At 41.5% G+C, this 72,089-nt stretch overlaps 1 protein-coding gene and 1 non-coding gene across 2 annotated transcripts; one reads left to right on the plus strand and one right to left on the minus strand.

Moving 5' to 3' along the window:
- Nucleotides 1-16,307: 16,307 nt before the first annotated feature.
- LOC126297592 (quinone oxidoreductase-like protein 2 homolog) lies at nt 16,308-60,207 on the minus strand. Its single transcript, XM_049988567.1, has 6 exons — nt 59,908-60,207; nt 41,905-42,138; nt 39,224-39,415; nt 36,905-37,086; nt 17,661-17,807; nt 16,308-16,600 (listed from the first exon to the last, which is right to left on the minus strand). The coding sequence occupies exons 1-6, from the start codon at nt 60,091-60,093 to the stop codon at nt 16,441-16,443; spliced, it is 1,101 nt and encodes a 366-aa protein (XP_049844524.1). The 5' UTR covers nt 60,094-60,207; the 3' UTR covers nt 16,308-16,440.
- Nucleotides 36,174-36,245, plus strand: Trnat-agu (transfer RNA threonine (anticodon AGU)). Its single transcript has one exon. It is a non-coding gene; the product is annotated as a tRNA-Thr (tRNA).
- Nucleotides 60,208-72,089: the final 11,882 nt, after the last annotated feature.

Genomic DNA, 72,089 nt, shown 5'->3' on the forward strand with positions numbered 1-72,089 from the left:
GGACAAATATATTATACTACAGCTGACATGTGATTACATTTTCACGCAATTTGGGTGCGTAGATCCTGAGAATTGAGTACCCAGAACAACCACCTCTGGCCGTAATAACGGCCTTGATACGCCTGGGCATTGAGTCAAACAGAGCTTGGATGGCGTGTACAGGTACAGCTGCCCATGCAGCTTGAACACGATACCACAGTTCACTGACTGGCATATTGTGATGAGGTGGTTGCTCGGCCACCATTGATTAGACATTTTCAATTGGAGAGAGATCTGGAGAATGTGCTGGCCAGGGCACCAGTCGAACATTTTCTGCATCCAGAAATGCCCGTACAGGACCGGCAACATGCGGTCGTGCATTATCCTGCTGAAATGTAAGGATCGAATGAAGGGTAGAGCCACGGGTCGTAAAACATCTGAAACGTAACGTCAACTGTTCAAAGTGCCGTCAATGCTAACTAGAGGTGACCGAGACTTGTAACCAATGGCACCCCATACCATCACGCGGAATGATACGCCAGTATGGCGATGACAAATACATGCTTCCAATGTGCATTCACCGCGATGACGCCAAACACGAATGCGACCATCATGATGCTGTAAACAGAACCTGGATTCATCCGAAAAAATGACGTTTTCCCATTTGTGCACCCAGGTTCGTCGTTGAATACACCATCACAGGCTCTCCTGTTTGTGATGCAGCGTCAAGGGTAACCGCAGCCATGGTCTCCGAGCTGATAGTCCAAGCTGCTGCAAACGTCGTCGAACTGTTCGTGCAGATGGTTGTCATCATGCAAACGTCCCCCTGTGTTGACTCCGGGATCGAGACGTTGCTGCACGATCCGTTACAGCCCTGCGGATAAGATGCCTGTCATCTCAACTGCTAGCGATACTAGGCCGTTGGGATCCAGCACGGCGTTCCGTATTATCCTCCTTAACCCAACCCACCGATTCCATATTCTGCTAACAGTCATTGCATCTCGACCAACGCGAGCAGCAATGTCGCGATACGATAAACCGCAATCGCAATAGCCTACAATTCGACCTTTATCAAAGTCGGAAACGTGATGGTACGCATTTCTCCTCCTTACACGAGGCATCACAAGAACGTTTCACCAGGAAACGCCGGTCAACTGCTCTTTCTGTATGAGAAACCGGTTGGAAACTTCCCTTGTCAAAGCACGTTGTAGCTGTCGCCACCGGCGCCAACCTTGCGTGAATGCTCTGAAAAGCTAATCAGCATCTTCTTCCTGTCGGTTAAATTTCACGTCTGTAGCACGTCATCTTCGTGGTGTAGCAATTTTAATGGTCAGTAGTGTATGTACATATCCAAGATTCGTTCACTATGAAGAAGGAGGAGGTATCGTCCAAAAGGCGAGGTGCCAAAGCAAGGTTGGTACCTCGCTATGCAACCACAAGAGAAGATAATCGCTGTAAGCCGCATCGACGAATGGGCAATGCTGGCGTAACCATGCCCAGAAACGTTTCGCTATACCACCACAACCACTCTTCTTCATATGGCCGGGCACAGTATTGCTCAGCCCCAGTTTGGGATCGTCAAATAAGATGACAACATCGTCTCCTAGTAGGTCAGTTGTGTGTTCAATGTATTAGGCAGAAAGATACATGAAAGATATTATTAAATTTACTCTGAGTGAGGGGAAACTGGTACACCGGCCTAACAGTGTACAGGGCCCCTGCGAGCACACAGAAGTGCCGCAACACAACATGGAATGGACTCGACTAATGTCTGAAGTAGTGCTGGAGGGGACTGACTGCATGACTCCTGCAGCATTGTCCATTAATCTGTAAGAGTACGAGGGCATGGAGCTCTCTTCTGAACAGCATGTTGCAAGACCTCCTAGATATGGTCAATAATGTTCATGTCTGGGGAGTTTGGTAGCCAGCGGAAGTGTTTATACCCAGACAAGCAACTCTGTAGCAATTCTGGACGTGAGGTGTCGCATTGCCCTGCTGGAATTGCCCAAGTCCGTCAGAATGCACAATGGACGTGAATGGGTGCAGGTAATCAGACAAGATGCTTATGTACATGTCACTTGTCAGAGCCATATCTAGACGAACCAGGGGTTCCATATCACTCCAACTGCACACACCCCACACCATTACAGAGCCTCCACAAGTCCTGTTGCCATGCAAGGTTCATGGATTCATGAGGTTATCTCCATACCCGTATATGCCCATCTGATCGATACAATTTGAAACGATACTCGTCCGACCAGGCAAAATGTTTCCAGTCTTCAACAGTCAAATAAATGTCTGTGTTGACAGGCCCAGGTGAGGCGGCCAGTTATCAAGGATACACGAGTGGACCTTCGGCTCCGAAATCCCGTATCGATGATGTTTCGTTAAATGGTTCCTACGCTGACACTTGTTGATGGCCCAGCATTGAAATCTGCAGCAGTACGTGGAAGGGTTGCACTTCTGTCACGTTGAACGATTCTCTTCAGTAGTCGTTGGTCTTGTTCTTGCAGGATCTTTTTCTGCCTGTTTTGTTTCACCAGATTCCTGATATTCACGGTACACTCTTGAAATGGTTGTACAGGAAAATCCCCACTTCATCGCTACCTCGGAGATGCTGTGCCCATCATGTGTGCGCCGACTATAACACCATGTTCTAACTCTCTTAAGTCTTGATAACCTGCCATTGTAGCAGCAGTAACCGATCTAACAATTGCGCCAGACATTTGTCGTCTTATATAGGCATCGCCGACCGCCACGCTGTATTCTGCCTGTTTACATATCTCTGTATTTGAATACACATACCTTTACCAGTTTCTTCGGCGCTGCAGTGTACTTTGTCCGTTATAGTAGCCATTCGATCTCCTCCCAGAGCAATGTACAGAACTCAATACTGTGTATTTTCGTCCGGTACAACAAATGACGCCAAGTCTGGTTGTTTCTATGTACTTGACTCACCTGTCTGCAAAATGGTACAATGTGCCTCTTCCCTTGCATTAACCTTGGTTTGTCTTTTGATTATTTTTTGTGTTATATTGAGTGTTCAACCATATCTGAGCCACCACAGGAAACGTCTCTAAACGAAGTTGTTCAGTTTTAGGCGTAGCAGATTGGACGACTGCTGCCCGAAGTACAACAGATGACAATCCACCCCTCCCAGCTAGCAGCTCCGCTGGCAGTTGCTGCACTTAAGTTTTCCCATTCAGTGGTAGGGAAAAGGAATAATCCGAATACTGAGCGCAGTTGGAGGCTCACTTTGACGCATACAACATTACAGGTATGGCGCAAAGCACGTTTTCTTCAAACGTACTTCTGGAGCTGATGTGTACTGTCTGTGTTTAAAACTGTGTCCCGACTCTCGTTCAGAGACTATAGATAAGACAAACTGGTTTGACTGCTCAACTAACATGACAGTTAGGTACATGTCGCAGCAGCAAAGTTTAAATGTTTTCAAATCAAGCAGCAGTCAGCATAAACTTTGAAACAGTGGTTCGCCATTCTCAGAGGGCTCACAATTCATTGTAGGTTTAAGTGTCCGTGTGTACCCAGACATAGTGATGTCATGTTACGTGATGCATGCCATTCTCAAATTGCTAGCCAGATCCTGATCTGAAACCAGTTACGCCTATTATGGAATCTCAAACTATTGTGGACACAATTGCAGTTTATTTTGAGGCTCTGTGTGTTTCTGTTGTTCAGGGTGCATATGGCAAGCAGTCTATAATTAATGCTAGTGTTAAAGTGTTAGAAATAGGAGTTACACAAACAGCAAGTACAGGCATAAAAACTTTCACTTTCGTGGTAAACGACATGCGCTACAGGACATTGTGAGGAAGTCCTGTCCTCACGCTTTCCGAATCATGACCGGAAAGCTTATACTAATTTGTGACGCAAAGTGTTCCAAGTGTGGAAAACAAGGTCATATTTAAAGTGATTACAAGAACACCCAGACTCGAGCAACGGCCGACGTGCGGGCGCACTGCTGCAGCATAGCTGTCAACAAGTGCGTTCTGTAATGGCAAGGCCACTAAGGCCAGCACAAGCAACGGCTTGTACTTCCGCCTTGAGTAGGTAGGCAGGAGAACAAACTTTTTGTTCGATTAAGAGTGGCTCAAAGGACAATTAAATTGCAGTTGGATACTGGTGCATCTACCTCCCTTACTAATAAAGACACATACGAAGGGATCGGTAACCTACAGCTACAGCAGCCTACTTCTGTTTCGTCTGCATACAACAGACACGAAATTCCAGTATCTGGTGTGTGCAGTTTGCCAGCAATTTTTTGTGGAGTTACGAAATGTGTAATATTTCATGTACTAGTTCTAGAACCAGTGCAAACACTTTTAGTTTAGACTTCTTTGATTTGCTCAACCTTTGCATGCGAGACAATGTGCTACAAATCAGTGTCTCAGTGCCTCACACTATGACTTGCGCAATAAGTACAAGCAACTGTTTAAACTAGGTTTAGGAAGGGCTAAAGATTTTGAAGCGCTCATTACTGTTTGAGACAATGCGCAACAGCAATATTTTTCGCACACGGCCTGTCCCCTATGGGAGCAGGTTGCTCTGGAGTTGCAGAGATGGAAAGACAATGGGGGTTATCCAACCTGTCTCTGCAAGTCAGTGGGCATCGCCTTTGGTAATTCTCAAAAAGCCATCAGGAGGTCTGCGTCTCTGTGCTGATTTTAAAGCAACAGTAAACGCACAAACCGCCATGGCTTCTTTTCATCTCTCACGACTGGAGGAATGAACAGATTGACTGGGACCGGGAAGATTCTTTTCCAAGATTGATTTGCATGAGGCATACGTACATTTGCCGCTAGGCTAGCACTCCAAGCAATATTTTATGATGAACACTCGCCTATGTTTGCTCCAGTTTCAAATACTGCCACTCATAAGTGGCTCAGTTCCTGCTATTTTTCAGTAGGTCCTGGAACTATTTTGTGGTACTTCACTATCTGGAGGAAGGTAAACGTTGCAGATGGTAATTGTCTGCATTGTCCTCACCCTGACACCTACAGCTTCTAAAGGTGTACGAAGGGGCACAGGTCCTCTACAGACAGAGGTAAGGACATATATACATTGTCCGCCTGACACCCTGCATTACGATTTTTGTAATACCCCCGATAGCCACGAAGGGCAGGGATCTGCATTGCTGGAAACCAGGTTTCGTGGAAGGCAATGCAGAAAGTGGATGTAATGTTTAAGAGCTGTTGTAGCCCAGCCAGGTGGGGGAAAGAAACCACCGTATTTCCACTGAAGGATGATGCTTTCTGTAGTCTGGGAAGGCGTGAAGGAACCAAGGAGGCAACTTACACCTCAGGGTCACCTGAAACCACCTGTTGAGGCTTATGGTCTCTGTATCCATCGGTTCTGATGTTGTGGTGAGATCTGGGTCCTCAGGGAACCTCAAGGGGAGCTCTACCTCATCCTCAGAATTGGAACTTGCGGGAAGAGGTGGTGTGGAGGCCACTTGGATCTCTTTCTTCTTTGTCGTATTTTTTTCTCTTGTCCTCTAGCTTCCCTTTCGGTTTCTTCGACTGGTGGGGCTTCTCTGAGCTTGTCTCAGGAACTAACGATGATTGTGAAGCCTTATGACTAGCAGCTTGTGGTTCCTTCAGCCACTGGCTGATGTCGGGCTTCACAGCAGCAGAAGCATTGGAAGGCAGTGTCCTGAGGGACTCCTTCCTTGCAAGAGGAGCTGGAGAAGGCTGTTGCTTCTCTGGTTGAGGGGTGGGGATCAATGTCCCCAACAGCTGGGGGCTGTTGCTCCCCACAGAGCAACCATAAACGGGGCAGCCACAGTCTAGCAGCACTGGGGGCCTGCTTTAAGAGGCGTAGCTGATGGGGCTGCCATTTTCATAAAGGACGATGTTGTCGTAGCCTTCGCATATGAGGATGTCATGTGTACGGGGTTAAGAGAGACTTATTTCTTTTTTGCCTCTGTGTAGGTCAGCCCATCCAGGGCTTATATTCCGTTATCGTCCTCTCTTTCTGATAAACGGTGCAGTTTGGCGAACAGGGGAAATGGCGTTCTCCGCAGTTGACACAAATGGAGGAGGGGCACGAGGAATGTTTGTGTGTGATGGATGTCTGCATTCCTGATATGTGGGGCTGGCGTTACATTGAGAGGACATGTGCCCAAATTTCCAGCATTTGAAACCATACGTAGGGGCAGGCACATAGGGTTTAACGTCACACAGGCAGACCGTCACTGTAGGTTGGTGGGCAACACTCCATTAGACTGCAAAAGGAGATTTCTATGGAATATAATCCCCTGGGCCATGTTTAAGCTCTCATGGGGGGGGGGGGGGGGTGATGGAGAACAGGACATCACCCAGCTTGGCACAGGCGAGCAATGCATGGGATTGAGCAGGGGATTCTGTTCTTATCAGGACTGACCTAGTCTACATTTTGAATATTCCGGCCAGTTCCCCAAACTTGTCCTCAATGAGGCTTTGTTGCCACAAAGGATTCCCCATCAAACCCTACACAAACTAAGTATTAAGGAGAATATGCCTATCCTTGACCTTTGGTCCTACATTCCTCCCACAATGTAGCCAGGAGGGAAACGATTTGGGGTTGTATCGCAGCATTATATTGCATCTTACCTCTCTTAGAGACTGCTGTTACTGTTCGATCACCAACGTTGGACAGCTTCGTTCGCTTCAGTGGGGATCACCTGCCCTTCCCTGATGCCACCCACTCTGATCTGGGGCTCTCCCCATGAGTGCCACCCAGCCACAGAAAAGGTCACCTGATGAGATGGCCATTGCTGGGAGTCCTGATGTCTCAAGAATACAAGCATCTACTCCTTGGCATACATGGGAGTTTGCAGCTCAGGCAACAGAAGTGGAATCCCTGTGTTGTCAGGGGGCTACAGCCAAGAGGGTACATGATGAACCTCACACGACAGACTGGTTACCACACTGGATACTGGGTGCAAAAAAAGATCAATTATTATCTTAGGTTCTGGAAATGACAGCACACAATGGATATAAAGTGTGCACCCCATATGACGTCCTTGTCCAAAAGGCTGGATAATGGGTGCAATTAAATTTCCATAATAACAGATGGTCTCAGGGCACAAGGGATACATGATGCACCACGCAACGCATTTTTTCCCAAATGGTCCATACTTCTGCAGAATTTGAAAAGATGGAGGTCAAACCCAAAACAGGGACCTTAGACATTAAGCCAGGAGGTAGGAGACTCCTTTTAGTTGCCTCTTACGACAGACAAGAATACCGTAGGTCTATTCTCGACCCTGAACCTGCAGGGGGGCACAGCTTTACTAGTGGAAGTAGTATATTAATTATTTCTGGAACCATTCTGTGGTGACTGGAGCTTCTTGTGGGTGGGAGGTACATGTTGGGGTGCTTGAACTTGCAGCCAGCAACCTCAAAAGTTGCACATGGATGGTTATATGTGGGACTCCACCTCGCAGTTTTAATTAGGTTTTTTATATAAAGTGCTTACCTATTTATTCTCATCCTATCCCTGTGATGGGAAAATTGTTTACATAGTAAATTTTGTGATGTGTTGTGAGCAGACGTTTTTCACTGTTATTTACAAGTCTCAAATGGGCACACTTACAGTCACAGACTACTAATGCAGGTACAACATAGACTTGGTAGTTACACAGGGAACCACCCATCACAACCTCCTCAGATTCAGTGGTAAGATGGCCCAATGGATAGCCTGTCAAAAACTGAAAAAAAAAGCAAAATAGAAACAGTGAACGGTCCAAGAACAAAAAGTGCAATAAAGAGCAGCCCCCAGCAATGGCGTCGTGGGTAAGTGGTCATGGTGTTGGACTGTTAAGCGGGTGATCTGTGTTCAAAACTCCCTCACACCATTTACTTATTTTTTTTCTCTCCCCCCCTCCAAACATTATGAACTGTCCGTCTGGTCATTGAAATGTTTGTTCTCTTTCTGTAGTCTTGGCAGTTGTCATCCTATACATTGGTTGTCGAATATGAGTCATGTGGTAAGACTATGTTACTGTCACAAATAAATGTGATGAATACTGAGAGCAGGCGAGAAACCAAATAAATGTCTCACACAAATGAAAAACAACAAATAAACGGGTGTGAACTATGTTACAACACTGGAATTCTAGAGTGAAGCTTTCCAAAACAGAACGCAACTTCAAAAATATTAAAAACGTATGTTTTGACATAGCGCTGTGAAATTGTTGCATTCATTTCTTGTGGCTTATGTGCAAACTATTATGTTTTCATCATGTCCTTGGGAGAGATCACATATATGTCCGTACAAACACCTATATCGGACTAGGAGGCATATCTCACTCACTCACCAAATGTACATGTTAGGTGTGTCGACAAGAGATTCTGGCATATGACACAAATTCAGTCATCAATGCCATGTATGAAACACCAGACATTTTTTCCAGTGGCAGATTCTGTTGACTTGTCACCTTGTCATAAAACTTTTGAGGTCCCCATTCAAAACTCACTTCCTTTAGGTTGCTAATAGAATAAATGTGCAGAATCAACTGTCAATATAGGTCCCTACCTTACATCTCGCTGTTGCAAACGGGCATTACATCATGAAACATATAAAAATTTGAATAAAGCAAAGAGTGGGGGAAAAAAATTGGTATGAGGCAGGTCTGAACACGGCTCGCCTGTCTGGCAGTCCATCACCATAACCATGACGCCATTTCTTTTGCTGGTTGCTCTATATTGCATTTCTTGTTCTTGGACTGTTCACCCTTTCTATTTTGCTCTCCCCCCCCCCCCCCCCCCCCTCCCCAGTCCAGCACACCTTCTTGTTCAGTTTTTGATGGGATGTTCACTGGGCTCTCTTACCACTAAATCTGAGTGTGGTGTAATACAAAGTTTCCCCTCTTAGGAAGAGTGTATTTGTTATTAAGAGATAGATCATGGAAATTGTTAAACAGTCGAGCATCTCATATTTATGTGTGTGTTTTTCTGGGATACTGGATGGCGGTCATGCTTTGCAGTGTTTACAGAAAATGCCATGACATCATGTAATGTAGCAATGATGTACAATTGGTACATAACAAGAATTTGTTAAATAACACGCTGTGCTGCTTAATATTTAAATTCTCAGCAAGGACATATTTGTTGTTCATAGTGCAATGCAGAAATTGTTTACCTTGGGCTATTGGCATATTTTGAAAAGATAATAATGTTCTGCAATAATTGTTAAGTATTTAGGATTGTGAATTTAGAAACATCTTAGAATTTGAATGTCGATATTTGGAGAATATTGGTCAGAAATTATACATTGCAGTGGGAGGTGGTCACAAACTGGACTGATTATAGAGAATGGCTTAACATCATTAATTTATACACTCCTGGAAATTGAAATAAGAACACCGTGAATTAATTGTCCCAGGAAGGGGAAACTTTATTGACACATTCCTGGGGTCAGATACATCACATGATCACACTGACAGAACCACAGGCACATAGACACAGGCAACAGAGCATGCACAATGTCGGCACTAGTACAGTGTATATCCACCTTTCGCAGCAATGCAGGCTGCTATTCTCCCATCGAAACGATCGTAGAGATGCTGGATGTAGTCCTGTGGAATGGCTTGCCATGCCATTTCCACCTGGCTCCTCAGTTGGACCAGCGTTCGTGCTGGACGTGCAGACCGCATGAGACGACGCTTCATCCAGTCCCAAACATTCTCAATGGGGGACAGATCCGGAGATCTTGCTGGCCTGGGTAGTTGACTTACACCTTCTAGAGCACGTTGGGTGGCACGGGATACATGCGGACATGCATTGTCCTGTTGGAACAGCAAGTTCCCTTGCCGGTCTAGGAATGGTAGAACAATGGGTTCGATGACGGTCTGGATGTATCGTGCACTATTCAGTGTCCCTCGACGATCACCAGAGGTGTACGGCCAGTGTAGGAGATCGCTCCCCACACCATGATGCCGGGTGTTGGCCCTGTGTGCCTCAGTCGTATGCAGTCCTGATTGTGGCCCTCACCTGCACGGCGCCAAACACGCATACGACCATCATTGGCACCAAGGCAGAAGCGACTCTTATTGCTGAAGACGACACGTCTCCATTTGTCCCTCCATTCACGCCTGTCGCGACACCACTGGAGGCGGGTGCACGATGTTGGGGCGTGAGCGGAAGACGGCCTAACGGTGTGCGGGACCGTAGCCTAGCTTCATGGAGATGGTTGCAAATGGTCCTCGCCGATACCCCAGGAGCAACAGTGTCCCTAATTTGCTGGGAAGTGGCGGTGCGGTCCCCTACGGCACTGTGTAGGATCCTACGGTCTTGGCGTACATCCGTGCATTGCTGCGGTCCGGTCCCAGGTCGACGGGCACGTGCACCTTCCGCCGACCACTGGCGACAACATCGATGTACTGTGGAGACCTCACGCCCCACGTGTTGAGCAATTCGGCGGTACGTCCACCCGGCCTCCCGCATGCCCACTATACGCCCTCGCTCAAAGTCCGTCAACTGCACATACGGTTCACGTCCACGCTGTCGTGGCATGCTACCAGTGTTAAAGATTGCAATGGAGCTCCGTATGCCACGGCAAACTGGCTGACACTGACGGCGGCGGTGCACAAATGCTGCGCAGCTAGTGCCATTCGACGGCCAACACCATGGTTCCTGGTGTGTCCGCTGTGCTGTGCGTGTGATCATTGCTTGTACAGCCCTCTCGCAGTGTCCGGAGCAAGTATGGTGGGTCTGACACACCGGTGTCAATGTGTTCTTTTTTCCATTTCCAGGAGTGTAGTAATTCAGCCATAACTGTAACTTCAAAGTGTCTTACATTATAAATTTTGTTAGTATTTCACACCATTTTGTAGACTACACTAAGATGTCATTAAATTATAGCAATTCAGCCACACACTACTCACACACTGTAATGCCAAAATTTCTTACCTCATTAGTTGTGGCAACATTTACTGCTATGTTTTAAGGAGAATAACTCTGCTGATGATAATTCTCCCACCAGTATGGTGAAAAGGCCTCAAATGATTAGACTGGAATATTTACATCAAGCAACTAACTGAGTGGCATGAGCAGTGGAAGGGGATGACCTTCAAAGTACCTCACACAAGCACCCAGCAGACAAATGCTCATTATAAAGTTTCACCGTGATCTTATCTTACCTTATCCTATTTTGAGTGATGCATCACTCTATGTTCATCTGTGTCACTAACCACCCTGACTCTCTACTCATATATGTGAAATCCTAGAGATTTGATGTTGATTGGATGTTAAACTGTAAGCTTCTTAAAGTCAAAAGTCGAAGTAAGCCTAACCCTCAGTAAATGAGTGTTGGGGCAGATAAGGGAATACAGCAGAGTCATCCTGGGTGAGGTCCTAGTGGAAGTAGCCTTCCTCTGGCCTGTTATGAAGTCTCAAGTGTCTATGTATATGGCTGTGTGTGTGTGTGCGCCTGTGTATATAGTGTGATATTCCTGTTGTTTGGATGAAGGAAACAGGATGAAACATGCCACCAGCAACTGGAAAGCAGCCTATTCCTCTCAAATGGCATTGAGTTTAAGGTCGTCATCCAGGAGACCAGATTGTCATCAACAGTAATAAACACCCTTATTCCATCAGACACTGTGAAGAGGTTTGGTAATAAATACACATTACTGGCACGAAGTTTGGTGCTCAGGAACTAGACGCCATTGCCTCTCCTCCACTTGCCAGCGAAATAGTAGCGAGTAAGGCAGCTAGGGCAGTTCATGGACAGGCAATGAATTTCCTCCCCATCCCCCTCACCTCAAGGTCAAGGTCAAGGCCAAGATCACCCCCTCCTCCTAAGCCATACTAGAGTTCTGGGACAGATGAAGTCCTCCAATCCAAGATGGCTGACTCTAAGACAGAGAACTGATTTCCCCAATCCTCTCTCCACCCTCAATGTCACAACCAGGTTGTGCAGTTCCTGAGACAGACAAAGGATTTTCCATACTCTTCCCTCACCCATCCAAGATGGGCACTTCTGTGAAGGATTGCTCTCATGAGTGCAAATGGTCAGCCACGTTTAATGTTTAAACAGTTACCAAAGTCGCCACTGCCATAAAGAATTTAGAGCATTACTGGATGGTATCTGTCCCCACCACTGCCACAACCACATAGGAGGTTGTACACGTGTATACAGGGTGAGACAGCTAAGACACGCCACCCCAAATACACACAGAATAAATAAATGTATTGAGGAGCAGTTTTCGCCAAGTTATAGTGGACTATACGGTGAATTTCAACAGATTTTGTGTCAACATATTTATAATTCTCCCGCGATTTACATTTTATGAAAAAATGTCATGGAGAAAACACTAACATAAAATAGCTGGCATGATGTTGGCCATCAAGTAGCAGTTACAAACATTACGCGGTTAATTTTCTTGACACCAGGGTGCTTTATTCACCAGGTTTGAACTAGTAAACATGTAAAAATTGGAACTATTCAAGCTGTATCTCCTAACGCTATCAAGCTCTACTCTGTGCTCTACTGTGCATGTGCAGCTTCGGGTTTTGGATTGTCACGACACTTTCGTCAAACCATATGTAGTGTGTTTTGTCATTTGGCCGCTTGTAGCGCTAGCTGACACCTTCGCTCACTTTGCACTGCTCAAATGTTTTTTTGTTTAAATACAGTACCAATTACTTATTTCTTCATGTTGAGCAAAACGTGTTTCGAGTATTTAGTCTCGTTGTCACTTGCAGTATTTATGTATGTATTTTTTTGTGATGTTACACACACAATGTAAGTGATAGTTTGCATGTGTGTGATTTTCTATATAACTGAGGAGGCACAGTACTTGATAACCTCAAAAAGACAGTGCGAGAGACCCAGAACAGCACATATGCAAACACCACACAAAATACATATGTTAATATTTGCACACTAGAGCAAGAAAAAAATTCTCAGAACTGAGCATGAAAAAATACATAACTGATGCAGTGTTTCATTACTGAAATAATGAATGATAGCTGCAGGTTCCCAAAAACATTGACTATGGAATATGAAATTGAAAATGTTTCTGCTTTCCAGACAATTATTGGTTCCAGTTACATCAGTGATTTTTATTAATGAATAAACCTTCATCATACAACAAACAATTCCCCAACGGGTATTTTGATGCCTTTTATGTACATATATTAGACATAAAGTGCAAAAATGTAAGGGGGTAACATATACCGTCAAACAGAGTGATTTTGGACACCAGGGCAAATTCGGACAGTATGGCTTATTTGTTCTTTGTTACTACAAAGAAACAAAGAGTTGCTTACTTTAACATCCGTGCGCCAGTTATTTTAAGTGCAAGATTGCATTTATCGCTTTGCACAACTTTTATTTTGCGGCAATTGTTTTCCTAGGTGAATAATTGACCAACAGTCTCAGTGTTAAAAATCCATGCATTATCGTAAAGAGGAAACTTTCTATTGTTGTGCCGAGCGGGAAGTTATTATAACCATAATTGTCGGCGCACTCAGTAGCTAACAGCATTGAGACAATTTCTGTACAAGTTTGTTGAGTTTCTCGTGGAAGGTTATAAAATAATGACAGTTTTTGTAAAACTGTGTACTGTGTGGGGTGATTTCAGACAATGCCAAGAACATATAAGAGCAGGAGAGGTGCTAAAGTCTGTTGTAATTATGACCCAGAACTTTTAGATAAAGCTGTTCGTGATATTCAGAGTGGTAAATCATCGTATAGAAAAGCATCAACCCTACAAAATAAAGTGCAGGAAGCACATCCGAATAAAATGGGAGGACAGTCAGTGCTAAATAAAAAAGAAGAAAAAATGTTGAAGCAAGGTATCTTGAGGGCTGCACATTGGGGATTTCCCTTCACTAAATTGGATTATAGATATTTAGTTAAAGGTTACCTTGATAAATCTAGCCGAAAAGAGAAGAAATTTTGTAATAATTTGCCAGTAAAAGAAGATATCTTCCTGTTTGCTTAAGCGAAAATACTGAATGAGCTCTTGCAGAAGTGAACAAAGAGACTGTTTAAAATAAAAACTTATCTGTGATAGACAAAATTCATTATGTCATTCCATATCACTTATTCGTAACAAAGGGCTGCTTTAAAATGTGTAAAATTTAACCAAAATAAAAAACGCATGTAGAATTTAAAAAAAAGCAGTAACTGTCCCAATTCGCCCTATATATACTGTAACTTAGGACAGAGATTTTAAAAAACACACTTGTCCGAAATCACCCCAATCCATGGGGTGACTTTGGACACTTAACTGCCTCAGATAAATATACCTACACATACACTTTCTGGTTCTGGGATATTTTATTTTTTACACATATACCCTACCACTTCCACAACAATCAATTTAATCTAACAATATATACGAAAGTTACAATCAAAATAACGACAAAACTGTCCGAAATCGCCCCGTTTGACAGTACATAACTTTTACAGCTTAAAATATTATTTCCCACATTTTATATTTTGTTTGGAGCCCCTTGAAAAATGTCAAATCGGGGTTTCATGTATTTTGTCTTTCTTTCTCCCATCACAATCAGTACCAGTATTCATTTCATCACTCTCACTCATATCATTTTCTTCATTCTCTTCCCACAGTACATCATCCTCACTGCCATCTAGCACATTTGATATGCAGCATTTTTTGAGCCCCTTGATGATAGATCCTGGCGAAGCAAGAATCCACTAGCACAAAAGTGTGATGTGTGGATTCTTAATCTTACCAGACAGTGTAAGGACATGGTCTTCTTCCAGAAGTCAATCTGAATACATTTTTCAGATGTTGTCCTTGAATGGTTTGCGCATGGCCACATCTAGTACCTGTAGTTCGAAAGTCATTCCTCCAGGCATTATGACAAGATCTGTCTTTTGTGCTGCAAGTTTATCTTTTACTTCAGAAGTTAGATGTCCTTTAAAAGTATCCAGAACTACCCTGGCTGTCTTAGCAAGCAGTGCCTCATGTCTGCGATTACAAACAGCAGACAATCAGTCAACCATCACCTGCGTTTTCATCCAGCCCTTTTCATGGCAGCAAATTGCTAAGCCCACAAGAAAGTCTTCTTTTGGCATGGTTTTTCTATTCAAAATGGCATAAGAGGGTAACTTTCCCATAGCAGCTGTAACACCTAACATCACAGATATTCTACATTTTCATTCCCAATTCCTCTTAATGAGATACTTCTGTCCCTTTCATGTCTACAGTCCTATTGCTCAGCATGTCATAAGAGACTGGAATTTTGTCAACATTGCCAATCTGATGAATGGGTGACACTTTTGTAATTGGATGATGATATGCTGGAAGTTGACCAGCTTCTCCTCGAAATTTGCTGTGCTATTGTAGTACTTCATCAGAGAGCAAGATCATTTCTCTGCATAAACCAACAACACCAACTACTGCTCACACGGAATTCTCATTGTGCAACATTTAAGACTTCTGAGACTTCCAAGGCCTTCAGTAGGGAAATTTCTTATGATACAGGCATCCCATCTTTCCTCTTATCTTGTACACTGGTAAAAACCTTAGCTTCAAGCTCTGGATACTTGCCACATTTTGGTCCCTGTGCAATTTTGTAATTGAAACTGCCTTTTTACATTTTTCTTCTGAAGCAATCTAGTGTTGCCCATTAGATTCATCCAATCCATACTTTCTTCCAGCCTCTTTGTTGGTGGTTCTGGCATAATGCACAACTGTAAGTTTAAAGCTTGCATTGTAACTATGTCAAAGTCCTTGGCTTGATGATGCTTTTCACTCTAAATAGTTGTCCATATCACCATTAATCAGATTTTCTTATCAGTATCCAACTGAAACTGATTAAGTGAAATAATACTGGTAGACATACACTGTGTCAACACCAATAAAACACTGGCAAAAGTTTGCATTGCTGCATAATAAAATGCCTTGTCAGCAAGTTTGGTTATAAACACTAGCTGTATTGTTGCACGTGAGCTTGATTTTTGTACAGCAATTGTTTATAAAACAAAAGGTAGCAGATATAAGCTGCACCCTAACTTTTCATGGGTGAAATTTGGATAAAACATGCGGCTTATTTTCGGATCAATACAGTTGTTTTCTGCACTTGTACTTCACTTTTGTATGACTGCCACTTATGCTCCATGTAAAACCAATACATTTACCCTGTTGAATGCATTTGCTTCCTTCATATTCCTCCTCCCTACCTACCAACAACACATATTTTTAAATCACTCTTCATACAACTGTACCAATGTTTTCTAATATTAAACATTCATGTTCAGTGCTCACACTTTCTGTAATTTGAGACGTCCTCTGTCTTTCAGAGGTCTTCTGGAAATTCACAAATAAGTACCAAGAGAACAGTACAGGGTTTTTAATTTTTTTTTAAAAAAAGCAACTGAAACATTTCTACAAAATGATAGCAGGCTTTTTACTATTTACAAGGAAAACAGCACAGATCACATAGACAGATCTCTCATTACAGCAGTGAGACAGCACCTTTAATCTTCATCTTTTAACTGCACCACCACTTTGCCTGTTGTTTCATGCCCCTCCATATATTCAAATGCTGAATTGACATCTGCTAAGGGAAATATTTTGGAAATTGCAGGTGCTGTTAAGCCCTGCTCACACATGTCTATGGCATCTTGGACAGTTGTTCTGAAAGACAATTAGAAAATGCAGAATGTTTCAAATTAAAATAGAACTAAATATAATTATATAACATATTTAAGTAGATAACTACATTTTTAAGACATGAAAAAGGATGGGTGACAAAGTGTGCACAGACATAAGGTAGCACAAGAGGACAAGAAATAATCAGGGGGAAGTGTGTGTGTGTGTGTGTGTGTGTGTGTGTGTGTGTGTGTGTGTGTGTGTGTGTGTGAGAGAGAGAGAGAGAGAGAGAGAGAGAGAGAGAGAGAGAGAGAGAGAGAGAAAGGTGGAGTAATCTAAAAGTTTGCAGACAAAACAAACAATAGATATGTCTCCTCCAGCTACTCTCAACAGCTAAAGGCAAACTGTTATCTCCAAACATAACCAACAACTACACATACAGATGGTCTGGAATGTGTATTTTTTATTTTGTATTTACTTACACACACACACACACACACACACACACACATACACACACACGTGCTTTATGCTCCACTGTGATCCCTTCCAACTTACATACTCCATTCTCTGGATACGCCTGTGTTAATAGAAACATTCTGCTTTTATTTTTCTTATTTAGGTTGTTTTAAACAACACAAATATTCATACCATTCTGATACACAGGCCACCTGTGTGTTTTCTCTCCAACCATCCACGACACAGTAATGTCAAAAACTTTGAATAAACTAAATCCTGCCAACAATAACAAATGTAATGCATGTCTAAATATTCCAGAAAAAATTGTAAATTTAGAACCTTTCCATTTTCACTATGTCCACTTTCCTGTTAAGTAATTTTACAGTTTGTTTCTCCTATTTATCATCAAGGATTTGCCAACTATAAGTTATGTATTGTACGTAGTCTTGTGTACAAGTAGTAACTGATGAAGCATATCCAAGATGTTCAAACAATGAAATTAAATTTTAAAAAATCAAGTTGTTTTGTCATCCTCTCTTTTGTATAGCACAGACCTTAATAAATTGTCATATAACTAAGAAAACTAACTGGTTTCTGTTGAATTTTGAGGTATAGCTGACCTAGTTTTTAAGCATACTATACATACCTATAAATTTCTAAATCTGCTTTCCGGTATGATCCCAGAGAGATTCCAACAAGACTCATAGAACATGGTAAAAGAATACCAGTAGCAACTTGTTGCACAGTTCTGGATGCAAAACCTGCCAGGATGACTGTACCTTCATGGGCTACACTGAAAATATGCAGAAAGAGCTGTGTTATAACAAGCTAAACACTGACAAAAATCATCAGTAAAGTCACTTGTTAATCTTTCTACTAATTATGAATGTTTCCAACAGAAGAAATAACACTTTATGCAATATTGCAGTACCTGTGTTAGTCTGATTATGATGCAAAGTTCCTTTGGACATGCTTGTGTGTCCAAAGGAACAGGCACTGTGACGAATACAACTGTTATGAAACACGTGAACAATTGCAAATTTGTTTCATAACACTTGGAGTCACAGGAGTATCTAAGATGAGAACTACAACATTTTACTTGTAGCTAAGGGCAGCATTCCACTTCAGTAAGTTTTTGGACAGGATCAGTGATGAATAAATGTGATTTCAGTTGTGCTCAAATGCACTTGACTACAGGAGCTCCCACAATGACAAAATATTCTGTTGAAGCATTTAGTTGTCTAGAAGAGTATCCCATTACATTTGATTTAAAATGATGTAAAGACTAAAATAAATACATTTCAGAGAGTTCTGCCTTCAGCAAAACAAAAATTCTGTATTTTGCTCTTTTACCATATATATTTCACTATTGCTACATTATTATCAGTAAGTTTATTTTTATTTTTATTAGCAGCACATATGATTATCCATATTGCCATCTGTCTTCTTTAGTTTAAATGGATGTTTTTATACAGCAGCACATATGATTATCCATATTGCCATCTGTCTTCTTTAGTTTAAATGGATGTTTTTATACAATTTGTCATCTGCAGTACTTTTTGCATTATTAATTACATCAGACTATAAAAACGTACAGCTGTTATTAACCCAAATACCACACTGCTTTACTCAGCATGGACCTATTAGAGGTGGTATATTGTTGCCGTTGGGATCCAGCACGGCGTTCCACATTACCCTACTGAACCCACTGATTCCATATTCTGCTAACAGTCATTGGATCTCGACCAACGCGAGCAGCAATGTCACGATACAATAAACCGCAATCGCGATATGCTACAATCCAACCTTTATCAAAGTTGGAAACATGATGGTTGGTTGATCGGTTTGGGGAAGGAGACCAGACAGCGAGGTCATCGGTCTCATTGGATTAGGGAAGGATGGGGAAGGAAATCGGCAGTGCCCTTTCAAAGGAACCATCCCAGCATTTGCCTGGAGCGATTTAGGGAAATCACAGAAAACCTAAATCAGGATGGCCGGACGCGGGATTGAACTGTCGTCCTCCCGAATGCGAGTCCAGTAAACATGATGGTACGCATTTCTCCTCCTTACACAAGGCATCACAACAACGTTTCACCAGGCAACGCCGGTCAACTGCTGTTTGTGTATGAGAAATCAGTTGGAAACTTTCCTCATGTCAGCACGTTGTAGGTGCTGCCACCGGTGCCTACCTTGTGTGAATGCTCTGAGAAACTAATCATCATCATCATCATCATCATCATCATCATTATCATTAGCATTCCTGTGAATGCTTTTGCAATATCTTTAGTATGTGTTGTTCCTGGTCAGCTGTAATTAGATGGCCCTAGGGCACTAATCTCATTAGGCTAAGTAAGTAATAAATAAATAAACAAACGAACACCATAACATCAGTATGGCACAAAGCATCAGGCTTGGATTGTATACCTTTATAGTTTAAACTGAAAATACTGCAAAACTAAGCCCTTTCCTAGCTCAAATTTAATGAGTAGCTCTTGTCAAGTTCACTTCTGTCTATAAAGAGATGCACAGAACTACAAATTAATATCCCTAATACCTGTCTCATGATCCCATGGCATACAAACTTGAACATTATGATGTTCATGTACAAAATAAGTTTTTCTGAAGAATCATCATGTGTTCAGGATAAAACTGCTCACATGAAACATAGCTTAAGTTATTAACCCACAATATCTTGCAAATAGTGTATGCTGGTGAACAGACAGATTCTGTCTTTCTAAATTTCTTAAATACACCCTCTGGCCCCTATGCATGCAGTTATTCGTCTTGACATTGATTGACAGAGTTGTTGGATGTACCCCTGAGGGATATCATGCCAGCTTCTGTCCAACTGACAACTTAGATCATCAAAATCCAGGTCTGATTGTAGGGCCTTGCCATAATGCACCAAATGTCCAAAATTGGAGAGATATGCGCCAACCTTGCTGACCATGGTAGGATTTGGCAAGCACGAAGACAAACATTAGAACTCTCACCGTCTGCAGGGGGGGGGGGGGGGGGGGGGGGAGCGCATTATCTTTCTGAAATGCAAGCCCAGGTTGGCTTGCCACGAAGGAGAAAAAAACAGGGCATCAAATACTGTCGAAGCACTGCTGTGCTGTAAGGATGTTGAGGATGACAACCAAAGGAGTCCTGCTATGAAAAGAAATGGTACCTCAAACCATTACTGCTTGTTGTCGGCCCATATAGCAGGTGACAGTCAGGTTGGTATCCCACCACTGTTCCGAGCATCTCCAGACACATCTTTGCTTGTCATTGGGGCTCTCTTTGGTTGTTAATTTGTGGCACCCACAACACAGTACAGCAGTACACCGACTACATTCTATGCCTTGTTTTGTTTCCCTTCATGGCATGTCATTCTGGGGCTACTTTTCACCAAGACAATGCCTGCCAGCACACAGTGAGTGTTTCTTCTGCTTGTCTTTATGCTTGTCAAACCCTATGATGGCCGGCAGGGTCACTGGATCTCTTGTCTTCATGCTTGCCAAATCCTGCCTTGGCCAGTGAGGTCACCAGGTCTCTCTCCAACTGAGAATGTTTGGAGCATTATGGGCAGGGCCTTCCAACCAGGTCAGGATTTTGATGATCTATGGCACCCAATGAACAGAAGATGGCACAATACCTGTCAGGAGGACAGCCACCAACTATCAGTCAATCCAACTGCTTGCGTATTGGCCAGAGGTGGACCAATGCATATTGACTTTTTTGTGTGAATGTTTGGCACTGTACCACTCTGCTGACTGATAAATAAGATGTGATGGTACAGATTATATTCTCAACTATCTCAATCTATCAAAGAACTTTTTACTTATACAACTAAGCACACTATACTGGTCAGTGAATGTTCAACATGAAGTAAAACAACATCAGATATGCCAGCAGAAAGTACAACAGGCCTGTTTATTGTTCTTAACCCTTTCAGTCATTGCGACCTCATATAAGGACATACTAAATAAATGCTTAGTATATTAAAATTCATAAAATTTTACCATTTTTGATTGTTGTCCTCATATCATCACAAGCAAAGAGTCTATTTGAGAACAGTGTAGACATCTCCTGTCAATCTGTGGTACCACAAAACAAAACTGAATGTGTACAGACACGGGCACTTCCCAGTAATCTTTGTATCTCCCATCAGCAAGTTAATATCTTATGAGTATAGTGTAGAAAGGTGTGTGTGTGTGTGTGTGTGTGTGTGTGTGTGTGTGTGTGTGTGTGTGTGTGGAAAGGTGCAGTCTTGAAGATGAAAACTAGAGGTGTCTTTCAGAACGAAAGGTAAGTGACATATTTATAACTTTATACATGTCTCCAAATGAGGACATTGCGCTTCAAAAGTTGTAATAGCATAGTGATTTAGAGTGATTTCACAATGTCCTGAGTCCAAGATAGATGAAGGCCACTTACAGAAGAAGTAGTTATAGAGCTCCTTAATTCATCTGAAATTGACAATGTATCTGAAGATCCTGGTAACAATTTTAAACAAGAGGATAATGATGGAGGTAATGTTAGACATGTTGTATCATTCCGTATATTGTAAGCTCAGTAGCCTAGATGCAAAGCCCACTAACTGCATGGTAAGTGACACTGAGATAATTACGACACACTTGTCCCATCCAAACGACTTTTCATTGACTGCGAGAAAGCTATTGTTGCATACGAATTTGTTACAGTGCAGCCAACTTATAGCTGAATAAGAAAAATATCCATTCTAATCATAACAAATTGAAAGGTAGCTTTGAATGTCCAGATAGGTAAGTCTTATGTCTGTTCACGTGCTTTGCATCCAGACACGGCAGGGTGACAGCCATGCCTACTGGACATTTAGCGGGCTTTGCACCCGAAGACAGCAGTTATCTGCTTTTGAAACCTAACAAGATTTTCGACAGCCATTTTTCGACAGTTTGTACCCAGTTTTGCAACCTGGAACATATTCTATCACTTAGGCACTGAAAAAATCTATACAGCCGTGTGCCCACCTCAAAATCGATATAAAATTAATTTAATGGCTATTTCACCTGGGTTACTCAGATATTTTTTTATGAGTTTTTCTTTTCGTAATAGCATTTTTTATTACAGGGTCTGGAGAAAATTGTTAAAATCAACTGGCCAGATATTATTCAAGTTTACAATCAACATATGGGAGGGGTTGACAAGATAGGTTTTCTGATCACAATTCATTGCACAGTCATCAGATCACGAAAGTGGATGCTTCGGATGTTTGCTCATGCAACTGATATTGCATGTGTAAATGCATCAATTAATTACAAGAAAAATGTATCAGAATTAGGTGTTCCTAAAAATAAGACTCTCGATTTGCTTCACTTTAGAGCATATGTGGCCCAAGTACTGACAAAAAGAAATAAGCTAGCTGCCAGGAAAGGGAGTGTCCCACTTGTGAGAGTCCAACACTGTCTTCAAGAACTTCAAAACGAGCCAACGCGGAAGTTCATCGAGAACTGATGTTCCTTTGGACAATGTTGTGCATCTTCTAGTGGACAGTGACAAAAATCATTTGACAGGTGCAAGAAACTGTGTTGCAAAGGCTGAACCACATTTTATTGTGTAAAACATAACATTCACTTATGTCTCAATAGGGAAAAAAATGTTTCTTTGATTATCATTCTTCACAAGTGTAAAACCATAGTTGATGTATATAATCAATGAGTAAGCTAAGGGTAATTTATGTATTTCTCTGAAATTAAATATAATAAAATACTTTTACTTTCTGACTTATACTGCACCCACTTGAACACTACGTCCTCATTTGGGGACATGTTGTATCCCCCCTTGGGGGGCACCTTGGAATATTTTATACATTTGAAAAATCACAATTTAATTCGAAGAACTGGATAGCAAAGCCATGATTTTTTTTTCTTCAGGAAAAAAATAATTCATGACTGAGAGGGTTAAGATAGACAAATTATCAGATGGGGTAGGCAGCACTATTGTAGTGAATGGCATTAATCAGTACAGCAAAAAAGGCTATATATACAGGATGATTATAAATAAACTTTTGCACTTTAGAGGGCTCCCATGAAAAACGAGTGATCACAGGACAGTGAAACTTAGTGGAAACATTCGAAATGAGATGTAGAAGAGAAATAACAAATAAACGACTGAAATAAACACATATTAATTTCCACAAGAGAGAGTATCATTTGTCAATTATGTACTATTTATGGTCCAGGTTACAAACATTTCTCAGTGTTATGACCATCAGTAACCTTGACAGCCTGGACATTTGTTCAGATACTACAAGGGCAAATCAGAAAATCTTTGCTCTTACATTTTTAGCCAAATTATGGCTGCAAATCCAAAGTCAACATACCCATTCCCATCATTGGACCTTTCTTAGTTTACACCGGCCTTATTTGGCAATAGCTCCACCGCACGGTGCTGCTGTCAGTTGTTAAAGATGGCAGTATTAGAACCGCGAAGTGTGATTCATTTACTATGGAGCAAGGGACGAACACACACAAAGCTCTAGATGGAAATGCAGCCCACATATGGGGAAAACTGTCTCGCTTTGAGAACTGTGGGGTGGTAGTGTTGTGAGTTTGACAAATGCCATTGATTGATGACAACATTTCCCGTGTGGATGCAATGGTGAAAGCAGATCAGCATGTGCACATCATGGTTGTTTCCCAGGAGCTTGGCATATTGTATGGGAATGCTTACGACATGTCACGGGTCCTTAAGGTGCCTAAGTAGTCAGATAACACAATGAACGGCAAGCAAATGCTGTCTTCACTGAATCATATGGAATGGTACTTCAAGGAGGTGCAGGTTTCCTGGGCTGTTTTGTTACTGGCGATGAAATGTGGATACTGCATTTGACGCCAGAATCCAAGCAGCAGAGCATATTGTGGAAACGTCCAGGTTTGCCTGTGACAAAAAAAAAAATTCTGTTCAGCACCATCTGTTGGGAAAGTGATGTTAATAGCCTTCTGAGATAGCTGTGGGCCGCTCCTGCTGAAAGGTGCAACCATCAATGCCGATAGTTATTGCTCCACACTGTTTTGTCTGAGAGCTGTCATCAGATGAAGGCGCCAAGGGATTCTAAATGTGGATAATGTGATTCTGCTCCACAACAATGTGAGACCACCTGTGGCAATCAGAACTGCCGGAAAGTTCTGGGTATTTCACTGGGAGATTGTAGACGACCCACCATATAGTCCAGACCTTGCCCCTAGTGAGTTCCATGTTTTCGGACCACTGAAAAAGTTACTGGCAGGACAGCAACACACAAGTAAGAATGAAGCCACGACAGCAGTCTGACGGTGGTTCCCACGGTCAGCCAGATGGATTCTGCTGCAGGGGCATCTCAAACTTAGTGCTGCAATGGGACAAATGTGTGAACCAGAGTGGGGGCCATGTGGAAAAATTGCATAAGGTACGTAGAATAGGATGTATATTTGTCACTACCTGTACGTTCCTTACTTTGGTTAATCAAAAAAGAGGGCAAAGACTTTCTGATTTGCCCTCATATTTCACAGTTGTTCGCAGCACATTTTGAGCAGTGTAACTTGGAATGTTTAGTTGTCATGACCGATCTCATGCACTGCTTGAGGATCAGACAGTGCATCCAACATTCCCAGCCATGGAAACAGTAACTTCTTCAACAATTTGTGGTGCAACTGGCTGTCGGCCTCTCCCAGGAGCACTTCTCAAATCGTCGGTTAATTCAAACTTCTGAATCATGTCCTTCAACCCCACTGTGGAAAGACGACCTCTCTGTATTCTTTTAATGCATCAATACTTGTGAAGAGCAGTAGCACTATTGCTGTTGTTTTGATAAAACAGCTTTACGAGTGAAGCTCTGCTCACCTTGTCCAGACCCATATTGAGGGTCTTGCTGAAGAATGTTTAATATTTTCTTACTCTTATTCTCCTATGAACATAATGATTCTCATATTTTTATTAATTTTATTTATTTGTTAAGAAATGTTGATATGAATATGTGTGTACAGAAATACAACTTATGATTAATTTATTTAATGACTGAAAATATGCTGATAAATGCAACTCAGATTTTTTCACATGACAAATATTTCTAATTTTTTTTATTTTTATTTTTATTTTTTTTTGTCCGCAGCTGGCAAATCTTTGTGAAATTTATGTGCTACAAGAATGTAGCTAATAGCTGACTACTAAATTTAAATGTGGAATTTACAGCTGCATACACTTTGAAGTCATTCTTCACAGACACAGTATGTTATGTTTAACAAATTTTATGATAAGAACGCATGCTGACTTTGTTGCAGTGCTGATTGACGCACATTTCGAATGAAAATTGATTGAGTTGTCTGGAAAGAGATAGTCGTTTGAAACAGGAAGATGGGTTGCTACTTACAATTAACACAGCCACTATGTAAACAATAAATTAAGTGGAGTAATTGTCACTGTGCTGTCAGAGCAACTCATAAAAGTTGGCATACCAAGGATAGCTCAATTTGGGTAGCAGGCAGAGCACTCCTAGAGGCAACAAGTTGTACAATCAAGAATTGTCATCCTGTGGCTGCCAAGTTTTCATGACTTGGCAGCATGTGGAGACTCAGGTAAGTAGGAAAAATCACTGTGCAATACTTGAATAGGTTATGATTAAGACAGCTTATAATAGAATACTGAACCCTCATCCTGACAATAACCTTTTAACTGCAGCTCAGTTTGGTTTCTGTAAAACCTTCTGTTCAGCACAAGCAATATATTATCTCACAACCTATCGGTCCTGGCAAAACTAAGCATAAAAATTATCGTATTGGCATTTTCCAATATTTTGGTGGTCATTTGATTGCCTGCATCATAATATTCTGCTATGGAACCTAAAATGGTATTGTGATGAAGGTATTCCTCTTGTATTGACAGACGCATATATTAACACTTTGAGGACTGGGCTGCTAGCATGTTGTTCAACTGGCTGAGGTCGCATATTTTCACAATTCTTCTGCATTTTATGTAACAAGGTCTATTGCAATGAATTTAGATCAATTTATTGCATTTGAAAGGCGGATCTTTTTTTTATGAAATGCTGCAAAGTTCCATTCATGACAGTTTTTTTATACTGAAATGAAATAAGTTGTTTTCACAACATAAAAATTTTTTTGTCTTTAATATCCTACATGGAGAGTGTTCCAGCATAAAGTCAAGCCCTGGCATGCCAGTCAGAAACATTAGAGCAGGGAGGGCTGTGAGATGGTGACAGACTATTGTACGCTGACTGGCCCCTCTCCAGGACGACAATGCGATGGCAGCAGCCTCTTGGTGAAAAGGACATAAGCGCCACACTGACTTGTCATGGCTCAGTTCTACAATTTCTACAGAAGTGTCAAGACCAACGATCTGGATAGAAGCATCCATTGTATTACTTCACTTGTATTGGAATCGATATACTGAAGACACTGATTGTATAGCATTTCGCCCTTTGCTTGTGACACATATACATATATTTCTCAGAGTTAAGTATTGTTATTGATTCATTTCATGACAAAACACTTTAACATGATTTGCTTGAATTTTTGTCTAGCAATCCAAAAAGCAGGTTTCTTAGACACCCCCATCTTTGACAACTAGGCAGGATACAACATTGACGAGTATTGTGAAGAACCTAGAGCCCAGCTACTTTTGTGTTTCGCTGGCACCATAATTCTACATTGGCTTTTCTTTGCAGGGGTGTGTTTACTTGCTTTAATAGTGTCTCTTATAGTGTTTTTGCTAATCAGTGTTTTCAGGTGTGTGTTGCGGAAATTTTCTTTGCTTTTGTTCTTATTTTTACTGCTTGTGTTGTCTGTTTATTGCATTTGTCTCTCTTACAATGAACAACCCACATATCCCACCCCCTGTTCAGGCGCCTCAGCTGCAAGTGATAGATGCAGTGCAGCTAACACAGATGTTTCAGTTACAGAGTCAACAAATCACAACTGTAATAAGTAATATACAGCAGCTACTCACCACTCAAGCCACCAGTACAATGCAGCAGGCACCTACAGTAGCCCGGAGTGCCATACCACCTTTTCGCCAGTTTAATGAACAACAAGAGAAATGTCTCGTGTGGTTGCAACAGTTCAAAGCCCACGTAATTGTTCACAATGTACCAGGTACTGTGAAACTCCATTATTTTTTGTCAGCAGTAGGAAGTGTAGTGTTTTGCTTCACTTAGAAATTATTCCCAAATGCCACTCCGAATGAACTTTCCTATGAACAGGTTGTAGATTCCCTAACTAACTATTATTACCAAAAAGTGAATGTGTTAGCAGCTAGGTACCAATTCTTTACTTGCAAGAAAATGTCAGAACAAACTTATTGTGAGTGGGTAACAGATTTGCAGGGTATGACGAGGAAATACAAATTCAAATGTGCTATGGTGCTTTATATTAAGATGTTATTTTGTCAGATGTTATGTTGCGTGATGCGATTGTGTACAATGTACCTGATGTCAGATATAGAATACAAATTTTGAAACAGTCACATTCATCATTTCAGCATGTAGTGCAAATACTACATCAGTACAATTCAGGAGCTGTGTCAGCCGATAAATATGAGCAGCCACCAATTTGTTTGGTTGAGTCGTCCCTTGTTCGCGACTGGCCCAGTAGGCAGCAGAAACTTGCATGTGACATGCTGCATAAACAGTTTTCCATGCTGTGTCAACAGTTCTCTAACCAGGCAGCTACACAGGCAAACAGAATGAAGTCATGCCCTCTGTGCTATTAACGACACTAACACCAAGACTGCCTATCTCAACAAGCACAGTGTTACGCTTGTGGCAAGGAAGGACATGTACAATCCATATGTTTGCAATGGAACAAACATAAGAATGCTGCCCACTCACAAAAATCTAGCCCATGTAATCAATGCCATGTACTCAAAGTGCGCTGCCGGCATTAGCAAAATTAGGAAGCAAACAGTTTCTTCAGTGCTACGCCAGTCCAACAAACTTTTTGTTCATTTGCATATTTGTGGAAACCATGTGAAATTTCAGTTTGACATGGGTACCTCAGTTACATTGCTGAATTGTAACACTCATGAATGTTAGGCTCCCCATGCCTGTCTAAGACTAGCACGCATCTGATGGCTTACAACGGACAAGACATTCCTGTTCTTGGAAAATGCACTTTGCCTGCCTGTAATTTTCACTGAGCTACAATTATGCGATTGTGATAACATATTTGGCCTTGATTCATTTGATTTGTTTGGTTTTCACATTCATGACAATATGCTGTCTGTGACTGCATTCAATGCAAAAGACAATGAAGTTCACTTGTTGAAAGAATTCCTTGAACTTTTTTCTGAAGGTTTAGGCAATGCTAACAATTTTGTTGCACATATCACTATGAAAGACAATGCTCAGCTGAAATTTTGCTGGGCCAGAACTGCTCCCATTGCATTATGAGACAAAACTCCTGCTGAACTTAAAGAATTGCAAGATAGCAGAGCTATTGTGCCCATACAAGCTAGTCAATGGACAAGCCCACTGGTTTTGCTCCCCAAATCTTCAGGTCGCATTCGCAGCTGTGTTGACTTTAGGTCTACAGTCGAGCCACAAACCGTGATTGATTCTTATCCTTTGCCACACCCAGGTGATCTTACAGACAGATTAAGCACTGGTCAATACTCTTCAAAAATTGATTTGCACGACTCTTATCTTCAAATACCACAAGATGAAGAATCTCAAAAAGCGTGTGTTGTGAATTCATTTGGGCTTGTTTAAATATTTGTGTTTGCTTTTGGCAGTGCTTCCACACCTGCCATTTTCCAACGGTATTTGGAACAGCTGATTGCTCATATACCAAACTGTTCAAACTATTTGGACGATAATGTCATTGCAGGGCATACACCTGAAGAACACATTGCAAATTTGAATGCTTTGTTTCGTGTGTTACCTGATGCAAGACTAACATGTAGCCTGGTCAAATGTGTGATTTTTTTTTTTAAACCTGAGTTGCAGTATCTTGGTCATGTCATGAGCAGTCAAGGTGTAAATCCTCTTCATTCACATTTGTTAGCCATACGTGAACTGCCAGTTCCTCACAATGTCACCAAATTGCAATCAGTCTTAGGGAAAATGAACTATTATATTCGATTCATACTGAATACTGCACAAATTGCAGCTCCATTGCATCACCACAATGACCCCTTTGTTTTAACAGATGACTGCCAAGAAGCTTTTCAAAAGCTTTAAGGTGCATTGCTCAGTGATCGATGCTTGGTTCACTCTGATCCTGCCAAACCAGCTGTGTTGCAAGTTGACACTTCCTCTTATGGAATCAGTGCAGTGCTTTCACACAGAATTGGTGATAAAGCCAGGCCTATAGGTTTTGCATCAAAAGTGTTATCCAAAGCTCAGTGTAACTATTCACAAAGAGAGAAAAAGGCGTTGGCTATTGTGTATGGTGTCACCAAATTCCACCACTATTTGTATGCCAGAAAATTCTACTTAGTAACGGATCACAAGCCACTGCAGTCCTTGTTTCATCCAATGAAGCCGGTTCTTGTATGAACTGCCCAAAAATTGCAAAGATGGGATTTGTTGTTATCTCAATACCAGTACGAGATTGTGTATCGTCTGACAGCTCAACATGGTAATGTGGACATATTTTCACATCTTCCAATTGGCCCTGACAATGGACTTTGATGCTTCTGCTGCACCTTGTTGTCACATCAATGCTCAGGACTCTGAATTGCTTCAATCCTTTCCTCTGAAATATAGGAAAATTGCACAGGCCATGGAAGCCGATTCCAATTTGAACATTTAGCTAAAATACATTTGCACATCTTGGCCTTGCTCATTGCATAGTGTAGTATGCCAATACTTTGCACGTCAGAATAGCCTCACTATACAGCAAGGTGTGATTCTTGTTCAAAATGACAGTGGGCAGTCGTGTTTTGATCCCCAAAGCTTTGCAAAAAGAAGTGTTCCAGTTACTTCACCAAGGACACTGGGCGAATGTTCGTGCGAAACAGCATGTCGATACTGTACTTGGCAGGGTATGGACCCAAATATGACAGATGACATCACAGTGTCACACATGTGTGGAAAATCACTCCACCACAAAAATTCTCGGCCTGAGTCACAATCATCTTGGCAACGTGTTCACATAGACTTTGCGGGACCTTTTTGGAACACTCATTGGTTGATTGTGGTTGACTCTTATAGCAAGTTTCCTTTTGCCGTGCCAATGAATTCAACAACATCACATAGCACAATTTACGTAATGTCCTCTATATTTTGCCTCGAAGGTTTGCCTGAAGTCATAGTGTCGGACAACGACCCTCAGTTCTCGTCAAATGAATTTGAAACATTCTGTGAATGCAATGGCATACAGCATCTAACTAGAGCACCGTTCCATCCACAGTCAAATGGCAAAGCAGAATGTTTTGTCAGAACCTTCCAGCAGCACATGGCTAAACTTTGCACTGCACACACTAGGGATCAAGCATTGAAACTGTTTCTCATCTCTTATCATTTGCATCCACAAGCTGGACCATCACAGGTGGAACTGCTTCAAGGCCGCTGCCACTTGACACTGCTCCACCTGATCCACCCTCTTCAGCATCCAGCGCCAAAGGATGGCCACAAGTATCGCTACAAACTGCATGATATTGTGTTTTTTTGGATTTTTAGCGGCAGTATTCTGTGATTCCAAGACGAGATCCTTTATACACTCCTGGAAATTGAAATAAGAACATCGTGAATTCATTGTCCCAGGAAGGTGAAACTTTATTGACACATTCCTGGGGTCAGATACATCACATGATCACACTGACAGAACCACAGGCACATAGACACAGGCAACAGAGCATGCACAATGTCGGCACTAGTACAGTGTATATCCAGCTTTCGCAGCAATGCAAGCTGCTATTCTCCCATGGAGACGATCGTAGAGATGCTGGATGTAGTCCTGTGGAATGGCTTGCCATGCCATTTCCACCTGGCGCCTCAGTTGGACCAGCGTTCGTGCTGGACATGCTGACCGCGTGAGACGACGCTTCATCCAGTCCCAAACATGCTCAATGGGGGACACATCCGGAGATCTTGCTGGCCAGGGTAGTTGACTTACACCTTCTAGAGCACGTTGGGTGGCACGGGATACATGCGGACGTGCACTGTCCTGTTGGAACAGCAAGTTCCCTTGCCAGTCTAGGAATGGTAGAACGATGGGTTCGATGACGGTTTGGATGTACCATGCACTATTCAGTGTCCCCTCGACGATCACCAGAGGTGTACGGCCAGTGTAGGAGATCGCTCCTCACACCATGATGCCGGGTGTTGGCCCTGTGTACCTCGGTCGTATGCAGTCCTGATTGTGGCGCTCACCTGCACGGCGCCAAACACGTATACGACCATCATTGGCACCAAGGCAGAAGTGACTCTCATCGCTGAAGATGACACGTCTCCATTCGTCCCTCCATTCACGCCTGTCGCGACACCACTGGAGGCGGGCTGCACGATGTTGGGGCGTGAGCGGAAGACGGCCTAATGGTGTGCGGGACCATAGCCCAGCTTCATGGAGACGGTTGCGAATGGTCCACGCCGATACCCCAGGAGCAACAGTGTCCCTAATTTGCTGGGAAGTGGCGGTGCGGTCCCCTACGGCACTGCGTAGGATCCTATGGTCTTGGCGTACATCCGTGCATCGCTGCGGTCCAGTCCCAGGTCGACGAGCACGTGCACCTTCCGCCGACCACTGGCGACAACATCGATGTACTGTGGAGACCTCACGCCCCACGTGTTGAGCAATTCGGCGGTACGTCCACCCGGCCTCCTGCATGCCCACTATACGCCCTCGCTCAAAGTCCGTCAACTGCACATACGGTTCACGTCCACGCTGTCGCGGCATGCTACCAGTGTTAAAGACTGCGATGGAGCTCCGTATGCCACGGCAAACTGGCTGACACTGATGGCAGGGGTGCACAAATTCTGCGCAGCTAGCGCCATTCGACGGCCAACACCGCGGTTCCTGGTGTGTCCGCTGTGCTGTGCGTGTGATCATTTCTTGTACAGCCCTCTCGCAGTGTCTGGAGCAAGTATGGTAGGTCTGACACACCGGTGTCAATGTGTTCTTTTTTCCATTTCCAGGAGTGTAGAACTGGTGCATGCCTGTAGCTCATTTCAGACCCAGATGAACTACAGCGCTGCCATGACAATCAAATCTGCCACTGTCATGTGCACAATGATCCTTCCGTATCTTTTTTCCCCCAGATTCACAGATCCCAAGAACAACACGTCCAAGGCAGCTGCCAGTGAGTGTCATCACGACACCGCGGGTCGACCCCATGGAGACAGAGCTTTCGTCTCCTCTCGTCCTACCAATGGAGCTGGACCTTAACATGCCACAGCAGCCAATGCCTTCTACATCTTGCTATGGGCCTCAGGCGGTGGACATGTACATTCTGGTCATTTTCCGGGGGACGCTTCAGCCAAAGCACTGGCTGGATAGTGGTGTACAACTGCAAGCCTGATGTCCCCTGCAGCCACACCTACTGGTTCAGAGCAGTGTCCATGATACTGCCTCCCCTCCCATTATCGAGCTCCTTATCCAATGATGGCTCATTGCTTTGGGGACGGGTTGGTGGGGGGTGGGGGGAGGAATGTTCTGGTGTAAAGTCAAGCACCAGCACACTAGTTGGAAATGTCAGAACAGAGAGGGCTGTGAGACAGTGTCAGCCAATTGCGTGCTCACTGACCCCTCTCCAGGACGACAACGCAATGGCAGCAGCCTCTAGGCGAAGAGGACATAATTGCCACACCGACTGATAGCGGTGCAGTTCTTTGAGTTCTACAGAAGCATCAAGACCAGTAACCTGGATAGAAGCATCCACTGTGTTCCTTCACTTGTACTGGAATTGTTATAGGCCCTACTGAAGGACACTGATTATATAGCATGTCGCCCTTTGCTTGTGACACATATATGTATTTCTCAAATTTAAGTATAGTCATTGAGTCATTTCATAATAAAACTCTTTAATATGATTTGCTTGAATTTTTGTCTAGCGATCCAAAAAGCAGGTTTCCTAGACACCCATCTTTGACAACTAGGCAGGATAAAAAATTCAACAAGATGTTTATTAGTAGGTCTCTACTTTTTATATAGAACACACGAAATTATGATGATCAACACGGGGAAAACATTGTCTTTCCTCTCAGATGGGTAGTAGCAGATTACATGATCACAGTGGTCCACACCAGCATTGATTCTATTGTAATCCAATACATAATCAGGCTTCATCTTCTCTATGATTCCTAGCTTCATTCTGACACTGACATTAGATGCTGTCATTTTGTGTTTTGTTGTCAAAGTAAGTATATCCCTAGTGTATTCTCATTTCACAAACAGTAAATGGTCTCATCTGCTCAAAGGAAGTTCATTTTTTTTCAGTCTCTCTGCTACTATATCTTTAGTTTGCCCTTTTCTATTTTTCATTGCTGTACCAACTGCCTTGGTTTTGTTTCTCTATAAGTGATCGATTAGTTCAGGGCTAGTGTAAAAATCATCCATGTATAGAGTGCAGCCTCTATCACATAAACTTTCACACTGTCTGTTTACTACATGCAAAATGCTGTTGTTATCATTTGCCTCACTACCAGAATACATTTCACATTTCAAAATATATCTACTTTCACTTTGACATAACACAAAAAATATGCTATTTATTAGGCTTATTTTTCAAGTATATCTTGAAACTTCATCTGCCACAAAATGGGTAAATTCCTTTTTCTATAGCCACATTTGCTTCTGGTTTGTAAGCTCTCTCACTTTTTGTCACAAATGTATCAAGGGTGGGTCTTGCCTTGTGAACAGGATCATGCCCTTCTTGATTTTTTTGAAATAAAAGTCACATTATGAAATTTAACATTCACTTAAATGGAAAGAAAGGGTAAAAAAAAAACTCTCTTGGTAAATAATTTCCTGCACAGGAGGTCTGCAGTATGGAATCTCTAGACCAACAGTTGCTCAATTTTGGTTTTCTAACAAGGCACATATGCACAACCACACCAAAAATATATATAGTTCACTGGGTTTCACAGTTCTCCACTTATACCAAACTGAGTGTGGCTTCAGGTTCCCAGTTGCATTTAGCTTGTCAATAGTTGTTCTAGTTGTTCTCTCTTTTTACCATCTCAGAAGTTCTTAATCAAAAACAGTAGGTGAAACAATCAAACACAGAAGAGTTCAGTCAGTTTGAATTTGATTTCTGCTTGATTCTTGAAAAACTAGAAGCTGTGCAGCAGCAGTGTTATCATCTGTCCACAGCCCAGTTGAAAGAGGCACACTAAGAGGTTGAGAAAGAGGTATCTCTGATGCAGCATCAGCATCAGCTGCTTCATCGTGATGGCTCACTGACTCTTCACCATCAGAAATGACTTCTACTTGTATAGCATACATAATAAAAATTAGCTTTCTGGTGTACAGTAGACAATATATACACTTACAGAAAAGATGTGACAAAACAAATAGCTTACTGTAACTGCTTTTGACACTAGAAATTTATTCATCAAGCTCACAATCACTACTGTTCAATAAAAACTCTATCTCAGCATCACGTAGGGCCGTCTTGAAGACAAACACAAAGCATAAAACTGACAACACAGACAACTCTATCCCAGCATCATGTAGGGTCGTCTTGAAGACAAACACAAAGCATAAAACTGACAACACAGACAAAAATCAAGGCCCTTTGCTCCGCACGTGACTCATAGGCACTGCACATGACATTAAGATGAATCAGCACGCTGCAAAGCAGGTAACATTTCTTTCCCGCCAATATGAGTGACAAGTGCTGCCCCTGTATTTTTTCGCAGTAGCACAAACATAACAGAATGTAAAACAAATGTTGGGATGCCTCCTACATCGATCGTCTCTTTGGAGTAAATTCGTGCGACGTAGTACGAGCTATGTTGCTTTTCTTTAATGAGTTACCAATATAAAATGGAGGGATAACATTAACAAATGATACCACAGGAAAAAGACTAAATTTACAATGAGTAAATCTTAAATGTGGTGTCCTAAAGATTTGGTGCTTATCGCGTTCCTGTCCTTGACCTATGTACATATTTGTCTGTGCATTGGAGAACTCTTCAAAAACTGTAAGGTTTGTTGATGACACAAGTATACTGATAACTGGGCCCGACACAGTGAATAAAGAAGGAGAGGGGGGGAAAAGAGCGCGCGCGCACACACACACACACACACACAACACACACACACACACACACACACACACACACACACACAATAACTGTTTCACAACAAAGACATTAAGGGTTAATCTTACAAAGACTCGTGTTCAGACATAAAAATGATTTACAGGTACAAGTAGAGTCCAGGCATACATTGAATAATGCTCCTTGCATGATGTTCCTTGGCATCCAGATGGATAATAAACTAAGATGTCACCAGCACAGGAATAACTTAACCAAAAAGCTCAGTCATGCCTGCTTTGCACTTGGAAATATCTCTCACTGTGTTTATTTGCAGATGAGGTTGTAGTATAAATTGAGTACTTTCACTTGATACTGTCTTGTGGCATAATCTTGTGGACATCTAAGGTTAAAATAGTATTTATTCTGCAAAAATGCCCGGTAAAAAAGTTATGAAAAATTGATAACTGAGCATCCTGCAAAAACAAATTGATAACTGAGCATCCTGCAAAAACCTGTTCAGGGACCTAGGGACTCATACTTACATGGCAATACATTTACTCCCAAATAGTATTCCTTGTTAATACTAAATGGGACTTTAGGAGGAACTGTGCAATTCACAACCACAATACTAGAAGTAAAAATGATTTCCATGTAGAGTATGCATCCCTGTCTAAGGTTCAGAATGGGGATTTACATTTTGGTACAAAACTTTATAACACATCGCCAGTAGACAGCCAGGAAACTGAAAATCCCCACACATTCAAACACTAAGCAAAAGCCACTTCTACCGTAATATGCTACAATATATGGTGATCTTCTCAGATCTTATAATTAAATTATAATATGGTACAGCAGACGTCCCGCTACGTCCAATGCTGGGTAGCTCGCCAATACCGGCGAGCCCTGGCAATAGTGACGGTATTAAGGGAAAATGAATTAAAGTTTGTGTTGGGGAGGGAACTCGACCTAGGTAGTTCGTGCAGCTATGTCTGCCATAGTGCCTCGGTGGTGTAGTGGTAGCATATCTGCCTAGTAAGCAAGAAGACCCGGGTTCGAGTCCCGGCCGTGGCACAAATTTTAATTGATTTAGTCTGCTTCGATCATATTTGATCATTACCGTGAAATTTAAAGTATTAATATTTAGAGATGAAGATCAAACAAACAAGTGAACATGGGCATTTACTTGAACTGAAAAGGTTTGTTTCCTTTTTCTTGCTATATATCCAAAAACTGGCAGTTCTTATAGAAAGAAACCAGTTTCACTGCTCAGAGATTTGTTTGAGTACATAGCCTTCAAATTGTCACCACCAGCCCCCATCTCACCTGTCTTAGTCTAAGTTCTCCAATATTCTTAAGTAATCTTTGGCATTACAAATGTGCCACACTGAGTTTGTGTATTTTATTTTGTCAGAAGAATGAGTATTTGCAAGAACATGGAAACATGTAAGAACATTCTGACCCAAATGGAAACCTAAATTGCTAGAGATACTAGACTATCCTATTGTTGTGTACCTCACTAATATTTATGTTTCCAATTTAAACATATACATAAAATATTTTGGAAATTGAAGCATGAAGCCTATTTTTCAAATTACAACCCGTAATTCATTGATATTCATTCGCAATAAGTTACACGCCTTTCCTTACCACTGAAGTTTAATATACTCAAAATAATTCAGTGCAAATAAAATCTCCGAATCATCTCTATTTAAAGTTTTACAAACACTCACCATTTAGTAACATGTTCAAAAACTTTTCCACCAACTGCGTCAAACACCAAATCAACACCTCTACCGTCAGTAACTTCATCTACTTTCTTAATCACTTCTTTTGGGTCATAGGTGAGGGCAGCCCATGCTCCTCTTTCACGAAGTAAACTCGCTTGTTCCTCACTTGCACACACAGCAATTACCTGAAATATTTAACACATGTTACACTCTATTTCTTTGTCACATTTTCACACATGCTACAATGCAATTTCAGATTCTCAATATGTTCAAAGTGTAATTGAAAAGTCCAGTACACTGCTAAACAACATACAATTGTTTGTATCATCTAGTGGTTATTGAGATGATTTTGAAATTCATTTTAAGGAAGCACATGTAAGAATACAAAAAAAAAAAGAATGAAACATTTGAAAAAACTACACTTATTTTCCATTTAGCAGTCACTGCTGTATGTATTAGGCACATCATAATCCTTCCTTACATTGCGAACTGTGACACTCACATTTCCAACTGCAAAAGTGTTATGTCTTGTTTTTAGAAAATGAGTGAAGTACATGAAATATGAAAATCTTATTTGGGGAAAAAATAGTATGAGGAGGGACAAAGTAAAAAAAAAATCTCTGAAACCTGCATTCTTTATCAAACCATAAGTACACAGAGGTACTCTTTTCTACTCTGACTGGGGTCATTATTGGTTTCAGCCAGGATGGGTGGCAAGAACAGTGAATCCAGTTATCTCCACCTTCATAACTGTGACCAAATACAAAATAATGTCAAATTGCTTTTCCTTAAAAAAAAAGTTTTAGTAGCAAATCTGCAACACACTCATGGCCATTTGCAGTGAACCTTAATTTACTAGCCCAGTTACAGACCCACTACAGCAGGTTGTGCTGCCTCATAGGTCACACAGTCCTGCTAGTGCACACAGGCAGGCACAAGTGGTGCAAGCAACCTGCCACATGGCACAATTGCATGTATTCTGCGAATGCATGACCTGCTTGGCCACCTCTGGTTACCTGAGCTCAGCCAGTGCACTATAATCAGCTGTGCCGCAGCCCAGCTGCATGACGGGCCCCGTGTCAGCTGTTTGCCCAACCCGGCCTGTCCTGTGGGAGGATGAGAGGATGTGTGGGACAGCTCTTGCATCTAAGTCTATTACAGGGATATGAGCCATGAGGTACGGGGTTGAGAGCAGGGGTTTTGTAGGGATGGATAAGGAAGTTGTGTAGATTCAGTGGGCAGTGGAATGCCATTGCGGGAGGGGTGAGAAGAATAGTGGGTAGGGCAGTCTTCATTTCAGGGCATGACGAGAGGTAGTTTGGCTGCAGGCAGATGTGGAGATTGGTCAGAGCATCTGTGGACACCTGCTGTCAGTGTGTGTGTGGGGGGGGGGGGGGGGGGGGGGGATTGTCATCCATTTTGTGAACCAGGAGTAGTAGTAACAGGTTAACAGGTACATATGGTGCAGACAATGTGACAGCACCTGAGTACACCAGATCAACAGATGATGGTGTCTCAATTTCAGTTCAAACTACTGTGTCACAGTGACATTTCATCAGTGGTATGCTTATAATTCATGTAAAGTATAAAAACAAGTAAAATATTTTACTTCACACATCTACGATACATTATTCACAATTTGTATTATGACTGCTTTGGATATACATGAAGAAATGTTTGTGCTTTTTTAAAAATGAGAGGAACTGACTGCTGTAACTAATTATGTGAGACTTTAGATGAAATATTTCACAAACACTGCTGAATTAGTTGTAGCTGTGAAAGTCTGGACACTGAATTTCATCATGTGGAGGCATATTTCCAGTTGTGTTACCAGATCAAAATTTCTCTCACTGTTTTCAGTATATAGCACAACAAGATGTTATGTTGAGTCTCTCACTATATGCATGTACTTATACACAAATTTCCAACTGTGGGCTTTTGATGGTGGTTGTGTCTTACGGCACTTTTGTGTTACTGCAGCTGGTTTATGCCTTGGACATGTATTCCATTCATAATTCTGCCTTTTTATATTGATTAAAACTTCCAACATTTACTTCTTCCACTAGGACTTAATAACATTAACTGTTTCCATTATGACTATAAGCATTACATTTAGTCTTCTCCTACTCAAACAGCTTACTAACATCACATCTGGATACTCTAATTACAGTATCACCAAGATATACTGCATTTATCATGAATTACTCTTAGCAAACACATTTATTGTGACATTTACCACATATTATCCCTATTTATTTTTCACAGTGTTTCAGCTTCTCATTTCATTAAAAAAGTTACATACACAATTTGAATGTAAATTACCTTGGCTCGATAAACATTAGCTGCAACATCCACAGCAGCCAATCCCAGCCCCCCAGAAGCAGCAGTGACTAGAACAGACTGTTTCTCTTTCAGTCTGCCCCGTCGTGTAAGCCCAAGCAAAGCTGTAGCATATGCATCAGCAAGAACACAGCCCTTGCGTAGCTTTATGGATTGTGGAAGTAACCATACATCCTGCAACATTAAATTACTTTTCAAGAGAAACTCGGCTAGATATTAATATAAGTTTGGTAACATTATTCTGAATACTTTGAGAAATGAACATCAAATTCAATAAAAATGTAGTACTGCAAGCAGAGACATGTTCACTCTTAAAAAAAATTACTTTTCAGGAGAAACTCGGCTAGATATTAATATAAGTTCGGTAACGTTATTCTGAATACTTTGAGAAATGAACATCAAATTCAATAAAAATGTAGTACTGCAAGCAGAGACATGTTCACTCTTAATGGTAGTACCACATCCAGTTTTAAAAAGCATTTCTGTAATGTTAGAATGTTGTGTGTTATGTATTAATATACAGGTAGATGACTCTGATGATTACGTGTAGACTGTAATGTCGTGTTTTAACAGCTGAGTGACATGAGAGAGGGGGTGAATTCTGGTGTTGGATTCTAGCTTATTCGTCTCACATCACTTAAGGGTTGCTTGTACATACTTAGTCTTACCATCCAAAAGAACTTTCACCATGAACAATGTCTTATACTCTCACATTATAGGACATCTGGGACAGACCAAAATTTAACCTGGGGCATCAGCACCATAACTATTTATCAATTAGGTTATAAATTTCAGTTAATGACCATCTTCAGATCTGAGTAAATGCAATATACTACACATATTGTGTCATTAGATACGTGTTATTTTGATTAAACTTTTGCTGCTTGAGGCAGTGCAGATGGAAAACTATTTACTGTATGGGCACCCAACTTACCGGAATAGTGTTCAGATTGTTCATTGCAGGATTTGTGTTATTAGTAATATTAGTGTCATGACTTGTCATTAGGTGCCGGTACAGGTACAGTGATGTAGGGTTGAAGTACAAGCATCCTTATGCATTAGCCTACAGTCGCAAACAGTCAAAATTGGTTTGGAGATGAACAGGGCTTTCCTCATAAAGCTGTTTTTAACACAACAACAGTGATAAGTGCTGCTGCTCTATGGAAGTGCCAACACATTAAAGGAATACAGAAAGGTCTACTTTCCATATCGGGGCTGAAGAACATGATTCAGAAGTTTGAATTAGGTGGCAGTTTGGGAATTGCTCCTGGGAGAGGCTGATTGACAACTGTACCACAAATTATTGGAGTAGTCACTGTTGCCATGCGTGAGAATACGGGACACAATATGCGACCTTCAAACAGTGCATGAGCTGTGTCGCAACAGCTGAATATTTCATGGTCCACCATTGTTCCAGGCAGCACTAGAGCAATCTCTAGTGTGGTTCCAGACTGCTACAGAAGCAGAAGGTCATTACATCGAGCAACATTTGTAACATGGTACACAAGTAACAAATAGTTACTCTCTCATTTGCAAATTAAAATGTGTTTCTTTCAAAGGTTTATTTGTTATTTCTCTTCTGCATGCCCTTACAAATATTTCCACAAATTTAGTTGTGCTACAATCACTCGTTTTTCATGGGAGCCTTTTCAAACAGCAAAAGTTTAATTATAACCACCCTTTATATATATGTCGTACTGTCACAAGATTTGGCCGCACAAGCTTGGTCACAAAGCTACAAATTTGTGACATACACATTAACATTTTGAAGAAACAAGTTATACTTTTTTTCCCCGGTTGTGCATGTGAGTGGCTGCATATGGTTATGTGTGTGGTTGCCTATCCTAGATTTGGTCTCTCAGCAGCTTTGATTAGTAATTTTTGGTGGTTTTGTTTGATTGTTACAATAGTATGTATGGTAAGTGTTATGTACAGCAGTACTATGCTTCGGAGTTTACTGTGGGTTGACAGTATCTTGGTGTTTGTTCGCACTATATAGATCAAGTGACATCTACAGTGTTGGATTTTGAGAGTAATGTGTAGGTTTATGGTACTGCTGATTACGTTTGAGCAATATAGGTCAAATGACATCAAAGGTCCTGGATTTGGAGTTGTGTGTGGGTTTGTGGCATTGTGGACTTTGTTTCAGACGTATATATATCAGGTGACATTCCCACTAATAAATCCCCCACCCCGTGTTGGTTTTGTCTATTGCTGAGGATTTCATTTGCTTCATTTTTATGTTCACATTACTTTTGGTATGTCTCCATTATTTGAATTGTTAAGTATTCTGTTTGACTCCACTAAAGACCCCCTAATTCACAAAGTTGGCCTGGTAGTTTATTTGTACTGATGTAATTAAGTATTCTGCATATTATTTATGTCTGTTTGCTGGTGTAGTGAGTAACATCATGGTTGCCATATTGTTTACATTTGAAAGAGGGGTGTCCACTGTGTTGATGACGTCACAGGTCAAAGCTGACATATTGTACCACAATCTTCGTTTCTGCCAAAATATCAATAAAGTTGTCAAGTATGGATTACTGTGATACAGAATGTCAAGTGTACATGAAAATGAATCCTTGAAGAGTAATAATGAGTGGTTATGATCTGAGTTGAATGCAAGATATCACGCTACTAATAAAATGCTATAAAAAACTTACTGTTGCTGATAATGTGATTTGTTGTGCTAATCCTCCGTAGTCATCCTTGCTAAGGCCTACCACTTTCTGACCATTGGTAAAGCCTTCTTTTGTTGCTTCAGATCCAACTTCAATTATCTCCCCTGAAATTTCATGACCAGGAACAAATGGCAGTTTTGGTGTGAAATCATATTCTCCTTTACACATCAATAAGTCTGATTGATTCAAACTGCAATAGCTAACTTTAACTCTAACCTGCAATCAAATACATAGTATTAACAATTTATGATAAGTAGTACAAATACCAAAAATAGTGACACAGATCACACTGACAATATGGAATATGTCCACTTATTTACAAAAATGACAGTTTCTCAGGGAATAAAGAGCTGCATAACAATCATTTACAAGGGGTTATTGTATTTATATTCAATGAAGCTTTTAAAATACAACTGTAACCAATTAATTTCTTCTGCAGATATTGACAGTCAGATGTCTTGTAATTTTCTGAGTCAAAAGACTGACAGAACAGCACTAATGTCTACCTTACACAAACCATTAGCTATGTCAATACATATGCCGACATACTCTTATCAGCTGTACAGTTAGTTAGGTAGTTACTTAGACCAGAGTGCCAAGATATACCTTGCTTACATGCTCTCTATGATGAAACTCTAGATCTTGAGCTTTGGGGGGAGGGCAAGGGGGGGGGGTAGGCAAAGAGCACTGAACGCAGTCTTAAGAGGACTAAGGAAACACAAATACGAGGATAACTGTGCACAATGCAGACTTTAGCACTGATAGTTCAAACATCAACACTATCCAATAATGCATGGCAGTTCAGATCGACATTAGCCAATAAGTGCTGGGTGCCATGCATGCAGACCTCACATTATAAAATGACAGATGTGAGTAATGAACCAGTTTATTTTTTTCAAAAATCAGATCTCTCACACAGAAATGACACTTATTGAAAAGATTCATGGCTTCTGTTGTTTATGTCATGATAATTGGTCCTGAAATGGCTAACAACAAAAATACATGTTATTAACAGTCCATTCAAATATTTTCAAGTGTATATATATATATATATATATATATATATATATATATATATATATATGCAGACAAGTTCAAAAGCATCTGCAGCTCCCCCGAAGTAAACCTTCCTAGTGCAAGCCATTGGACAGAGCCTGCACGAGAGCATGTGCTTCAGGGTGTGTGCTTCTCCACATTTATAGTAGGAAATTATAGATGGAAATTAAAATTCTTGGAGACTAACTTGCAGATTTCATGTGGATCTTTCAACAATACAAAGAAAGCAGTTGTGGGCATGCCACATAGTCCACTTATCTTGGTGGCCTGGAGGGAGTTTTTCAGATGGTTGAGGCCAGTAACAATGGTTTGAAGTTATTACTTTACATGTTTCCACTCTAGCTTTGTGCAACATGCAACATGTTACTGATTTTTATAAAAGTTTTCTGGATCTCAATCTCAAGTGATAGATAATCACGTAACAAATGCCTATGCTTCCTCTGTAGGAATCAACAGGGATTCTAAAAACAACAGTATTGCAAAAACCAACTGGGGGACATGTTGCGTGTCCACAGTGATTTCCGTAATACTCTGTGTTTAGTGTGTGGTGATTTTACGATGGATCCGTGAACAGAACAGCACACGTGTATCAAATTATATGCAGATCTCGGTAAACGTGCTATGGAGACCCTTGCAATGATTCAACAAGTGTATGGGGGACACAGCATGAGCCATACACACATGCTTGAGTGGAATATTCAGTTCAGGGCCGGCAGTACAGACGTTGAAGATGATGCTCACACTGGAAGACCCCTTAGTCGCACAACACCAGACACTGTTGCCAGAATTCAACAATTGGTTCATGTGGATTACATCAAACCATTCAAGACCTTGCGGATGAAGTGGGTATTGGTTATGGGACATATCAACAAATGCTGACTGATGAATTGGGCATGCATCGTGTCGCTGCAAAATATGTGCCAAGAATCTTGACTACCGATCAGAAGGCACAGCATGTTGAAGTGTGCACGGACCTTCTTCAGACGGCATCTGGTGATCCAACCTACTTGTCACGGGTTATCACCGGCGACGAGAGCTGGATTTATGGTTACGACCCAGAGACAAACCAACAATTGTCCCAGTGGAAGAGCCAGGGCTCTCCAAGACCCAAAAAAGCGAGACACGTGAAGAGCAAGGTGAAGAGCAAGATCATTGCTTTTTTTTCCTTTTTTTTATACCAAGGGAATTGTGCACAAAGAGTTTATCCCACCCAACCAAACAGTCAATTCCGTGTACTACTGTGATGTTTTGCGACAGCTCCTTGAAAACGTGTGGCGACGACGGCCCAAACTTTGGCATCAAGGGGACTGGCTGCTGCATCACGACAACATGCCCTGCCACATGTCCTTGCTCACCAGGACCTTTTTGGCAAAAAACCAACATGGCGGTTGTACCCCACCCACCGTACTCGTCAGATTTGGCACCTTGTGGCTTTGTGCTATGTCCAAAACTGAAACACAGGTTGAAAGGCCATCAGTTCAACACTTGAGAGAGGATTCAAGAAGCATTGCTGGTGGTGATAAACACCCTCAAAGAACAGGACGTCCAGAAAACATTTGACCAGTGGCAAAAGCACTGGGACTGGTGTGTATGTGAGGATGGGAACTACTTCAAGGGTGGTGGTGACCTTTAGTCCAAAGGTAAGGTTTTCAACAGATGGCAGCATCAGATCCGAAAATTTTGGATAGCACCTCATATGTAGACTGAAACAATGAATGAAAATCTGTAACAATGCTGGGGTTCAAACCAGGGTCTTCTGCTCACTAGGCAGATGAACTAACCATTAAACCTCCTTGCCACAGTGGCCTTGCACAGCTGCACGGAACTACACTAGCAAGCCTCCTTCTTCAATCCAAATCCCTACTCAGGCCTAAGGCTGCCCAAAAAGCATTGCAGATGGTCTCCAACTGTACTGGAAAAGCACTTTTAATTAAATTAAACTGAGTGGTTCTAGAAACCTTTTCAAGTCTCTAACATTTATGATGTATATATATGGACTGAAGTGATGAATGAAAATTGTCATTCATAATTTTAGCCTGCACATATACATCCTAGATGTTTCAGACTTGAAAAGGTTTTAGCATCCATATAGTTTCATTATACAGGGCGAGCACAATGTCTTGTCCTGATTATAACAATTTATTACAGAATAACCATTTGACATAATAATTTACACTTGATACCATTACATAGGTTAGTGTTACTAGATTTTTTTTTATGTTAGTAAACCTCAACATGTGCTCCCTTGGTAGCTCGGAGAATGTCCAAGAGGTATTCCAGTTCCTGCCAGATGATTCGTAACATGTATTCTGTCACAGTACCCACAGCAGCTTGTATCCCAGCCTTCAGTTCATCGATGTCAGCAACTGGTGTGACGAAGACTCTGTCACTGATATAGCCCCAGAAAAAAAAGTCAAGGTGCGTCATGTCCGGAGAGGGGAGTAATGTCTGGATCGGATTGGAAGGAACGGTCCTGGCACACGAGGGATGGGACACAACATCTCTGAGGTAGCGATGAAGTGGGGATTTTCTCGTACAACCATTTCACAAGTGTACTATGAATATCAGGGACCCAGTAAAACATCAAATCTTCGACATCACTGTGACTGGAAAAAGATCCTTCAAGAATGGGACCAATGACGACTGAAGAGAATCATTCCACATGACAGAAGTGCAACCCTTCCACAAATTGCTGCAGATTTCAAGACTGGGCCATCAACAAGTGTCAACGTGTGAACCATTGAATGAAACATCATCGATATGGGCTTTTGGAGCTGAAGGCCCACTTGTGTACCCTTGATGACTGCACAACACAAAGCTTTATACCTCGCCTGGGCCTGTTAACATGGATATTGGACTGGTGATGACTGGAAACATGTTGCCTGGATGTCTCATTTCAAATTGTATCAAGCAGATGGACGTGTACGGGTATGGAGACAACCTCAAGAAACAACCTCAAGAATCCATGGACCCTGCATGTCAGCGGGGGACTGTTCAAGCTGGTGGAAGCTGTGTAATGGTGTGGTTTGTATGCTGTTGGAGTGATATGGGACTAATGATACGTCTGGATTTGACTGACAGGTGACACATATATAAGCATCCTGTCTGATCACCTGCATCCATTCATACCTATTGTGCATTCCGATGGACTTGCGCAAGTCCAGCAGGACAATGTGACACCCCACATATCCAGACTTACAACAGAGTGGCTCCAGGAACACTCTTCTGAGTTTAAACACTTCCACTGGCCACCAAACTCTCCAGACCTGAACATTATTGAGCATATCATGGGAGACCTTGCAATGTATTGTTCAGAACAGAGCTCCACTTCCTCGTACTCTTACGGATTTATGAACAGCCCTGAAGGATTCATGGTGTCAATTCCATCCAGCATTACTTCAGACATTAGTCGAGTCCATTCCATGTTGTGCTGCGGCACTTGTGCATGCTTGCAGGGGCTCTACACGATATTACAGAGGTGTACCAGTTTCTTTGGCTCTTCAGTGTTTCCACAATGTCTTCTAACGCCATTCTTAAGGGAGACAAACCTTCAAATGTAGAAACAGTTTTGGGCAAACTCAAAGGAAGTATTATAGAGCAATTACTGTTCACAATATACATAAATGACCTAGGGGATAATTCTGGAATCCCATGAGGCAGTTGTACATAGAGAAGTTACAATGCAAGAAAATAGTTGCAAAATGGAGGAATAACTGCAGAGAACTGACCAAGCAAAAAACTTACTGCCTGATAATATGATTGCCAGGCATCCATTAAATATCTGGGTGTAAGCATATGGACAGATGTAAAGTGGAATGATCACATAAAAATAATCATAAGAAAGGTAGATGTTAGTCAGTCACCAGAAGAATCTCCACAAAGTGCAATTCACCCACAAAATCTTCATTCAGTTCTTATTGGTGTATTGTTTCTCAGTCTGGCAGCTAACCCAGTAGGAGTGTCTGAGGAAACAGACAAGATAAAAAAATAAATAAATACTGCAGCACATTTCATGACAGGTTTGTTTAGTAAGCACGAAAGCATCATGGTGATGTTCATTCAAATCCAGTGATAATGATTAAAGGAGAAGTGTTGGTCACTGAAGGGTGGCTAGCTATGACTCATGATGATGATGATGATGATGATGATGATGATGATTAGTGTTTTAGGGCACACAACAACGAGGTTATCAGGCTATGACTCATGATGTCAGCAATATGGCAGATACCCTACTTAAAGCTTACACAATACGCTGACCACAACTTCACACATGAACAGACACTACATGAAAAGTATTTAACTGCAGAAATAACATGAAACAAATGGGGCAAGTGAAAGAATTGAGGGTTATGGGTGGGAGCAAACAAAATATACTGATCAGCCAGAACATTATGACCACCGACGTAATGTCGATATAAACCTGCCCAGGTGATAGCTGTGTCCCCTGGTGAGGAATGACTACTAGTCGGACACATCCACAGTGAAAGTAACATTAGTAAGTGTTGTCCATGTGTAGAATGGGAAAGGCACATGCCCTATCTGAGTTTGACTGAGGGCAGACACTGATGACCCGGAGGCTTGGCACGAGTATTTTGGAAACTGCATGACATGTCGGGTGTTGAAGGAGTACCGTAGTAAGTGTCTTCAACACATGGCGAAACGACGTCCAGACACCGTGCGGTTAGGTGGCCACACCTCATAATGGATGTCTGATGTCATAGGCTAGGCAGACTGGTAAAACAGGACAGGCAGTGAACTGCGGTGGAATTAACATCAGACTTTAATGCTGGGCAGAGCATGAACAATATCTGTGTCAACGTTACACAATGACACTGGCAAATAGAACTGAAATGGGCACATGACCACTGGCACTGGATGTTGGCATAGCAGTTGTAGCATGGTCTGATGAATCTCAATACCTCGTTCATCATGTCAATGGGAGGGCAAGAATCCATCCACTTCCAGGGGAACAGCTCTTGACACCTGTGTTGCGAGACGGAGGCAAGCTGGCAGTGGCACCACTATACTCTAGGGAACATTCACTTGGGCATCAATGGATCCAGTGGGGCTTGTGCAAGGCACTATGATGGCCAAGGAGTATCGTGCTCTGATTGTAAATCACGCAACCCCTTCATGATGATCATGTTTCCCAACAGCAATGGCATTTTTCGAGAAGATAATGCATCACGTCACAAGGCTAGGAGTGTGATGGAGTGGTTTGACAACACAATGGTAAGTTCGAGTTGATGTGCTGGCCCGTGAACTTCCCAAATCTGAATCTGATTAAACACATCTGGCATGTGATTGAACATGGCACCAGAGCTCCTTGCCCTCTTCCTGGAATTCACAGGAATTAGATGACTTGTGTGTGCAGATGTGATGTCAACTCCCTCCAGCGACCTACCAAGGCTTTAATGCTTCCATGTCTACATCCATACTCCGCAAGCCACCTGACGGTGTGTGGCGGAGGGTACCCTGAGGACCTCTATCGGTTCTCCCTTCTATTCCAGTCTCGTATTGTTCTTGGAAAGAAGGATTGTCGGTATGCTTCTGTGTGGGCTCTAATCTCTCTGATTTTATCCTCATGGTCTCTTCGAGAGATATACATAGGAGGGAGCAATATACTGCTTGAGTCTTCGGTTAAGGTATGTCCTCAAAACTTTAACAAAAGCCCGTACCGAGCTACTGAGCGTCTCTCGTGCAGAGTCTTCCACTGGAGTTTACCTATCATCTCCATAACGCTTTCGCGATTACTAAATCATCCTGTAACGAAACGCACTGCTCTCCGTTGGATCTTGTCTATTTCTTCTATCAACCCTATCTGGTACGGATCCCACACTGCTGAGCAGTATTCAAGCAGTGGGCGAACAAGCGTACTGTAACCTACTTCTTTTGTTTTCGGATTTCTTTTCCTTAGGATTCTTCCAATGAATCTCAGTCTGGCATCTGCTTTACCGACGATTAATTTTATATGGTCATTTCATTTTCAATCACTACTAATGCGTACTCCCAGATAATTTATGGAATTAACTGCTTCCAGTTGCTGACCTGCTATTTTGTATCTAAAAGATAAGGGATCTATCTTTCTTTGTATTCGCAGCACATTACAATTGTCTACATTGAGATTCAATTGCCATTCCCTGCACCATGCGTCAATTCGCTGCAGATCCTCCCGCATTTCAGTACAATTTTCCATTGTTACAACCTCTCGATACACCACAGCATCATCTGCAAAAAGCCTCAGTGAACTTCCGATGTCATCCACAAGGTCATTTATGTATATTGTGAATAGCAACGGTCCTATGACACTCCCCTGTGGCACACCTGAAATCACTCTTACTTCGGAAGACTTCTCTCCATGACGTGTAACCACTGTTATCCATGCCAAAGGCAGTCATACTGGCTATTAGGTAGGTGGCCATTATGTTCTGGCTGATCAGTGTATATGACAACCTTAATATTGAAGACATGCCAAAAGAAACACTAATGCAAAAATCAACTAAACAAAAACCACAGCAACCGAAAGTTGAAAACACAAAAATGAGTATTGGAAACTTTGCTTGAGCTATGCAGCTTAAATGAAGTCTATTATACCATGAACCTACACAATTCTGAAACCGAATACTGCAAATTTCACATCATCTATATAGCTCAAATAAAGCAAACAATACCATGACAAAAAATAAAAAAATAAAAGCAGTAATGGAAAATTCACTTAACTTATACAGCTCAACCAAAATTCACTATACTACCAACCGTCACATACCTATAAGACCAGACCACAATTCACGATACTCACCAATATAAGCTAACACGAGGGTTGGAATTTAAATGTTGGCAACTATTTATTCACAACCAATAAAAAAAGAGTTACATGTTTGCACCCGTTACTGTCCTTCAAAGTAGTCAGCAGTGTTGTGTAGAACCCATTGCCAGTGATATGGAAGGCATAGTATACTGTTTGCAGAGCTTGTTCTGTTGATAGCGCAAATGGAGTGGTCTAAAGTTATGGTCATTCTCGTGTACAACAGTGATGGTATTATCCTAACGCATTACGTTCCTCCATGGCAGACAATTAATGCAAAGTATTACTGTTCATTGTTGGAGCATCACCTGCAACCAGCTTTGTGAAAGAAGCAGCGACACTTTCTGTACAGACCATCAATCATTTTGCACCACAATGCACGGGCGCATACAGCGCAAGCTGTGGCTGTTCTGTTCGGTCGATGGGACTAGGAACTACTGACCATCCACCATACTCCCTGAACTTAAGTCCTTGTGACCACATTGATGACATCTCATACACCCCATGAAAAGGCCTGATAACTGTAGAAATTTTACAGTTGCAGCCACATCCTCAACCATTGCAGCCAGTAACAAACAACTGTTAAATTTAATTTTCAGATCCGTACCAATCAACAAACGACAAACACGAAAAATTAAATTCCTCAAATGAACAAATTTCAAATGATGATCTAACAGCCCCAAAACGAAGACAAATTGGTAGCCAATAACTAATGAGATTAAAATAACTCACTGACAAGCCAACAACAACAACAATCACCTACAAAAACACCAAATACTACACAGTAAAATGCTCAATGCCACACAAACATCGCCCACAAAGAAATTATAAACATAAACATCCAACACTACAGTGTGCCACCACTGTCTCCAACAAGCCTTCTGCAAACAAGATCCATTTCAAAGGGGCTGCACATGAATGACATCACAAAATACAACACAGTAAATTAGGGATCAAAGCTGAGGGGTGGTATCGCAACAATCTGTTGACACATATGTTAATAGAAGAGTCAGCCAACATATTGTTTCCTCTTATATATACCAAATAAAAAGACCATGAGGGTAAAATTGGAGAGATTTAAGTTCATATGAAAGCTTACCAACAGCCCTTCTTGAACACAATTTGCAGTTGGAACAAGAGGGGTCAGGAGTGACAGTGGTCCAGGAAATACCCTACACCATGTGATATGTGGATTTTCTATGGATCGGAGCGTGGAATGTCAGATCCCTTAATCGGACAGGTAGGTTAGAAAATTTAAAAAAGGAAATGGATAAGTTAAAGTTAGATATAGTGGGAATTAGTGAATTTCGGTGGCAGAAGGAACAAGACTTCTGGTCAGGTGACTACAGGGTTATAAATACAAAATCAAATAGGGGTAATGCAGGAGTAGGTTTAATAATGAATACGAAAATAGGAATGCGGGTAAGCTACTACAAACAACATAGTGAACGCATTATTGTGGCCAAGATAGCTACGAAGCCCACACCTACTACAGTAGTACAAGTTTATATGCCAACTAGCTCTGCAGATGACAAAGAAATTGAAGAATGTATGATCAAATAAAAGAAATTATTTGTATAGTGAAGGGTGACGAAAATTTAATAGTCATGGGTGATTGGAATTCGGTAGTAGGAAAAGGGAGAGAAGGAAACGTAGTAGGTGAATGTGGACTGGGGCAAAGAAATGAAAGAGGAAGCCGCCTGGTAGAATTTTGCACAGAGCACAGCTTAATCATAGCTAAAACTTGGTTCAAGAATCATAAAAGAAGGCTGTATACATGGAAGAAGCCTGGAGATACTGATAGGTTTCAGATAGATTATATAATGGTACAACAGAGATTTAGGAACCAGGTTTTAAATTGTAAGACATTTCCAGGGGCAGATGTGGACCCTGACCACAATCTATTGGTTATGACCTGTAGATTAAAACTGAAGAAACTGCAAAAAGGTGGGAATTTAAGGAGATGGGACCTGGAAAACTGACTAAACCGGAGGTTGTACAGAGTTTCAGGGAGAGCATAAGGGAGCAATTGACAGGAATGGGGGAAAGAAATACAGTAGAAGAAGAATGTGTAGCTTTGAGGGATGAAGTAGTGAAGGCAGCGGAGGCTCAAGTAGGTAAAAAGATGAGGGCTATTAGAAATCCTTGGGTAACAGAATAAATATATTGAATTTAATTGATGAAAGGAGAAAATATAAAAATGCAGTAAATGAAGCAGGTAAAAAGGAATAGAAAAGTCTCAAAAATGAGATCAACAGGAAGTGCAAAATGGCTAAGCAGGGATGGCTAGAGGACAAATGTAAGGACGTAGAGGCTTATCTCACGAGGGGAAAATTAAAGAGATCCTTGGAGAAAAGAGGACCACTTGTATGAATATTAAGAGCTCAGATGAAAATCCAGTTCTAAGCAAAGAAGGGAAAGCAGAAAGGTGGAAGGAGTATATAGAGGGTCTATACAAGGGCGATGTACTTGAGGACAATATTATGGAAATGGAAGAGAATGTAGATGAAGATGAAATGGGAGATACGATACTGTGTGAAGAGTTTGACAGAGCACTGAAAGACCTGAGTCGAAACAAGTCCCCCGGAGTCGACAACATTGCATTGGAACTACTGACGGCCTTGGGAAAGTCAGTTCTGACAAAACTCTACCATCTGGTGAGCAAGATGTATGAGACAGGCGAAATACCCTCAGACTTCAAGAAGAATATAATATTTCCAATCCCAAAGAAATCAGGTGTTGACAGATGTGAAAATTATCGAACTATCAGTTTAATAAGTCACAGCTGCAAAATACTAATGTGAATTCTTTACAGACGAATGGAAAAACTAGTAGAAGCCGACCTCGGGGAAGATCAGTTGGGATTCCGTAGCAATGTTGGAACACGTGAAGCAATACTGACCCTACGACTTATCTTAGAAGCTATATTAAGGAAGGGCAAACCTATGTTTCTAGCATTTGTAGACTTAGAGAAAGCTTTTGACAATGTTGACTGGAATACTCTCTTTCAAATTCTGAAGGTGGCAGGGGTAAAAATATAGGGAGCAAAAGGCTATTTACAATTTGTACAGAAACCAGATGGCAGTTATAAGAGCCGAAGGACATGAAAGGGAAGCAGTGGTTGGGAAGGGAGTGAGACAGGGTTGTAGTCTCGCCCCGATGTTATTCAATCTGTATACTGAGCAAGCAGTGAAGGAAACAAAAGAACAATTCTGAGTAGGCATTAAAATCCATGGAGAAGAAATAAAAACTTTGAGGTTCGCCGATGACATCGCAATTCTGTCAGAGACAGCAAAGGACTTGGAAGAGCAGTTGAACGGAATGGATAGTGTCTTGAAAGGAGGATATAAGATGAACATCAACAAAAGCAAAACGAGGATAATGGAATGTAGTCGAATTAAGTCGGGTGTTGCTCAGGGAATTAAACTAGGAAATGAAACACTTAAAGTAGTAAAGGAGTTTTGCTATTTGGGGAGCAAAATAACTGATGTTGGTCGAAGTAGAAAAGATAGGAAATGTAGACTGGCAATGGCAAGGAAAGCGTTTCTGAAGAAGAGAAATTTGTTAACATCAAGTATAGATTTAAGCGTCAGGAAGTCATTTCTGAAAGTATTTGTATGGAGTGTAGCCATGTATGGAAATGAAACATGGACGATAAATAGTTTGGACAAGAAGAGAATAGAAGCTTTCAAAATGTGGTGCTACAGAAGAATGCTGAAGATTAGATGGGTAGATCACATAACTAATGAGGAAGTATTGAATCGGATTGGGGATAAGAGATGTTTGTGGCACAACTTGACCAGAAGAAGGGATCGGTTGGTAGGACATGTTTTGAGGCATCAAAGGATCACCAATTTAGTATTGGAGGGCAGCGTGGAGGGTAAAAATCGTAGAGGGAGACCAAGAGATGACTATACTAAGCAGATTCAGAAGGATGTAGGTTGCAGTTGGTACTGGGAGATGAAGAAGCTTGCACAGGATAGAGTAGCACGGAGAGCTGCATCAAACCAGTCTCGGGGCCGAAGACCACAACAACAACAACAACAACAGATAAAGATATAGATGGTCCAGTCATATTAATGTGACTAGTACCTATGTTTGAAGTCAATGTGCAACAACCACTCACAGATGGCTGCTGGCAGCACTAGCAGTGGAGCTTACATAATGCTTGTTGGGGGATGCAGAAAACAGTGCACCTGTTGTTGTAATGTGGAAATGGAGAGATTTATCTTATGTCCAAGAGGACATTATCATTATGTTTTGGGTGTTGAATGGAAGCATTTCCAAAATAACTAAGTTCTTATACTATTCCTGTGACTCCATGGTTAAAGTATTCCATGCATGGAAAAATGGCACTATTCAAAACTGGCACCAAGCCAACTGTGATGCACACTGCCCCTATATGACATGGGTGAATGACAGCTGTGAGATGTCTACAGGCGAATAGATGTGCAACTGATTGCCCTGATGAACCTAGCGGCTACCAAAAGAGTCTCTTCGATACCTGATGCTTGGTTCATGCACCCATGCTGACTGCTGTTCATCGGTGACAAACCCTGTAATTTGCAAGCCAATAATGCAACTAGATGTCCACTGAGTAGCAACAAGTGGCCTTTTCAGATGAACCATATTTTATGCTCCATCGGACAGATGGCCATAGGCATGTACTGCGTGAAATATCTGAAAGCAAACACTCTGCGACAATCAACGGAGGGTTCAATCTGGAGGGGGAACCATTATGGTCTGGGGAATGTTTTTGGAGCATTCCCAAGATGATCCCATGATTCTGCAAGGCACAATGGATCAACAGAATTATGCTCCTTTCCTTGAGGACCATCCCACCCCTACATGCAGTTTGTGTTTCCTCAGCACAATGGCATTTACCATCATGACAATCTATCATATCGCAGCTCTCAGTGTATGTATGTTGTTTGAAGAGCACCAGGTTGAGTTTACCATACTCCCTCAGTAATCAAACTTCCTAGATTTAAGCCCAATAGAGAAATTGTGAGACCAGGCTGTATGCATCACGGATCATCAAATGAGCTACTGCAGCTGGCCATGGTGCTAGAGTCAGCATGGCTCCACATCCCTGTCAGTACTTTACAGAACCTCATTGGCTCTCTTCCTGCACATCTCACAGTGATCACTGCTGTAAAAGGTGGTTACTTAGTATTTTGAAAGGGTGCTCAAATTAATCTGACTGGACAGTGTAGTTAAAACACTTTATAAGCACATGCAATCAATGAGAGTTCAGCATCTTTGCTCATACATTAAAATGACATGAATCCTACCTACATCTTTTACGGTGATATTTGGTTAAGTTTTGTGCCTCAAACAGCAGCGGAAACTACTGCAGAAGCTTTGGAGTTGATTCACAGTTTCTATGACTATCTGGACTGAATGTATTATTTTCTAAAGAATAATACAAAACCTGGTCTATTGTTGAATTCATAACAACAAACCTAATTACTGTCAGGGAACAAATGCCATGATTATATGGCACAGCAAAATTTGTGACAAACAAATACCCTTTTTTTCCTATTCTTTGTAGTTAGTGCAGGTTTGAGTCCGATGGTGTTAGGGTAGGACTAAAATATGCAATTATTTAATTGTGAACACAGATTTCTAAATGAAAAATGGTCATGTTACTATTGTCTCCAGTGAAGTATGTTTGTGTCCGATATTTCACTATCAACCTAGATACCATCTTCTGCGTGGCCCACGTCTGACGACATACGGAGGTTTGGGTCTGGATGCGAGTTGTGCACAGATAGACAAATGGTACGGTGACTGTCGTGATAAGTGGGAAATCCGGGTTCAAGTTCCGGTCCAGCACAGATTTTCATTGTTGTCATTCCATTCTACAGGTGATGGTAGACCTCATTCACAATTGTGATTTCATTCCAACAACTAGAAACGTTGTATCTTCTTCGAATAATTTATATACATCAAGGGATCAAGTGAAGCTAATGACAATTGGAAGCCATAACAGAAACAGTGAAGACATGTTGCATACTTTCAGAAGAGGCAATCACTATATGTTTCTGTGCCATTCAAATTAATTTTATTTTATTTATTTAGCAAGCTCTGTGGGTCCATGCAAGCCAATCTGCTTCATAGTTTACAGAATGTTCATTGGAAAATTTATAAAAAAGTATTACTAAAAGACAAACAACATTATTACAGAGTATAAGAATAAATAAAACATTACAGAAAGAATTTTTCAACTACTGTGAGGAAGCCCTTACAAAATAGGAGTGTGCCACAAGGAAATCTTCCAACTTAAGTCTTCTGGCTGATCTCCCCCCCCCCCCCCCCCAGTTGTGCTGGAAGCATACTGAAAATGAAACCTGTGGTAAAACTTTACAAAGGGGTGTCAGTTCATAGTAAAGTTTAGCCAAATCTGTTGACAAGTGCATATTGTACAATACTAAAGAAAGTGTTCTCCAGGTGAAATTCATTTTTCCATTTGGTGTTCATGAAATGAATACTGCAGTTTGTTCTGCATGAGCCAACACTGGCAACAACGTATCTCATGATGGAATATATGTACAGGGATAGCAGAGTTAGCATTTCATGATGCCAGAACAACGGCCTACTTGAAGAGTGCTAATTGACACTGCACGCCTACCTGACCATTCTTTTGTGGGATAAGAATCTTCTTAATGAGAGTACAGAGTTCCCCCAAAATATGATACCACAGGCATAACACAGTGAAAGTAAGGAAAGTAAACAAACCTTTAAATTTCAGTGCCATCTAAAAATCACAGCAAAGACAATGAACACGTGCTGATATTTGTATGACAAGTCATGGGAGCATTCATGGGATTACAGAAGCATCCAATTCCATCCATCTGCTTTGACCCACGACATCATCAATATGGTGGAAATGACCATTCTCAGTTTCTCCAATAAAACACCTATAACATCACTACATAAATACGACAACAAACATGAAAATAAGTAAAATACAACAATAACATCTCCCTCCAAAAATATAGACAAACTAACAGGACAAGTGAGGGAAATTAGGGGTTTTAGAGTGGGGACGAGCAAAATATAAACATATAACTAAGCACACCATGATCCCAAACCACACAAAATGACGAAAAACAACTCAAAATTCCCACTTTCCGTTATACTCACAAAATCCACAGGAATCAGTCACTTCCTTTCACCTACATAGCTCAACAGCAATTGTGGATACCACAAAATAAAAACCTACAACTACAAATATTAGAATTGGACTGTAACTATTGATACCACAAAACCAATACCTAAAACAACAAAAATTGGAACCGGACACTTCCCTTAAAATATATAGGTCAACGACAATTGACAATACCGAAAAACAAACACCTACAGCTCAGATAAATAAAACCAAATCCACAACACATCAAAATCCCCATTAAACGACTATTTATCACAAAAAATTCCAGCGCTACGCACTAGGTTAGCCACCCCAAAATATATATATATATATATATATATACACACACACACAAATCCAGAGGACACAATCAATCACAAGATGACATCTACAAACACAACCAACTCATAAACTAAACTTCGCGCAGTAATGATGTAACGGGTCAAAGCAGACAGGTGGGATGGGACGCCGCCGTTGATCCGGATTCATTCTGTGCAATCCCTCTCCTGTCCTACTTTTTATGCTTAAACATGCAACATCTCTTCATTTGCTTAGTCCATGAAATCATGGTGGAGAGGGCACTAAAATGAGTAAGAATCAGTTGTGCAGTTGATACATTCTGTCACACAGAAAAAAAATTCAGAGATCCTGTGCACTTACTACATGATGACAATTTTCCTGATGTCACACTTTACATAGGAAGCTGATCATGTCATTTGCAAGAGAGTGATTAGAAAACTGCAAAAAGCACTAACAGTACAATATACTGAGACAGTAAAACTGCTGGCCATTAGAATTGCAATACAAGGAAGGATAGCAAATAACTAAATTTTACTTGTGTGTATACAACATACTGTAGTAGGAAGGTAACATAATTAAATTTCTGGGAGTTTGAGGGTAGCCAATATGCTATAAAGTGTGACATTTAGTACACTGAGCTGCAACCTCTGGAAGCAAGTGATTATGCATGGCAAGTGAAGAATATGCCTGTCCTTTCAGGAGTGAGGCATGTGTACCTGTTAAGATGCTACATAGCATTGAGTATGGCCCTTCTGAACCCATCCATTCCATATTGGTCCGACAGTTGTAGGATTCCAACCAACTTAACTGCATCACAGAACAAGAAAAGAACTTTTGATATGCGAAGATTATACAGTTGTGTAATTATAATGTGCCGGTAGACGTTTCTCCTTCTTGAAAGAAGCACAACACGATCTACCTGAGAAACAACATTCGAATGTGATTCTGAATTAGGCCTAGAAACTCAATGTGTAATGTTTCCTTATATACAGAATGTAAATGGCATTACTTCTACCTACTTTGTGTGGTTGTCATGAAATGCTAATCATTTGCATGTCCAAGTATGTGGCACATTTCATACCAACTTGACATTTGTTAAATGCTGTGTTTATATGTTGAAATTCTAGTGGTACTCAGTGTATTTATAATTTACATACTGCTGAGTATTCAATAAAAACCTATAGCTGGAATCTTCTACAGCTTACTGAAAGTAATCATTACATTCTATTGAAGAGTTTTCATTTTAAAGGGAATACTGTCTAGCTGCTGCCAAATTTATGTCCTACTTAAATTATGCGGAAGGAAGGAATATTAGGTTTTAACATCCCATTGAAATCAAGGTTACAGTTATTTACAGTTTTGGCACTAACAGGACAGGGGTGGGAGACGAAAGAAAAAAGAGTCGTCCTGTTTTGTAGTGCCCCCCCCCACAAAAAAAGAAAAAAAAAACACTCCGTGCAGAAAGAAGAAAAAACAAGGTAGACTGTTCATAAATGTTTGACTGTAGGTCTACATAGACTGATGAAAACTTAGGGCTAAAAGGGAAATACTACAGAGTTGAACAGCTAAAACATTTAGGTTAGATTACTTCTGCATAACAATAATAATTTTCTAGTTTGTGGTATCATAAATGAGCATGTCAACCTATTTTCATTAATTTTGAAAGTAATATTTAGTGCTAACTGCACAGATAGGTAAAAAATATTCATTAAATAACTAAGAAAAATACTATGACAAAAACACAGCATTGAATCACAATACAGATTAAGGTCTAATACAGAACTATATCTGGAAGTTGATACGGTAACTGATGTAATGAGAAAAAGAAGATTAAAATTATATGGGCACACATCCAGGATGAATAATGCCAGGATAAGAAAACAGGTCTTTGACTTAGGGCCTAATAAACAATTACAAATTCAAAATCACATGACCGAGAGAAGTAGGAAGAGATACCGAAAGTGCAGGAGTTAACTTGGACAAAATAACAAAAAGAACATTCTTTAAAGAACCAGTAGAAAAAGAGTTGCTTTCAGGACAGCAAAATGGAAAAACTGGGAGAATGTGCAGAAAAGATTAGAAGGAAACTACATATGACAACAAAGAAACAGAAACAATGTTGATTTGTCGAACCCTACGAAAGGGTTACTAAAACCGAAATAAAATAAAAGTAGAATTGTTTGTTATGTCTATAGATCATGGAGGACCCTATAGTGGTAATTGGAACACGAACCAACAGTTTCAACAATTCGTTTGATCTTGTGAGTAAGGGAGATGCCGCATTCAAAAATGCAGTATTAAGAAGAATAATGATCTCCGCTACTCTGTAACAAATCTAACATGAGATTGGTTAGTTAGTGACCGAAATAAGGAGGAATAAAACTTCCAAACAATGTGTCCAAAAATGTGAAGCGTGTGTCTGGCAGCAGAAGTATTCTCAAATACAAGTTATTATTACAATTATTTCTTCTTGACAACACGTATGCCCCAAAAGAATTGTTGAATACAAGCAAGTATGTTTTTACAAACCTGTAAACAGTCATAAGTAGCGACATAAATACGTCTTTAAAGACGGGCGTGTAACTTTTGTTCAATTGACACAGTCCACATCAGAACGTTTATTGTGAATACGTGTGAAACACACAAACAGTAACTAAACTATACGAAGTACCTCGTTCTTGCGCAATTTTTTCAGCGGTATCTCCTTAATATCCAAATTTTCCTTGAATTCACGAAGAACTGCTGCCTTGACAGATTTAAATCTAGCACTAGTTCCTACATCAGAGTTCGTAACTTTCCCGAACAAACGAAACTGATTGAAAATAATGCTAATGCCTTTTCTGTTCACAGCTGACATTTCGAAAAAGTTTCTTCTGGCACAACTGTCGATAAATTAAAAAGATCGCATTGTAAACAACCCACCCACACTCAATAGCAAAACATATTAAACCAAAGCAAAGACATTCCATATGAACTGACCCAGTGAATTCTTCAGGTACTGTTAGACGCATCTCGCCAAAGACTCACTGTGCATTACAGATTGGGTATCCGACAAATTAAGCAATAGTCATCAAATAGCCTATAAGGCTGGTATCTTCTATGTTTTCACATTACATCACTTCATTTTATTGACATTATATCCCTCGCTTATATCTTAATAAAATCCATGAATGCTTCTTATATGACATTAACACCCTTGTTCAGGAATTATCTTCTAAATAGATTCCGGTAATATACGAAATAGACGCTTGAGGGTAGCGTGTCTCTTACTAGTTACTAAGAATGGAGTGTAAGTACTAGCCTCTTTCCTGCTGATATGGCTCGTCGATAATTTGTGTCTTGCTTTGAAATCATCAGGTCATCTGCAGCAAGAATGGGTGAAAATAGTCAGCTGACATGTGGGTGAAGTTTTCGCTATGGCTGCAGCTGCACATCAATCATCAGTGATCATCATCATTTCACCCTCTCGCAAAAGTTTACAAACTTACATTTTTCGATGTCTACTTTCGAGATCAACGGAGTATTTGCTACACAAAATAGAACAAATTAAACGCCTCTGTTTCTGATCGCGGCCATAATGCGCTGCTTGGAATGAATTAAGCGACATTTTCCCACTCAGGGCACCACATGATTGTCTCTTATTAGTTTCATAATCTAAAAAAAGCCTTTGATACACACATACGTTGACTGAAATATTTTATCATTTTTGCAACCTCATTAGTCTTCACGAGGAAACAATGCAGATGTCCTGGACAGTTTCAACGTAAAAGAATTTGCCTGCGTGCACAGCGACCTTTGAATGATCAGACTGAAGAAAGGACAGCAGTCAGTCGTAAATTCCGTAATTTATAGCAGTTATGGATTTCGACTATAACATAGTCTTCCATCTGTACCTTGCCAAAGAGTCATATAGGTCCCAACATATCAGAGCATAACATATGACAAAATGACACTAGCCATTACATGTGTCTGCCATGTAAATGCTGGTGTCATTTTGTCATATGTTATGTTCTGACACGTTTGGACCTACATCACACTTTGTTAATACCCTGATGGTTATGTTATAGCCGAAATCTATATCCGCTATAAATTACGGATTTTGCGACAGAGTGCTGTCCTTTCTTCAACTTGGTAGAATAATTGGTATTTTAAACAGGAATTCCGCTGCAGTTCAGTCGGTGCCACTTGCAAATGCACAGGTGAGTTTTCAGCTGCAATGCAAATGGTCTCGTAAACAGTTTGAAAACAGATGCAAGATTGGCAGCCTCTTCAAAACGTTTAGTAAACTATCCTTGAAATTCTTTCAAGACCAAAATGAATTCTTCAGAACTCACGTATTCTTTAACGACAGTGAGCTTAGGGAAATTGACTGTGTTTTTTTTTGTCAGGCGATTTCCTTTTTAAATGCGTCCCCATAAAATCAGAAAAAAATTGTTTCTCACCTTGCTGTGTCTTCCGTGGGCTTATTGATGGTGTCAGTATAGACTATAGAGACAGGGATTAGTGATCACGATGCCATAGCGACAACGGTTACTGAAGTTAATCAATCGATCTCGCCCATTCGGCCTCCGAATGGGTAGGCGGCCACTACTTTAGTAGGGTCTGAGCAGCACACGGGTGCAGGAGTTCCAACGTTAGGCACGTTATGGAGCCTCTCAGAGAAATAGCGTTCAGTGCTGGAAAGAAAGTCAATGTTCACTTTGTATATCTACCAGAGGACCTCATCGAAGATGTTGAAGAGACCTTGCTTGCGGGTATCGAGTATGCAGATTATAGTCTTCTGCAAGTTGTGGCTCACAACAGTACCAGTGGTGCCTGTCGCTTGAGTTCTGAGGCTAACCTCAGTTCACCCCAGCGGCTAGCGGATATGGTGAAAGGCTGCTAGCCTCGCTCATGGGGTGCAAGCAAACCTCGCAACTGGCAGCATTGTTCTCAGGGTTGATTAAGGTCATCTGGTTTGGAGCCAAGTGGAGGGCCTCAATCAAGGGGTTTGTCGATCCTGTGATGGTCTTGGATGTAGACTTTTGATCTGTGTTATCGTGTGGGAAGTTGTAGTACTCCCCTCCATAGGTCAGTGGTGTACTACACAAAGAAGATAGCTATTTGGGTATAAGTGTGTTTGCATTGTGCACTTTTTTCTTTCTTCTTTTTTTTTTTTAGTCTAGGCAGTTTCAAGTACTCTGCAGATCACTTGCCAGATGACAAACAGATAGCGAAATCATACTGTGTTCAGAGCAAGGACATTTCGGCTATCAAAATTTCATCAGTAATTTGTTGAAGTATTCATAACACAGTTCCCGAAATTATTACCCTCCATGAAATTTGTCACACTCAAATTATTCTCAAGACCAAGAGCTGGCTGAAACCCAAAGTAGAAAGCTCTGAAACACTTAGCGAGTCATGGGACATGTGTCGAAAAGATAAATTTGACGCAGCAGAAGGAGCTTTCATTGCAGTCGACAAAGATATTGTCTCCATTGAGGTAGAATATGTGTGTGACTGTGAATGTATTTGGACACATGCAGGTGAAATCAAATTGACTGTTGGATGTTTTTACGCACCACCCGATTCCGCCATGACAGTTTTAGAGTCATTAAAAGGAGGTTTACGCTCTTTTAGCCTGGAAATGCAATATTAGTTGGAGACGAATTTATCTACTACACACAGGAAACGGCTACACGGGCACTGGAGACTGGACGGTTTTTTAGACTAAAGGCTATCGAGAAACTATAAAAAGGTGTCAGTCTCAAAGGGTGAGGGGCAAAAACAGGAAGCTAAACCCAGCAATATTCAGTACTACAGTTGTAAACTGTCGTCGCTGAGTTGAGAAGGAACCGGAGCTCCAAGTGTTAACAGAAAGCACTGAAGCTCAAATCGGTAAAGGTACAGAAAGCTGGCTAAGGCTGGAAATAAGTTGAGCTGATATTTTTTCGAAGGACCTAACTGTGTTCAGAAGTGATAAAGAAAATCCAGTTGGTTGTGGAGTTTTTATTACTGTCAGAAGCAGTTCACCTCTTAGTGAAACTGAAGTAGATAGCTCCTGCGGGTCAGTATGGGTAAGAGCTGTACTTGACACGCAGAACAAATTAAAGACTGGTTCCTTTGATCGATCGTCTTACTCAGGTGCTTTAGTTGCTGAACAGTTCAAAGAAAACACGAGTCTTATTTCAAACATGTACTTCACACTCACGGTTACAGTTTGTGGTGTCTTCAATATACCCTCGACATTTTGGCAAAAAGACATGTTTAAGGCTGGCGATAGGAGTAAAACGGCATCCGAAATAGTATTGAATGCTTTCTCAGAATATTATTTTGAACAATTAATTCAGGAGCCTGCTCGAAGTGTAAATGCTTGTGGAAACATATTTGAACTCTTAGCAACAAATTATCGAGAGCAAATAGGGAACACCCTGACAGATATAGGGATTAGTAACCACAAGGCAGTTGTGGCGTGACTGTATACTGTAACATACAAGCCCACAAAAAAAAAGACGCAAAATGCATCAGATAAAAATTCACTTGACGCTTTTCTAAGATACAGTTTCTAACCCTTCCGATCTGACAATGTAGTCGTAACCAGCTGTGATTTAAATTCAGAGAGACAGTACCAACGGCAATTGAGAGATATGTACAACATCAACTGATAAGAGATGATACTGATCCCACATGGTACACAAAATGTGTCTGAACACTGTTGCAGAAGCAACGAGAAAAACGTGCCAAATTTAAAAGAACGCAAAATCCTCAAGACTGGCGAAGTTTTACAGAAGCTCGAAATTTAGCGTGAACTTCAATGCGAGAGGCTTTTAATAGTTTTAACGGAACTCGAAGTCGAAATGTGGCAGAAAACCCAAAGCGACTCTGATCAGATGTAAAGCACACCAGCTGCAAGACGCAACCAACACCTTCACTGTGCGACAGCAATGGTGACGCCGCTGATGACACTGCCACTAAAGCAGAGCTACTGAACAAGGTTATCCGAAATTCCTTCACCAAAGACGACGAAGTAAATATTCCACAATTCGAATCAAGAACAACTGCCAATGAGATAACTTAGAAGTAGATATCCTCAGTGTAGCGAATCAGTTTAAATAAATAAAGGCAAGGTCTATGGTCCAGATTGTATACCAGTCAGGTTCGTTTCAGAGTATGCTGATAAAAAAGCTCCATACTTAGCAATCACATGCAATCACCATAAAGACTGGGAAGTTGCACAAGACACACCAATACCGAAAAAAGGAAATATTAGTAATCCATTGAATTACAGACCCCTATCACTAACATGAATTTGTAGTAGCATTTTTGAACATACACTGATTTCAAATATTACTTCGAAGAAAACGATTTATTGACAAACAGCCAACACGGATTCAGGAAATATCATCCTTAAGAAACACGACCATTTCTTTATTGCCACGAAGTAATGAGGTTTGGTGACAAAGGATGTCAAATTGATTCCATATTTTTATATTTCCGAAGGCTTTTGACACTGTTCTTCACAATGGACGTGTAATAAAATTGCATGCTTATGGAGTATCGTCTCTGTTGTGTGACTGCATTCGTGATTTCCTGTCAGAAATGTCATAGTTTGTAGCAACTGATGGAAAATTATCGCGTAAAACAGAAGTAATATCTGACGTTTCCAAAGGAAGTGTAATAGGCTCTCTGCTGTCCCTAATCTACATAAACAACATAGGAGACAATCTGAGCACCCTTATTGGTTTGTTTGCAGATGATGCACTCATTCACCCCCTTGTACAGTCATCAGATGATCAAAGCCAATTGCAAAGTGATTTAGACAAGATATCTGTATGTTGCGAAAAGTAGCACAAGCACTCCGTCTTCAGGCTACAAGAAGCCTTTCGGGACCGTCCGACTGCCATGTCATCCTCAGCTGAGGATGCGGATAGGAGGGATGTGTGGTCAGCACACCGCTCTCCCGGTCGTTTTGATGGTTTTCTTTGACCGTAGCCGCTACTATTCGGTCGAGTAGCTCCTCAATTGGCATCACGAGCCTGAGTGCACCCCGAAACGAAAAGTTGCAGTTGACTCTAAATAATGAATATTGTGAAATCATCCAGGTGGGTACTAGAACGAATCCGCTAAATTTCGGATACACGATAAATCACACAAATCTAAAGGCTGTAATTCCATTAAATACTTAGGGATTGCAATTACGAATAACTTCAATTGGAATGATTATATAGATAATGCCGTGAGTAAAGCAAACCATAGACTGCGATTTATTGTCATAATACCATGAAAGTACAACAGGTCTACTAAAGAGGTTACATACATCACTCTTGTCCGCTCTCTTGTGGAGTATTGCCTTGCGGTGTGGGATCCACATCAGACGAAATGACGGAGGACATCGTAAAGGTTCAAAGAAAGGCAACTCGTTTTGTGTTATACCGAAATACGTGAGAGAGTGCCACGAACATGATACATGGACTCGTGTGGCACTCATTTAAAACAAAATCGTTTCTCGTCGTTTCAGGATCTTCTCGTTAAATGTCAATCACCAACTTTCTCCTCCGATTGGGAAAATATTCGGTTGGCGCCCACCTACATAGGGAGTAATAGTCATCATGATAAGATAAGAGTCAGAGCTCTCACAGAAAGACTTAAGTGCTCGTTTTTCCCACGCGCCTTTTGAGAGTGGAACATTAGAGAGATATAGCTTGAAGGTTGTTCAATGAATCCTCTGCCAGGCACTTAATTGTGAGCTGCAGAGTATTGGTGAAGATGTAGATGTAGCGTAGACTGGGATTTCTGCAGATTCGTTTCAGGAGGTACGGACATGCTTGTGAAGTACTTTTGAACGTATTATGCGCAAACTGTCTTGAACAGATAGTTAGACAACACTCACACAATGGAAATATTTTAGATCTTGTAACTACAAACAGCCCTGACGTTATCGATGGTGTCAGTATGGAGACAGGGATTAGTGATCATGAAGTCACCCTAGCAATGATTATTAATGAAGTTAATAAATCGATCAAGTGTATTTTTGCCAGAAAGACCAGATAAGCAGTTGTTAGCACTTAGACAATAGATGGGCATCATTTAGTTCCGGTATGATGGACGTAGAGGAACTATGGCCTAAGTTTAAACGGATTGTAAATTGCGATGTGGAGAAGCATGTGCGCGAGTTAGTGGATTGAGGTCGGGAAAGACCCACAGTAGCTTAATAACAAAATTTGGAAAACGGTGTGGAAGCAATAGAGAAAAGTTAGTATGTTGATGCGCAAAGCATACAACTACCACCATCGTACCTCAGCAAAAGATCTTGCTGAGAACCCGATAAAATTCTGGTCCTGCGTAAAATCACTGAGTGGGTGAAGGTTTCTATCCAGTCACTCGTTGACCAGTCTCATGTGGAATGCACAGACTCCCATATGGAGAATAAAGTTAACAGGCATCGCTGACGTAGAGAAGCAACTGGAAAAGTTGAAAACAAATAAGTTGCCCAGTCCAGGTGGAATCCCAGTTTTACAGAGAGTACCCTACGGCATTATTCCCTTACTTAGTTTGCATTTACCTTGAATCTCTCACCCAACGCGAAGTCCCAGGCGACAGGAAAAAGGTGCAGGTGACATCTGTGTATAAGAAGGGGAAGGGAAGGGACTCGCAAAATTACAAACCAATATTTTTAACATCTCTTTGCCACAAAATTCTTAAGCGTGTTATCATTTCGAATATAATAAACTTTCTTGAGACGGAAAAGCTGTTATCCACAGATCAGCACGGATTTACAAAGCATCACTCATGCAAAACTCTGTTTACCTTTTTCTCACATACACTGAAGAGCCAGAGAAACTGACGCACCTGCCTAATATCGTGTAGGGCCCCCATGCAGAAGTACCACAACACAACATGGCATGGACTCGACTAATGTCTGAAGTAGTGCTGGAGGGAATTGACATCTTCAATCCTGCGGAGCTGTCCATAAATCCGTAACAGTACGTGAGGGTGGAAATCCCTTCTGCAGCACGTTGCAAGGCATCCCAGATATGCTCAGTAATGTTCATGTCTGGGGAATCTGGTGGCCAGGAGAAGTGTTTAAGCTCAAAAGACTGTTCCTAGAGTCACTCTATAGCCATTCTTGACGCACAGTGTGTCGCACTGTCCTATTAGAATTGTCCATGTCCGTTGGAATGTACAATGGGTATGAATAGATGCAGGTGACCAGACAGGATGCTTACTTGAGTGTCACCTGCCACAGTCGTCTCTAGACGTATTAGGAGTCCCATATCAATCCAACTGCACACATCCCACGCCATTATAGAGCCTCCAACAGTGTGAACAATTCATTGCCGACATGCAGGGTCCATGGATTCATGAGGTTGTCTCCATGTCCGTACACGTCCATCCGCTCAGCACAATTTGAAACGAAACTCGTCCGACCAGGCAACATGTTTCCAGTCATCAACAGTCCAATGTCGATTTTGACAGGCCTAGGCGAAGTGCAAAGCTTTGTGTCGCACAGTCATCAAGGGTACACGAGTGGGCCTACGGCTCGGAAAGCTCATATCGATGATGTTTTATTGAATGGTTCGCATTCTGACACTTGTTGATGGCCCTGCATTGAAATCTGAAGCAATTTGCGGAAGGGTTGCACTTCTGTCACATTCAGTCGTTATTTGTCCCATACCTGCAGGATCTTTTACCGGCCACAGCGATGTCGGAGATTTGATGTTTTACCTGATTCCTGATATTCACCGTACACTCATGAAATGGTCGTTCGAAAAAATCCCCACTTCATCGCTACTTCGGAGATGCTGTGTCCCATCGCTCGTGCGCCAACTATAACACCACGTTCAAGCTCACTTAAATCTTGATAATCTGTTAATGTAGCAGCAGTAACTGATCTAACAACTGCGTCAGACACTTGTTGTCTTACATAGGCGTTGCCGACAGCAGCACCGTATTCTGCCTGTTTTCATATCTCTGTATTTGAACACACATACCTATACCAGTTTCTTAGGCTCTTCAGTGTATGTAAACAGGCAGAAAGTGAGGGGACTGTTCAGGTTGGTGAAGTCTCTGTAATGGTGTGAAGTGTGTGGAGTTGAAGTGATATGCGGCCCCTGATACATCTAGATACGACTGACAGGTGACATGTACGTAAGTGTCCTGTCTGATCACCTGCATCTATGCATGTCCATTGTGCATTCTTACGGACTTGGGCAACTCCAACAGGACAATGCGACACTCCACACGCCCAGAACTGCTACACAATTGCTCCAGGAACACTATTCTGAGTGTGAACACTTCTACTGGCCACCAAACTCCCCAGCATATCTGGGATGCCTTGCAACGTGCTCTTCAGAAGAGATCTCCTCCCCCTACCACCACCCCACCCCATACTGTTACGGATTTATGGACAGCTCTGCAGGATTCATGTTGTCAGTTCCCTCCAGCACCACGTCAGACATTAGTCGAGTCCATGCCACGTCGAGTTGGGGTACTTGTGCATGCTCGGAAAGCCCTACACGATATTAGGCAGGTGTACTAGTTTCTTTTGCTTTTCAGTATATATCAGGAACTTCGTCGACGTTTTGAAAGCAGCAGCTCGGATAGTGTAATGTATGAAAAATAAAATTCGAATGATGAATCTGAAAGACAAGGATGGAAGTGAACATGTAAAATCCAATGCGTTTCACGCTGAAAAGAAAATCAATACGACCTTATAAGGAGGGTATCACAAGACATCTCAACAACTAGGTGCCCTGGCACATCATCAAGCATCCAATGAACTGTCAATGCGGTAGACGTCAGCCAGCCACTCTGAGTAGAGGTGTTACTACACATTACAGCGTCCACAGGGGTGACATGATGGTAAAGCTAGGCCAAATCACATCACAATAGCCCAACGATTATGCCCAGCACCTAAAACCTGTTATGACTTAGCGCCCAGGACCACTGCTGTTACAGAAACACTAGTTGACCTGACTTGTAGTTATACTGCCAAAGTCAGGCAGACATTCTCAGTTATGCAGTCATTGGAAGCTGCTACTCATGAGGAGAGATCTACACCCATCTGCCATCCAACATTAACCAGCAAGCTGTCACGGTAAGACTCTAACATCATGGCCACAGTCCACTGCCTATACCTAGTCTGAATGGTGCTGACTTGGTGCATTCACACTATTGGGGCATCCAGGCCTGGGTCATGTGTCATAGTGTCTGCTGCACTGTGAGATGAAGCATTAAGAGAAGCACATGACCATAGTTACTTGGACACAGATAATGCACGGCAATGGATTGTGGAGCAGCTGAATGTTATTGGTGGAGAACACAGAAACTGGATGTGGACCAGTATGTGAGAAACTGCGTATCATGTGCAGACTTGAGTCATCAGCTAGTGCCACTTCAGACGGTACCAGAGCCAACAAAACCATCTGAAATGATTGGGTTAGACATCCTAGGTCTGTTTTGACAAAAACGAGCTTGTAACCACTATATTCTGGCATATATAAAATTTTTCGTAATAGATCACAATGATAACCATTCCAAATGAGAAAGCAAATACAGTAGCACAGGTAATCACAAACAGTTTATTGTTGAAGTTCGACATCCCTGAAATGACAATCACCAATTGGGGCTCCAACTTCACGTCAGTGTTAACAAAACAACTATGTCACCTGCTACATATCAAAAAGCTATGAACTACTCCATTGCACACACAGACTAATGGGAAGACTGAATAAATCCATAAAATGACTGGGAGACGCTGAGCTATTATGTCAATTATCATCATAATGACTGGGAAGTTTGCTGTTCGTATGTAATGGCTGCATAGAATTCAAAGCTAAATGATAGCACTGGTCGTTTTCCATATGAGGTAGTGTATGGAAAGCAGATGTCATCACTGTTTGGCGTTATTAAACCCAAGGTAGGAAAAAATAGGGAGCTCATATGGGACTTGGCGAGAACGTTAAACAATGTGTGGAAGTGAATGCAGGTGAACACTACGACACTTGAGTGCCAGGGAAAATGGGAAATTATAGTGGTGAACTTTCAGGGTAAAGGGCTGGCCAGTGCGTGGTGTTATCAAGCCTGTATACACCACAGGATAAAGTGAATAAATCTGTTATGCAATATCAGGGGCCACATCAGGTTGTGCAATGATGTCGCTGGTAAATGTTAAATTGCAATTGCCAATATGGAGAACCATTGTCCACATGGGGTACATTGGTACTCCAGATGCCTTACCACAGGTACCAGTGCCACTTCCTGGGAAGAAGATAGGTGGCAAATACGGGAGTAAGGTTACAAAAATGCCAAAAATGCACGTTCAGGTCACCTAGAAGATACCATACAAACTGAGATCACGCAATTAGATAGGTCGGTTACCATATGGTTTTTGAGAGGAATTATTTTTGTGATTAATTATGTAGTGTTGCATTCTACTGCTGTATAGGCAGGTGGAAATAGAGAACGGTCCGTTAGCACTCACAGTCGAATAACACAACTCTTTACTTAGTACTGAATGTAACTTACCTGTTTAGCTCTCCACTGCTATGACTGACAGAAACACACACGTAATTATTTACACAAATATAATTCTTGATCGCCCAAGTAAACAAGGAAGCCGCCAGACACTAGGCTGTGTGATATGGCAAGTCTTTAGACCTTGCACTCTAATTGTTCTAAGTATAGTTACTACAAGCACTGTCTGTTAGACACAACTAAACTCTGTGAATTAAGAAGTCTGACATAAGTTCGCCAGAGCGATGATGTGACGTCCCTTTCCAGGGGAAGTCAAAGTAGAACTCTAAATGTACTCCACGAGAACTCAAGACAGAACTGCTATGGTTGTCCACTGTGGCTGTTTTTCATAACCGCTGCACTGCAGTGGTGCCTCGAAACTCCCGAGAGGCTGGGCCCAAGCCTCGTCTGGACTGGTGCCGCTGGTGATGGTGTGTGGACATTTTTGCAGTGATCGACTGGTGGTGTGACATTACTAATAATAGGCGTCACTGTATGTAGGAAATAAGGAGTCATTGGTAAATGTTATGGAAGGTTACGATGTTTCATTTTTCTTATTTTCCAGGGAATATTGTTTGTCAATATGGGCAGTTTTGTGTCATTTATTTCGATGCTGTAGACAACCTCTTAGCCAGGGCAACCACAGCTATGAGTAATCAACGTGGGTATTAATAAAACTCTTCAGCTGTATATAGTCCTTTTTATTTTTAGAGCATTACCACTTTTGTGGCAGTAAGAGCCACATTTGCACGTGAACATCTGTATAACACAATAAATTTAGAATTAATAACAATCCATAGCCAATTTAAAAAATTTTAAAATCTTAAAATACACTCCTGGAAATGGAAAAAAGAACACATTGACACCGGTGTGTCAGACCCACCATACTTGCTCCGGACACTGCGAGACGGCTGTACAAGCAATGATCACACGCACGGCACAGCGGACACACCAGGAACCGCGTTGTTGGCCGTCGAATGGCGCTAGCTGCGCAGCATTTGTGCACCACCGCCGTCAGTGTCAGCCAGTTTGCCGTGGCATACGGAGCTCCATCGCAGTCTTTAACATTGGTAACATGCCGCGACAGCGTGGACGTGAACCGTATGTGCAGTTGACGGACTTTGAGCGAGGGCGTATAGTGGGCATGCGGGAGGCCGGGTGGACGTACCGCCGAATTGCTCAACACGTGGGGCGTGAGGTCTCCACAGTACATCGATGTTGTCGCCAGTGGTCGGCGGAAGGTGCACGTGCCCGTCGACCTGGGACCGGACCGCAGCGACGCACGGATGCACGCCAAGACCGTAGGATCCTACGCAGTGCCGTAGGGGACCGCACCGCCACTTCCCAGCAAATTAGGGA

The sequence above is a fragment of the Schistocerca gregaria genome, chromosome X (assembly GCF_023897955.1).
Source record: "Schistocerca gregaria isolate iqSchGreg1 chromosome X, iqSchGreg1.2, whole genome shotgun sequence".
NCBI lineage: Eukaryota > Metazoa > Arthropoda > Insecta > Orthoptera > Acrididae > Schistocerca > Schistocerca gregaria.

Excerpts from the sequence above, each read along its gene's own strand:
- LOC126297592 (XM_049988567.1), bottom strand. The coding sequence starts at position 60,093 with ATGTCAGCTGTGAACAGAAAAGGCATTAGCATTATTTTCAATCAGTTT. Across the intron at positions 42,139-59,907 it reads AAAAATTGCGCAAGAACGAG|GTTAGAGTTAAAGTTAGCTA; the intron begins GTACTTCGTATA and ends ATTTGATTGCAG. Across the intron at positions 17,808-36,904 it reads TTTGAACATGTTACTAAATG|TGTAGCCCATGAAGGTACAG; the intron begins GTGAGTGTTTGT and ends GCATATTTTCAG.